Source organism: Nyctereutes procyonoides, unplaced genomic scaffold, assembly GCF_905146905.1.
Source record: "Nyctereutes procyonoides isolate TBG_1078 unplaced genomic scaffold, NYPRO_anot_genome, whole genome shotgun sequence".
Classification (NCBI taxonomy): Eukaryota; Metazoa; Chordata; class Mammalia; order Carnivora; family Canidae; genus Nyctereutes; species Nyctereutes procyonoides.
In genome coordinates, this window is record NW_026575031.1 from 11,058,538 (window position 1) to 11,118,483 (window position 59,946).

At 45.0% G+C, this 59,946-nt stretch overlaps 1 protein-coding gene and 1 pseudogene across 2 annotated transcripts; one reads left to right on the forward strand and one right to left on the reverse strand.

The window, feature by feature from the left end:
- The first annotated feature begins 9,007 nt into the window (after positions 1-9,007).
- SORD (sorbitol dehydrogenase) lies at positions 9,008-42,982 on the forward strand. 2 transcript variants are annotated; one of them, XM_055316782.1, is made up of 10 exons: positions 9,049-9,195; positions 18,024-18,255; positions 22,741-22,774; positions 25,928-26,092; positions 29,545-29,704; positions 33,319-33,437; positions 35,831-35,896; positions 37,118-37,293; positions 40,531-40,652; positions 41,541-42,982. In XM_055316782.1, the coding sequence occupies exons 4-10, from the start codon at positions 25,942-25,944 to the stop codon at positions 41,704-41,706; spliced, it is 960 nt and encodes a 319-aa protein (XP_055172757.1). In that variant the 5' UTR covers positions 9,049-9,195; positions 18,024-18,255; positions 22,741-22,774; positions 25,928-25,941; the 3' UTR covers positions 41,707-42,982. The 2 variants fall into 2 exon arrangements, with proteins under 2 accessions (XP_055172756.1, XP_055172757.1); XM_055316781.1 differs by lacking the exon at positions 18,024-18,255 and having other exon boundaries at positions 9,008-9,195.
- Positions 42,983-48,038: 5,056 nt separating this feature from the next.
- On the reverse strand, positions 48,039-48,514 carry LOC129504228 (signal peptidase complex catalytic subunit SEC11A-like; annotated as a pseudogene).
- Positions 48,515-59,946: the final 11,432 nt, after the last annotated feature.

Below are 59,946 nucleotides of genomic sequence, written 5' to 3' on the forward strand. Positions count from 1 at the left end.
TACATTTTGCTGTCAGGTGTCATTGTTCCCAAGCTCTTTCTATAGACAGAACTATGGAGTGTTGTGTGTGTATATACACATATGATTATAACTATATTTATTCCTGTCTATATTGCAAATCATGAGTTGACACTGACCTCTTCAATTTTATCTAACATCATACAAAGTTCATTCTGTTTTTCTCTTTCCATATGTATACCTCTTCTCCAATAGTGAGAAGTCCTGCTCCCATTATCCTTAATTTATTATTTATTTTTTCAATCCTCCTGTATGTACCAATCTCTTATATTTGTGGCTCCTTCTTTATCTGAACGAATGCTGCCTCCAACCCATTCAGGCTCCTATACCCAACTTTTCCCTCTGGTCATCCTCTTCATATCCAGTCTCTCTCACCTCACACTGAACTGTGCTGCCCCCATGTGGGCTCTTCCTCATCCTTTTAGGGCCTTGACACCCCATGTTATTACCACTTCCCTGTGAAGATGCTCTTTTCATTCCATACAGGCTTCACACCTGTGTTGCCCTATCCCCACCCCTACTTTTGTACCCCTCCTCCACCTTACTTCCAATGTGGAGTGCCTCCATATTGAATACCCTCTTCAGTTTTATGGCAAACTTTTCTATCACAACTTTCATTTGCTCCTCAGCAATATTTTTCTGGTGAATATTCTTTATTTCTTTTTTTTACTATTTGTTTCCTTTGTCATGTTTGTACGGTTCCTATTCTGGAGCTTCACTGATAATTACTGAATGACATGAATTACTGCTGGACCAGTTATTGCAGACATGACATGAAGAGAAGACAAGGCAGAGTTTTAGCTAACAGGAATTTCCTCTCTAACTCAGTTTGTCTAAAAGAGCTCTTTTGGGGGTGCCTGGGTGGCTCAGTCAGTTAAACGTCCAACTCTTTGATTTCAGCTCAGGTCATCTCAGGGTTGTGAGATCCAGGCCCTGTCGGACTCTGCCCTGGGGCAGATTCTCTCCCTCTCCCTATGCCCCTCCTCCTGCCCTTTCTCTCTCTCTCAAAAACAACAACAAACTTTTCTAGCTCCCACTTCTAGCCAGATAGGCTTGTTTATAACATTGTCTGCCAGTTCCTCCCCATTGCCTCCTACAAGTAAGATTTGTTAATGGGATTCCCTATTCAATCCTATCTTCTCTGATTCTCAGAATCAAACCAATTCCAGAAGGTTCTATGCTCTCAGCTCTGTTCCCTGTCCTTGCTGCAAAAATGGACTTTGTTCTTCAGAGGGAACTCCTGACCTTGAAAAATGTGATTTTTCTCACTTTTCCCCTAAGATCTTTAGGTATTCTTGCCACATTTCTTCTTGTATTCCTGCATTTCAGTAATGAGAAACACTGGAAGACCTATGGATTAGATCTCCTTGCTCACCATGGCCCTTCCACACTGCTAACTTTTATTTTTAAGATTTATTTTACTTATTTTTTAAAAAGATTTTATTTATTTATTCATGAGAGACAGAGAAAGAGAAGGGCAGAGACATAGGCAGAGGGAGAAGCAGGCCCCCCACAAGGAGCCCAATGTGGGACTCGATCCTGGACCCCGGGATCTGAAGGCAGACACTCAAACGCTGAGCCACTCAGGTGTCCCTCACCTACTTTTTTTTCCCTACCTATTTTTTAAAAAGAGAAAGCACATATGTAAGCAAGAGGAGGGGCAAACAGGGAGGGAGAGAATCTCAAGTAGACTCCCTGCTGTGCATAGAGCCTGATGCAGAGCTGATTGCACAACCCGGAGATTATGACCTGAGCCAAAACCAAGAGTCAGGTGTTCAACTGACTGAGCTGCCCAGGTCCTCCAACACAATGCAAACTTTTTCTTTCTTTTTTTTTTAATGCAAACTTTTAATGATGGTATCTTCTTCCTCTAGGAGTCCACATGTGTGTTGCTGGAATACACTCTCTTCTTTGCCTCACTGCTGTGACTATCTAAGCCTTTCTATTATAGCTTATATATCACTTCTAGGGGGCAATCTTCCCTCACTTTCAAGCTGGACTGGGTTTTCCTATGACACACTTTCATGGTATTCTTTCCTTTTTATTCATAGCCGTCACCAAAAAGGCTTCCCTTCCTTGAATGGGGATTGTTTCTGTCTTGTTCATTGTATCTCCAACACTTTATATCTGGCATGTCACAGATTACTATGTATTTCCTAAATGAATATATGAATTATTCCAAACCAGTATCGCTCCTGTTCCTATCTTCATACCAAAATTCTTTGCCAGGATCACCCTTGACCTCCTAGTGGCTAAATTAATAGACACTTTTTGGTTTCTATCTTGACCTGTTGTCAGTATTCAACAGTTCACCTCTTTCTTCTTAAAACACTGCCTTTCCCCATATGCTCTCCCTTATTCTCAGAATCCTTTGCTGGTTCCTCTTTCCTCTTCCTGGTTCCTCAATGTTGGATGCTGGAAGCTTAGACCTGAAGTGTGTCTTTTTTCATTCTATATGTTGCAGGATTTCTTTTCCTGTAGTGCCTGCAGTTCTTGGTCCTGCCACTTTGAAGAATGAAGAGGTAGACCAGATGAAGAGTGGTAGGCAGCAAAGCAAAGTTTATTGGACAATAGTACAAAGCTCCTGAAGAGGGAAGGGACCCAAGAGAGTTGCCAATTTGGCATTTAAACTCGGGAGTTTCTAGGAGCTCTTCGGTGCAGGCTGTTTTAATCTGATAACCCTCCATGCACCAGTCACCCCATCAGGTTTTTGTCCATGCACTCATCTACCTATCAGGTTGTTGTTCATGTGGGAAAGGGTGGTGGACTCCTTCCAGAGTGATGTTTCATAGCCTCAGGGCCAAGAGGACAGTGGCTGCCCCTGTCCTAAGGTGTGCCAGCCAACCGCAGGCCACTAGATCAAGGTCTTTGCCTAAATATCTCACTGGCAGGATGCCTGGGTGACTCAGTGGTTGAGCATATGCCAAAGGCAGATGCCTTTGGCTCAGGGAGTGATCCTGGGGTTCTGAGATAAGAGTCCTGCATTGGGCTCCCTGCAGGGAGCCTGCTTCTCCCTCTACCTATGTCTCTTGTGTCTCTCATGAATAAATAAATAAAATATTTTAATCAATCAATTAATCAATATCTCACTGGCTGTTGAGCTGGCCCCCAAGTCTGGGTCAGGATGGCCAAGTCCATTCCCTTCTTTCCTTTCAGTACCTTCCCTTCCACCTGGTAGAAAACTTAAAGTTGGGGGCACTGTATAAAGCCAAGAATAACAGGATGTGGTCTTTTTCTTATTAAGGGCATTTTTCCTCTTAGGAAAGGGGGGGGGGCTTTGTCCCTGCCTGCCTTTCTTCTGACTCTTCCTACATTATCTCCTTCTCTCTTACTGCTTTAAATACAGCCTATATACCAATGATTTCCAAATTTAGTCTAGATTTTTCAAATCAAGACTTTCTCAGATCCTCATAACACTGGGTTATTGCTCTTAGATATCTCACAGGCATCTCAAACTTGGCCTATCCAAAATTACCGCCTGCTCTTTCCCCAAATCTGTCCCTCCTCAGTACTGCCTCTATCAGGTAATAGCACTCATCCATCCAGTAATCATGTCAGAAATCTGAGAGTCAACCTTCCAACTACCTTCTCCTCCACTCCTATAAACCAATCCCTTACTAAGTCCCTTACCTAGCTCCAAAATAGATCTCAGGTCTACCCGCTTCACTCCATCTCCAATTCCAACTTTTATCCAAATCACCATCCTCAGCTGGCATGTAGCAATTAACCTTTAACAGGTCCCCTTGCTTCCGCTCTCCTGTGCCCAGCAGCACTGGCACTCCTACCTAGTGCCTTTCTTCCCTAGGTAGTCCTAGACTAAAATACTTGCACTCCTTGTTCTTTTCTTAACCTTCCTTGAATGCAGGGATGTCAATAGTTCCTTAGTGAAGCCCATTAATCTCATCTGTTGCATATGGAATTTACTAATTTAACTCTCATTGGTAACCTCATTTCCAAAGTCTGCAAGAAACTTCATGGTTTCTTTTTTTTGTGTGTGTTTTTTGTTTTTCTTTCTTTTGGTGTAAATAACCAGGTTGGAGTAATGGACCAGTTGATGAGCAAGGGGAAAAATCAGGAAACAAGGATTTTACAACTACACTGACCTTTGGAAAGTTAAGGCCCTATGGCATACTGACTTTGCTTGTTGTTAGTACACTGTGTTACCTTCACCTGAAGTAACCCAGGGTTTATGATAGGATACCACCTGGACTAAAGTCTCCCTTTTTCTAGATGTGCGACCCTGGAGGATATGCATCTCATGGTTTAACTTTTAAATTCCAAATAGGTTTTCAGGGCAGAAATTTATCAACAACTTGTAGTTGAAATCAGTGGAGAGAGTGCCTCAAAGTGCTGTGCTGTCTGGGAAAGTCAGGCAGAGACCCAGAGAAACTGGGCCAAGCGGGCGACCAGCAAAGGCAAAGCCAGCATTTTATCCTCTAGTCAGTGAAATGCCTAGAAAAATCTGTTCCTCATCCTCATGAATGCTGGTCTCTGTGAGAAAATTATGCAGAAATGTCACACCAAATTGTTTAAATACTGTAATAACAACCTGCTTTTTACTTTAAAAATGTCATTTTCTTTTTTTTTTTTTTTAAGATTTTATTTATTCCTGAGAGATACACACAGAGAGAGAAGCAGACACAGGCAGAGGGAGAAGCAGGCTCCACACAGGGAGCCTGATGTGGGACTTGATCCTGGGACTCCAGGATCATACCCTGGGCTGAAGGCAGATGCTAAACCACTGAGCCACCCAAGGATCCCCAAAAATGTCATTTTCTTAAGAACCTTTATCAACTTACCCTTTTATCTTTTCTATAAAGGATCCCAGTTATCGATTACATCTCTAAATTTGTCTCCTGCCTTTCCAAATCTCTTTACCCTCAGACAACAACCTTCAAGACAGTTTCAGAGTGTTATTGCTCATAAGAAAACAAATACCTCTCCAAAGTGTGGCCATTGTGTCATATTTTAGTGTCAAACCTCTGCTTTGATTCTGGTGTTTTGTTCACTTAAAAGTCAGTAAATGTCTACTTCAAGGGGTCTTCTGCTCTTAAGCCTTTCCTAGGGCTTTCTCTGTCAGCTTCACCCACTGGAAAGCCATGCTTGGAAGACTCTGAAGGGACTCCACAAGGCATAAAGGGAAAACTGAGTTTGAAGTTCATGTGCATGAATGAAGCCAGGTAATTCCGAGTTAGTCCATTTCTCCAAGCAAAGCCTGCTCAGAAGCTGAGTGCAGGAGATACTGGAGGGACCCACCAAGTATAGCCTTGCCTTGTGGGATAGATCTCAAAGCAATGAGCATGACAGATGCTACAAGTCCCCTGCAAAAATCCATTCCATGGCTTTGTCACACCTTACCCTCCTGCCCTGCCACATACTCTTTTCTTTTCTTTCTTTTCTTTTTCTCTTTCTTTTCTTTTTCTCTTTCTTTCTTTCTTTCTTTCTTTCTTTCTTTCTTTCTTTCTTTCTTTCTTTCTTTCTTTCTTTCTTTCTTTCTTTCTTCTTTCTTTCTTTCTTTCTTTCAGATTTTATTTATTTATTCATGAGACACACAGAGAGAAAGGCAGAGACAACAGGCAGAGGCAACAAGCAGGCTCCATGCAGGGAGCCCAACGTGGGACTCAATCCCGGGTCTCCAGGATCACATCCTGGGCTGCAGGCGGCGCTAAACCGCCGGGCTGCCGGACACATACTTATATTTTTGTCATTATTAGCATTCCAGAACTTGATCCATGTTTATCATAAAAACTGTTTTGTTTTTTTTTTTTTTTTTTTGAGCTCCTTACACTGTCCGAAACACTTTACCAGATTATGTTTTTAAATACAAGGCCTTGGCAAGGGTTCTGGAGAAAAAGAAAATTGGTGAGGATATACAGAAAAAAGAACCTTCATGCACAGCTGGTGGGAATACAAGCTGTTGTGGCCACCGAGGTAAATGATAAAGATATTCCTTAAAATATTAAAAATATAATTATCATATGATCTAGTAATTCCACTACTGGGGATTTACCCAAAGGAAATAAAACCCCTAATTTGAAAAGATGTATGCACTCCTATGTTTACTGAAGTATTATTTACAATAGCCATGATATGGAGCCAACTCAAGTGTCCATCCATAAATGAATGTATAAAAAAGTGATATATACTTATAATGGAATATTACTAGGCCATAGAAAGAAGTAAGATCTTGCCATTCATAAAAACATGGATGGAGCTAGAAGATATAATACTAAGTCACAGAAGTCAAAGAAAGACAGATACCATGATTTTACTCATATGTGGAATTTAAGAAACAAAACAAAGAAAAAAAAGAGACAACAGCAAAAACAAAACAAAACAAAAAACCACCAAACACACATTTAAATATAGAGAACAAACAGGTGATTGATTGCCAGAGAGGAGGTGGGTAGGGGATGGGTGAAATAGGTGAAGAGAATTATCTTATTGTGATGAGCACTGGGAAATGTATAGTATTGTTGAATTTTTATATTGAAAACCTGAAACTAATATAACACTGTTAATCATATTTCAGTTAAAAAAATGAGATGCACTACACATATATTAAAACATCTTAAACTTTTTTAGGAACTGACTATATCAACTATTGGTGAGAATTTGGAAAAACTGGACCTCTCAGCTTGGGCTGCACGGCTGCTGGGAATGTAAAGTGGTGCAGTCACTTTGGAAAACAGTTTAGAAGTTCCTCAAATGGCTAAACATAGAGTAACAATAACCCAGCGTATATCCACATCAAAACTTGTTCATGAATTTACATAGCAATCATATTTGTAATGGTAAAAAACTAGGAACAATCCAAGTGTCCATCAAATATGTAAAGTGGAGAAAACATTGTGGTACATCCATATCAAGAAATAATACTCAGCAGTAAAAAGGAATGAGCAACTGATATATTTAACAACTTGGATGAAGCTCAAAACAACTGGGGTAAGTGAAAGAAGTCAGACTAAAATAATACCCACTTTTTATATAAAACTCTAGGAAATGCAAACTAATATGTAGTGAAGAAAGAAGAGCAATGGTTGCTTTGGAGAGGGAGAGAATTTCTGAGGACAGATATGCTCATTATCTTGAATATGGTGATGACTTCATGATATTCACATACATCAAAACTTATTGTAGGGGTACCTGGGTGGCTCAGTCAAGCATCTGCCTTTGGCTTAGGTCATGATCCCAGGGTCCTGGGATCAAGCCCCCCACGTTGGGCTCCCTGCTCAGCAGAGTCTGCTTCTCCCTCTGCCTGCTGCTTGTGTAGTCTTATTCTCTGCCAAATAAATGAATAAAATCTTTTAAAAATTATACCGTGTACTTTAAATATTGGCTGTTTACTGTATGTCAATTATACTTTGATAAAGCTGTTTAAAAAAATTAAAAGTAAAAAGAAAAGACATTTAGTAGATTAAAAAAAGAAGAAAAAAAAATGAGGCCTTGCCCTCAATAGCCTTCCTGAGCATCTGGGGAAGGGATGATTATAGGTGAAAGTACAGGCTCACCCCACCATGCAGTGAGCATGCAGTGAGCACCAAAGAGAGATATCTTTAAGGGCTGGGCACTGGGGAGAGCCTCCTGGAGAAGATAAAACAATCCAGCAGAAAGTCTGGGCTTGGGGAGAGCTGTAGGGAATGAAATCCAGAGCATTGTTCTCAAAGAAGAGAAGGGACTTTATGGACTTAGGACTGTTCTGAGGGCAGCTCTCCCCTTGGAGTAAAATGTCACTGTTTCTGAGGAAAGAGAGGCTTGAAGGAAGAATGTAGGCAGAAATTCTGCTTCTATTCAAGGAGAGCCAGTTAAGGGGAAAAGGGTTTGCAGATTCCATTTCATAGCCTGATGCACCAAGCCCACCCGTGGGGTGGTACACCAATTCATTCATTCACTCCTACTTGTACCAGATGCTTTGCTGGATGCTGGGGACACTGGGACAACATGGAGGTTGCATCAGTGTAGAGCCTGTTCCTCAAAGTGTAGATCTTGCCCGACCTGGATGGAACCTCAGCATTTCAATGGTAATGCAAATACAGACCCTGAGGCCTCACGTCTGGGTGAGACCTAGGCTTACCCTAGCAGAATCTCAGTGCGGGTCCTGAGACTCTGCTCCACTTTGCGGAACCTCTTCTGCAGCTGAAGTAGGAGCACATCGGTCTGGTGGTTGTTGCCTCTGCAGGCTACTCTGATTGCAGCAACGATCCCTTGGATTTGAGGCAAAACCAGCAGGCTGCAAAAAAGCAGCCTGGCTTCGCCCCTTCCCAGCCTCGCCCCCCTCGTCACCTCCCAGCCCCCTCCCCAGCCCCCCCCACCTCCCAGCCCCCTCCCCAACCTCCTCCCCAGCGCCCCCTTACCTCCCAGCCCCCTCCCCAGCCCCCCCACATCCCAGCCCCCTCCCCAACCCCCTCCCCAGCGCCCCCTTACCTCCCAGCCCCCTCCCCAGCGCCCCCATTACCTCCCAGCCCCCTCCCCAACCCCCTCCCCAGAGCCCCCCTCACCTCCCAGCCCCCTCCCCAGCGCCCCCTTACCTCCCAGCCCCCTCCCCAGCGCCCCCATTACCTCCCAGGCCCCTCCCCAGCGCCCCCCTTACCTCCCAGCCCCCTCCCCAACCCCCTCCCCAGAGCCCCCCTCACCTCCCAGGCCCCTCCCCAGCGCCCCCCTTACCTCCCAGCCCCCTCCCCAACCCCCTCCCCAGAGCCCCCCTCACCTCCCAGGCCCCTCCCCAGCGCCCCCCTTACCTCCCAGCCCCCTCCCCAACCCCCTCCCCAGAGCCCCCCTCACCTCCCAGCCCCCTCTGCAGCCCCCTCCCAGCCTCCTTCCCACCTCCCAGCCCCCTCCCCAGCGCCCCCCTCACCTCCCAGCCCCTCCCCAACCCCCTCCCAGCCCCCACCCGCACCCTCTCCGGCAAACGCCCGGGCGCCGCAGGGAGGCCCCGCCCTCCACGCTAGCCCCGCCCCGGTTGTCAAGGACGGGGAGGCCCCGCCCCCGGCCGGCCGTGCGCCTTTTCTGACACCCGGGGCCTCCCAGCTCTAACCCTGTACCCTCGCGGGGCTGTCACTCGAGCCACCACACGTCCCGCCGACTGCAGCCTCGACCCAGGAGGGAGAGCACGACATGGCGGCGGCCAAGGCCGAGAACCTCACTCTGGTGGTGCACGGACCCGGAGACCTGCGCCTGGTAAAACGGGAAGGGGAAAGGGAAGCCTGGCCCGACCCTGCCCCGCTGGCCTCGGAGGGAGCTCCGCCGCGGCCCCGGCGGCTCCAGCTGGCGACGGGCCCTGCACCTCCGGGTCCTGGCCGCCCAGATCTGAGCTGGTCACCGTGGCGGGGGGAGGGGGCTGCTGGTTGTAAAGTGCTAAGAGGAAGGTTCTTGCCTGCGCCTCCTGGAATCCAGCCCCGTGGCCGGCACGTGGCCAGAGGCCAGGAGGGTTGCAAACTGATCGAAGCCTTCTCCCTGCTTTGCCAGCTGCAGATTCGTAGTCTAGCCTCTTTCGTTGCGCTTTTCAAAAGAGATACCAGGAGGCTACCTGATGTAGGACATGCCCTGAACTCTGGGAAGACAGTGCAAGGCAGAAAGGAGGGCCAGAGGGACGTTTAAAAGCTGTGGAACTCATATTTAATCGGTCTTGCCTTGGCCTGGTAAAACCTCCTTTGCAGGATTATTGTGATCACAAGAGTACCCAGGACTTACTGGCTACTCAGAAAATGCTAGTGCCTGCCTCTTGAACTTCCAGCACAGGCCTCTGTCTCCAGGACCCCTGGTGTTCCTGCGCCTGTGCCAGACTTCAGGATCTGGATAGTGTCCATATCTCCAAAGCTTCTTTTCTCCTCACCACCCTTAGTCCATGCTTAGTTCATTTTCCTGCCATCTTTGATCCGGCTCCTGTTATCTTTAAGAACGTTTTGTGTATGTCTCTTTGGCACCATACCTTTATATCTGCTCTCTGGCTTAGGTGGCCAAAGTCAGGGAGCTACAGGGTCAGCCCTGTGGTGGTGTCAGGGGTCCCTTGACAAAGTCCATCTCAGATGGGCCTGGGATAGCAGTGGGTGTGTGGGGTGGGTGCCAGCCATCTCAACTGCTCCCTGGCACCACCTTCCTCCTCAAAGAGAAGATACAGGAAGATCTAGGTAGGAGAGACTCAGCAGATTATCCAGATTAGTGATTCGTGATTATATGAGAATCTAGGGTCTCTTTCCCCACAGAATGCAGATAGACGGAGTTTGGCAGCAATTTCAGAGATTTTTGTGGAGTTCCTTTAAGTCCCTCCATCAACTCCCTACAAGTTTGTGGATCCCTGACCATGAGCTCCGTCCCTGAGCCAACTCTCCCATTTCCTTAGTTAAGGAAGTGCCATCCCCAGGGTGACAGACTTGTTTAGTTAACAGAGCCCAGATGAGAACTCAGGTTCAGGCTCCCATTCTAGTGCTCTCTCCACTCTGTGGAGCCTCACTCAAGGTCCCAAATTAAAGTGATGCTGTTAGTGCTTATTACTCCCAACACCAGATGGTATTGTAAGGAAGGCAAAGTAATACAGCTCTACGCAGCTTACAGAGTGACCTCCAACTCCATCCTTCATTCCACATTTATTAGATGAGAGGGTGACTGCCATATGCCAAGCACTGGATGGAGGGCTGGGGTCCCAAAAAAGAAGAAGAAGATGCAGCCCCTACCCTCAAGCTGCTCTAGGGAGACAGACAAGATAAAGTTAACAATCAGACAGTGTGAGGGTTTTGGATGCTGCACTGAGTAAAGACCTGGGGGTGGGGGGTGGGGGTGTGTGTGCTTGACCTAGGAAGGAGGCCTAGAGGAGATGAATGCTCCTTGACCTGGTTCTTGAAGGATAAGTAGGAGTCATTCAGGCAAATGTAAGAACAAGTGCAAAGATATATGAAGTACAAGATTACGGGTCCTGTTTACTGGCCCTGCAAATAGTGTGGAGTTTGGTGAGGCTGGGGAAGTGGATAGGATCTGCTTCTGCTGCAGAGGGCCTGCTTTCAGTCATGGATCTAATAAGTAGCAGGACTAGAATTGCAACCCCAGGATCTGCTTTGCCTTAACTCCTAAACTCATGCTCTCCTACTGCTCTTCCAGGTGACCTCTATTTTTATCACAGCTCTCTAGAGCAAAGCCTTGAAGATTGGAGGGAGTAGGAAGCTCACCTTAAAATTGATTTTATGAAAAAAAATTTTTTTAAAGATTGATTTTATCACTTTGCCATTGAATTTTATCAGCTTTGCTCTCTGAATTAGGGAGGAATTGGGGTGGGTGTATCCTAAAGGCTCTAGAAAATATGATGGGCTAGAGAATGTTGCCTGTGGTTGTAGCATTGGTACACTGAAAGAATTCAGGATGGATTCATGAGGGCCTCAGGTCTGTTTGAGAGTAAGAGGTGATGGGATCATTTACTAGACAGAAGAGAATAGATTAAAATGATGAGATCAGGTCTGAGTTTAAGATTTCTCTGGAACACAACATTGAGGTGTCTTTGAGAAATTATCTTGGTTCTAAGGATCTGGGATATAGCAACTGGAGCTGTAAATTCAGGAGTCATCTGCTTCTACTGAGCAGTTTTGCACTCCCACCCCATGAGGCATTTGGGAATGTGTAAGGGGGCGTGGGTTGTCACAACAGCTGAGGGGCAGACTTCATTAGGTTTACAGCACTATCCTGCTCAACAAAGTATTGTCCTTCCCAAAGTTTCACCGTAGTGGGAATTTGTAGAAGGATAAGCCTGCCTAGGCTGAGTGGGACGTGTAGACTGAGAAGGCAGCAAGTGGAGGACATTTCCTTGGAGAGAGCACGGCACTCAGGGGAAGGGGCAGAAAGCTGTCAGAAGAGTGACCAGGGATGACTAGGCTGCCTCAGAGATAACCTCAGCACAGACCCTCCTGGCCCCTCACCACTCCCTGCAGAGAAGGACCCTCAGCACCTCGACAGAGAGCCCCCTGACTTCCATAGAGTATCTCTGTCCTTCCACCCCTTCTGTAAGGCAAATAGGTAAGTGGTTTGGGATTGGGGGTGGGTGGTACTACTAGAGAACCAGGAAGCAACCCGAAAAGCTTTCCAAAGGAACACCAGTTCTCCTTTCTGTGGGACAACCAGAATGAAACCCAAGATTTCCTGGACATAGATAGCCGGCTGTGGCCATTTTGGCCAACCAGGGTCAGGATCCACTGATAGAAATGGTTGTGCCTCAGGAACTCATGGGAAGGGAGTTATCTGGTGAAAGGCCCATTTCTAAAATCTGAAGCAGGATTTGGAAGGGTTCTGAAGCAGGAAGCCACGGGTTCAACCCTTTCCAGTGCTGCTATCCCACTTCGGGTAAGCCCAGGGACCAGCCAGCATCCATGGCAGTAGTTTGTGGCAGAAATTTGACCTGAACCTCTTCAAACTCCTGGCATCTTCTACCTGCCAAGGAAGGAAACTTAAGACCTCGCTTCTTTCTGCCTTACGGAGAAGGCAGGATTCCCTCTTCTTCCTTGATTGCTGGGGCTGCAGGGAAAGAAAAATTAAATTCCTTGCCTACTATGTAGCTAGTGATCCCCTCGCCACAGCAAGGGAAGAGCCCTGGCAGCTCCAGTGCTCCCTGGCCTGGGGATTCAGGTCTGCATGGTGTCTTCACTCTGGGCATTTCTAAGTTGAGTGGTAAGTCAGAGAGAGTATATGTGTGCACAAACAAACGCACAGAGACACACTGATTGGTGGTTTATTTTTTATAATGAGGAAAACAAAAATTTGAGGGGGGAAACAGAGCTTTTACTTTTCCCTCCCTATTTTAAATAGGGAAAGGAGCAAGGGGCAAGGCAGCCAAACTGATGGGTAAAGAGGCAAACTGCTTGTCAGCAAAAAGTGTCAGCTCAAAGTGCAGCTGGCTGAAGTTCTCTTTAAATGGAAACAGTAATAAAGTCACGAGCCAGGTTGAGGCCCAGAGTGCAGTTTAGCGCCAGCTCTGCTGTTTATAGTTTTGTGAGTCGCCGGATTATTTTCTGCTTCAATTTCCCATCTGTGTGATGGGGATGACAGTAATTCTCACCTCTGGGTTGTGTGAAGACTAGATGGTATCAAGGAACAAGAATTTCATGTCCTGTCAAAGGTTCTAACTGGACCAAGAATCAAATTGACATGAGAAAGATTAGCAGGAGAAAATCAAATTTAATAGGTAATATGTACAAAGAATCCACAAATACATGGCAATGGCCAAAGACAGGCAAAATGAGAAAGGGGCTGGGGGTTGGGACTTCAAAGGGAATGAATGCAATTCACAGGAAGATCAAAGAGTAAATATTTGGTATATTTGGTAAACAAATGTTTGCCCTGATGTATAACTAGATTACTCAGATAAAATTTATCTGTGGTCAAGCCCCTCTAATTTCGATTATTCTTTGTTGTTAAGGGAGGGGTAAAAGTGTCTCCTGAATCCGCAGGACATTGATTGCCTTCGGATTAAAATAATCAGGGCAGACTGCCCTTGGCCCTTACAATGGGACGGTGCCTGTAACAGGCCTAGCACAGCTAATGACATATGCTAAGGCTAGGGCCTATGGAGAGTCAGACATTTATACCATCTCAATTTAGGGGTGCCTGGCTGGCTGGCTCATTGGGAAGAAGACAGGACTCATTATCTTGGGACCCTGAGTTAAAAGCCCCCCATTGGGTGTACAGATTACTTAAAAAGACCTTAAAAATAGTAATAAAAAAATCTTAGCATAAAAAGAAAAAAAATCAAGACCTTCAAATACGTGGGCATTTTTTGTGTGTGTGTGTTATGTGGGCGATCTTTAAAAAATTTATTTATTGGAGAGAAAGCAGAGAGAGAGAAGCAGACTATCCCCTGAGCATGTAGCCCTATGCAGGGCTTGATCCTTATTGATTTAGTTTTGGAATTTAGGTGAGGTCGGGAGCCCATGGCCAAGAAAGAATTCTCAGACATCTTTGGTGTAAAAAGGGTGATCTTATTAAAGCATGGGACAGGACCTGTGGGCAGAAAGAGCTGCTGCACTGAGGTTGTGAGGAATGGCTGATTATATATGCTTGAGAGTTAGGGGTAAGGAAAAAGGGAGGTGTCCAGAAGGACTTTGATATTGCTAAAGAAGACTTTCTGGGTACAGGAGGCCTTGTTATTGTTAAGCCAAGGTTGTTCCCTCCCACACACACACCCCAGCAAAGCATTAACATTAAGATAGTTGAAAAAAATAACATTAAGATAGTTGTAAGTTTCCTGGAGGAATGTCACAGGAGTGGGGGGGGTAGGTTATGGGGTGTCACCTTGTGCTTTGTCCTCAGCTTCTGCTCCCTCATCACCATGACCCTGAGATCACAACTTGAGCCGAAATACAGAGTCAGATGCTTAATCAACTGAACCACCCAGGTACCCCTCTGTGGACAATTCATAACCAAATTATAATAAATGTAGGCCTGGGCAATAATCTTGTATTTATCTGTATTTGCCCGTTTAATTACTTTGTGCCTCTTAGTTCAGTCTTGAGAAATCCAGAAGTTCCTTTTGATTGGGAAATGAATTCTCTCTTGAGTTCATGAAGTTGGGATATAAAAGTCAAATGAGTTTTTCTGCACAGAAGCTGCTTGGCAGAGGAGGGCTGAGGGGAGACTTTGTGTTTTTTTTTTTTTTTTTTAATGCTCTAGGTTTCACTTGAAAGGTAGGGGGGAACAAAGAGAATTAATGTGGTGAGTGCCTACCAAATTTGGGCATGTGCCATGTCCTTTAATTAGTGCTTCACACACTATGCTGGGTGAAACAAATGGCAATTTTATTTATTTTCAACCACAAGCCGATATGTTTGTGTTGCTGTGTTTTGGTGTTGCAGCAATGTCAACATGCTTTAAATATTGCTAAATGCTTTTTTTGTTTGTTTTTTTCTGTACATATTGCATCATACATCAGTAGTAGTCCATCGACCACATTGAGCGCATTTCACCTGCCAGTACTCCTGCAAGCTTTGCCAGATTTCAGGCACCAGCATGTGGCCAGGGAGAAGAAAGGAGCAACCCAGCCCCCACTTCCCGGAGGCGGACCACCGGGTTCCAGATGGGATATAGTCAGATTTTTGTTTTATGATGTAGGGGAGGAAAAATAATTTTCTCCCTGTGCTTCTAGGTTCTTGGCTGAGATCCCTTGTAATAAGAAGCAGATTAACAAGACTATACAAGTTTAATAATGTGTACCTCCTGTATATATGGGAGGTAATGATGAAAATAGTAATTTCAGGGCACTGGGGTGGCTCAGTGGTTTGAGTGGCTGCCTTTGGATCAGGTTATGATCCCAAGGTCCTGGGATGGAGTCCTGCATCAGGCTTCCTGCATGGAGCCTGCTTCTCCTTCTGCCTGTGTCTCTGCCTCTCTGTGTCTCTCATGAATAAATAAAATCTTTAAAAAAGAAAAAACAGTAATTTCATGAGATGGCCAAAGCTACCACCTTAACTTCCATTTCCACCTAAAAACAAAAGATCTTGGAATGGGGGAAGCCAGTTAGGGAGGTTTTCGGGAAAAGCACAGAAAATAAAAGGTTGTTGCTCAAATTTAAATCTGTGCCTTCTCTCCTGGTAAGAGAGATTGGATCAATCTCTTTTTTCCTGATAGGGAGAGGGAGACACCCTTACAAAAGATTTTCCTTGTAAATGTAAATATCTCTTTCATAAAGTAAGTTCTCAGTTTTCAGAGCTTTTCCTAAATCTGCTGTTTGTTAAAAATGATCTGCCTAAAATAATTCTTTTGCCAAAGAGATATATTTGGGGATGGCAAATTCTGCTCCCCTTAAGGAAAGACCAAGTTAAAGGGAAAATAGGCATTTTAGAATGATGGGTTGATGGGACTCCTGGGTGGCTCAGTGGTTAGGGGCCTGCCTTTGTTTGGCTCAGGTCCTGATCCCAGGATGGAGGATCAAGTCCCACATCAGGCTCCCTGTGAAGAGCCTGCTACTCCCTCTGCCTTTGTTTCTGCCTCTCTCTCTCAGTCTGTGTCTCTCATGAATAAATAAATCTTTAAAAAAAAAAAAGGATGATGAGTCGATGTTAAATTTTAAAGAGCAGAGAAAATGTGTCAGCATCAAGCTTAAACATTAATCAGGCCCCACGAAGATATTTCTTGAGTTTTTGCCCTTTGAGGAGACGTGTTATACCCCAGGTCAAAAAAAATTGCTTTGAATCTTTAATAGTTTTTAAAGTAAAATAGTTCTGTATAATGTAACACATCGAAGATATCCCCTCCTTGCATATGTACTTTACTGTTAAGATTTTGGGGTAAGGATGAGGGGATTATTTAATGAGGAGGCATCAACACTGGCAACTCAAGTGGTTCTGAGCATCAAGTCTCTTTCCCAGGTTACTTTTGCCATAGCTGCTAGACCCAGCTAGCTGCATCTCTACCACCAAATTAAAGGGCCCTGATAGGTTTTAAGTAGCAGCTGGATTAAACCCAGAGATTACACCAGAATGAAGAAGTGCAGGCTACTTAGCCCTTTAACACCTGAACTAGATTTATCAGTGAGAGACACTGACAATACAGTATAAAGCTCCTGAAAAAGAGAAAATCAGGTAGTAGCAAATAGCTCAAAGAAATACCTCTTCCTTTATCTTTTTTTTTAATTTATTTATTTATGATAGTCACAGAGAGAGAGAGAGAGAGAGGCAGAGACACAGGCAGAGGAGAAGCAGGCTCCATGCACCGGGAGCCCGATGTGGGATTTGATCCCGGGTCTCCAGGATCGCGCCCTGGGCCAAAGGCAGGCGCCAAACCGCTGCACCACCCAGGGATGCCCCCTCTTCCTTTATCTTAATTATATTTCAGTAATAAAACAAGACCCGAACCAGATGAACAGCAGGAAATCAAATCCAGCTATTTCTGCCAACTGCTACGCAAGGACAGTGCCTTTGTCTGCAGGAGGCCTAGAGCCACAAAGCTTAATTTTTTCCACTAAAAGTAGCAGGAACAGTTAACAATACCACAAATAGGATATTAATGTTTTATGTAATAAGTCCTAGTACTACTAAGAAATGTAGTGAAATACCCCTATTCTGAAGGGAATAACTAAGAGTATGGGGGAAATTGTTCTTTTATTTATGTATTTATTTTAAAGATTTTACTTATTTATTTGAGAGAGAACTCGAGCAGGGTGGAGAATTAGAAGCAGACTCCCCCCTGAGCAGGGGGCCCCATGAGGTTCCATCCCAGGACCAGGACTCTGGGATCATGACCTGAGCTGAAGGCAGATGCTTAACTGACTGTGCCACCCAGGTGCCCCAAAATTTCTCTTTTAAAATCGCATGACAGAAATTAAGGAGGAGAAATATGTACTCTCCTACCGTAATGACATCCACTTGATAAGTCTTCTAGTGTGACTGTTAAAGCTGGCAGTTTTCTCAAAATCAGATTTACACTGAGGAAGGAATAGGTCCAGATTTTATGAAGTGATGTCTAGCTAAATCATTTTTTTAAATGTAAATGTTTCATTTCCTAGACCTGAACACAGCATTTAATCAATGTTAGTAACATACTAGTGCATCCAGCAAAGCTGAGAGACTTCACATTTTTGCTTAAAGAACCATCTGATAGGTATAATTATATAGTTATATTTGTACATTTTGAATTAGGAAATTAATTTTTTAAAAATTTACTGATTGGGCAGCCCCAGTGTCCCAGTGGTTTAGCGCTGCCTTTGGCCCAGGGTGTGATCCTAGAGACCCTGGATCAAGTCCCACGTCAGGCTCCCTGCATGGAGCCTGCTTCTCCCTCTGCCTGTGTCTCTGCCTCTCTCTGTGTGTCTGTCTTGAATAAATAAATAAAATCTTTTAAAAAAATAAAAAAAAATTTACTGATTTATCCCAGTTAAGAATTAAATAGTCCTTTAACCATCCTGTATGGATCCAGCTCTACAAGCTGGGGAGGCTCAATGGAGAGGATTGGCCACCTTCCCAGTCCTGTGAGGACAAGGAAGGCTTTTTAGAGGAGGTGATTGATTCACTGTGTGCTTGTTTCTCGCTTGTTCACAGGCCTCTATCCCTGACCTATGCTGAGTGCCAGTCCCAGGAGTATAGCCACCTGTGGGACAGCCCCACCTGGATGTCCCCAGACACTGCAATTCCAACACATCCAAACCTATATTTCCCTGAGTTCCCAGGAGAATTAGCAAGTCACCCTCCCAACCCCCCCCCCATCTCCTCCTCCCCTTCACTTCCCACCTCCTGAAGAAGGATCAGACCCTGGGGAAGTGGTCCCGGAGAGGTGAGTGAGCAGCAGTGTGCTAGGAGTTGCTGGAGGCTTGCAGAGAGCACTGACTGCACCATGGAGGGGTTAAGACTTTACAGGGCCATGGGGCGCTGGAAATGGATTTGTATTTTAGAAAGACTGTTAGCAGAAGGTGGGGGGTTGGAACCCTGAGAGCTCAGGCTGGAGAGCGGTTCAGTGTGGGCTTTGGAGGGAGTATTTGACCCTTCTACTTTGACCCCAACTTGGCCAGGGCTAATGCAGCTACAACAGAGCCTTTTATGACAAAATGGCCCATCAGGAAACCTTTGGATTTTCCTCGCTTGTTTGAAACATGCTCCAGGGAGGAGGAAAACTGAGGAAGGAAAGCAAAATAAGGTCTCTTGCTCTGTTCTTCTTACATATAGAGGGCAGCCAGCTGTCATCAGGAGACCTGATGGGGGAGTAGGCCGTGGTGGGTTTGGGGGACCTGGGGTAAGGCTGCTCCCAAAGCCCTCACTCTAAGGCATGAAGCTTGGCTTTACACACTTGCCCACAACCAGAAGAGTTGGGCTTAAAACTGCAGAATCCCATTTCCCTTTCTCCCAAATCCCAGTCTTGTAAGGAACAGGCCAGTTTTCTTAATATTGACATGACAACAAGGGAAATAACTTGTCCCAAAAACAATTTTTAAAAGTACCCTTTTCAGGGGGCACTTGCATGGCTTAGTGGTTGAGCATCTGCCTTTGGCTCAGGGCGTGATTCTGGAATCCTGGAATCGAGTCCCACATCGGGCTCCCTGCACAGAGCCTGATTCTCCCTCTGCCTGTGTTGTGTCTCTGCCTCTCTGTGTCTCTCATGAATAAACAAAATCTTTTAAAAATAAAAAATACCTTTTTCAAAAGAAGGACAAGGCTGTCCAGAGCAGGTTCTACCATACTGTGAATTAATGATAAGAAATAGAACTTTGCTTCGATTTCTTTTGTAATAAGAGCTCAGTTATTTACTATGAGTTGGGCACTGTATCTTATGGTTATCCTCATTATACAGAGGAGGAAATTGAAGGATCAAGGAGCTTATGTAACTACCCCTCTGCCCCTCCCCCCCAGGTCATGCAGTGGGTGGAGGGGAGCCTGGGTTTGCACATGGACAGGCAGTTGCAAACTGAGTTCTTCACCCCTGCTCCCCTTGGGTCATCTGTAGGAGGGTAAAGGCATGTTCCCTTGATTTCTCCTCATGTTGAGGCCATTGCTGCACAGGTGGCCATAGAAGAAGGGGGGGCAGGAGGATATACTTAGGAAACAAACATTTAGGCTGATTTGACAAAATATATTTAGGAAATACAAGATAACATTTAGAATGCAAGAGGCACCAGGAATGATTCCATGCCCCCACAGAGTTTTACCTGAAGTATTTCCCTGATTTTTGGGGGGAGGATGGGGAGTTGGAAGGGATAGAAGGGAGGATATGTATGTGACGTATTTCTGACTTGAAATGAAAAATGCTGGAAAAGTGACGTAACTACAGAAAAGAACAGTTAACTCCACTCTCCTTTATCCCTTTGTTACTGTCACTCACAGAGATAAGAAGTCCTGTTCAGGAAACCTTGAAGATGCCTGATAACAAAACTTAGGAGATGAAAGGGCAGTAGGGATAAAAATGAAAGCTGGGGATCTCGGAGGAGCTAAGAAACTGATAGATGAGAAGTAGGATGGATGAAAGAATATTGTCACTGAAATCTGAGACAGAAAAGGAGATTAAGGAAACAGAGGATTTGGGCTAACGTCATTTGGAGGAATCACAAATGAAAAGCAAGGTTTTTTTAGTAACTGTGCTGGGATAGCCTTTTAAAATAAGAGCTCCACAGCCATGCTTAGGATAACATTTGTAGACTTAAGGGCTCATCTTAACACGGTCTTCTGCTTCTGCAGCATGTCTTCTGCAGAGAGGGGAGTCAGGAGCCAAGCTGAGTTGTCAGGGTGGTTAGAGTAAGCAAGAAAGAGAACGGAGAGGAAAAGGTATTGAAGTTCTAAATGTGCCACCTGCTCCAAAGGGAAAACCAGGCTATCCACACAGCACCCTCTAGTGTCTAGAAAGGTGACTGCAGCTTTCCGGGGTGGCAGGACCAAAGCTGGTCGGCTCTCACCTCCAGCAAATCTTTACTGTAGTCCTCTCCAGTGACCCAGGGCCTCCTTGGTGTGCCCAGCTGTTGCATTGAGCTTGATTCTTACCCCTCTCTGCCCCTAAACAGGGTATTCAGGGCTGACCTGGTTGGAGGCAGGGATAATGAAGAATAAATTACCTTTTGCTGCTTGAGAAGTTGCCTACTGGTAGCTTTACTGGGGAGGTTTTGGTGATAGTTGGCTATCAGGAGTTGCTCATTTTTAGATGGATTCCCTCCTCCCACCCCCCCTTCTTTCCTTCCTTCCTTTCACATGTAGCCAGTTTAAATTATTAAGAGCTGAAAAACTAACTGAGCACCTTTTCCCCACATCAGGCTGCTTTGGATATATATAGCTCTACCAGTTTTACCTTAGTACTACCATGGGCAGATCACTAAATCTCCCTGTTCTCCAGTTTCACCTTATGGAAAATGGGATCATAAGAGAAGGTATTACGTAGGGTTGTTGTGAGGATGAACCAAGGTGATGCGTGTACAACATTTAGCACAGGACCTGGTAGGAGGAAGTTAGTGTTAGCTAATCAGCATTAGCATTGATTCTCTTCAAGCTACTTGAACAGAAAGGCTGGTAATCTGAGATGAGTGAGAACTGCAAACCTTCCTTCGCTGTCTATTATGGAGAGTGGTTAGGTAACAAGTACATGCTCCCCCATGTTTGAGGCAGTGCACTGTGCCTGGTGACTGGAGAGATCGAAGGCATTGTCTTTGGCATCAGGGTTATTTTGTTAGCAAAATAGCCCAGGGGTCATTCATTACTAACCTATGAAAGCATCTGGGCTTCTATGTGGATGGAACTGGAGGGTATTATGCAGAGTGAAATAAGTCAATTGGAGAAGGACGATCATATGGTTTCACTCATACATGGAATATAAGAAATAGTGAAAGGGATTACAAGGAGGGGAACTGAGTGGGAAAAATTAGAGAGAGAGACAAACCATAAGAGACTCCTAACTCTGGGAAACAAAGGGTTACAGAAGAGGAGGTAGGTGGGGAGATGGGGTAACTGGGTGACAGGCACTAAGAAGGACACTTGATGGGATGAGCAATGGGTGCTATACTATATGTTGGCAAATTGAATTTAAATTAAAAAAAAATAAAAAGAGAAAAGAAAAAAAAGAAAGAAAGCATCTTGGGAAGGCTTTCTGAAGGGGACCAGCTTTGGGCAGTGCCCCAGCAGCGTGCTCTGCAGGGGCCCTGCCCCAACCTTCTCTCCACCTTTCTGACTACTCCTTGCATCACCCTGAAAGGAGAAAGGGCATATTCCACCCTTGAGGTGTAGTGGGATGTAGTGAGACAGGCTGGGGAATCAAGTTTAGTACTGGTTCATCCACTCTGGCCGTAAGACTTTGACCAAGTTATTTAATTTCCCAGCTTCGGGTTTCTCATCTGCAAACCATGGGCCATGTGCCATGATGTGTGTAAAGCCAGAACATTGTCTGGCACATAGTTGGTACAGTGAACATTTCACATTCCTTCCTCTTTTGGCTGCCTTCAAAGATTTCATAAAATGAACCCTTGAATTTGGCCACTCACCATCCTTCCTTCTTGTCACCATGAATGTCCTAGCTTGTTGGTAATGGGAAGAAAAGTTGGTTAATGATAATAATAGCTGTGAATGCCAGAATAGCTCAGATTGCTTTTTGAACCTGGAGAGTGGCCAAAATGCAGATCCTATGTGTTCCCAAAGGGCCTCTAAAACTCCACATGGGAGGTTTCAGAAGAGGGGACCAAGCACTGGTCCGTGTGCTGATGTAAAGGAGAGAGCAACTGCATACACTTTCTCCAACCTGTCTAGAGGTCAAAGTCTTCACATGCAACTACCAGATACCTTCACCCTTCACCCTGTAAGAGTTTCCCAGACCAAACAAATCTGTATCTTAAGAATGTGTTTTTTGAGGAGGGAAGGATCTGATATGGAAGGCTGTCCAAACATCCCTTTCTGCTTAGGGGAACATTTAGTATACTTTATCAGTCCAGGGCAAATTGCACCAGTGGGTGGGAGATGGTGAAGTCAGGAATTAGGGGCAGGGCTGGGGTTGGGGTGACTGGGTGACAGGCACTGAGGGGGGCACTTGACAGGATGAGCACTGTGTGTTATGCTATATGTTGGCATATCGAACTCCAATAAAATATATACAAAAAAAAAAAAAAAAAGGAATTAGGGGCAGCATGATTTAGTGTGGCCCCTCAGGCATCCACTCAGCTGCAATATGGTCTGACCCTGTGTTAATTCTAAGAAGAAATACTTGAATGAGAGTCCGTGTTGACTAAGCAAATTGAAAATGTTCATAAGAGAAAGTCATTATGCATGCTAACTGGTTTTTCTATTTTATTTCCTTTAGGAGAACTATCCTATCCCAGAACCAGGCCCAAATGGTAGGTCCTTGGGATGCTCAACTTACATTTTATTGTTTCTTATTACTTATCCTGAAAACACCTGTGCATTGCTTGCTTACCCTCTTTTCCTCCTGTTTATTACTTTGCCTCCAATTAAAAACTATCTTTTTTGTTGGGCTGTCAACCCAGTCTGTTACCCATGGCATGACTGGATAGATTCAACTTGACTGCTACATGAAATAAATAGTGATAGGGATCCCTGGGTGGCGCAGCGGTTTGGCGCCTGCCTTTGGCCCAGGGCACGATCCTGGAGACCCGGGATCGAATCCCACGTCGGGCTCCCGGTGCATGGAGCCTGCTTCTCCCTCTGCCTGTGTCTCTGCCTCTCTCTCTGTGACTATCATAAATAAATAAAACTTAAAAAAAAAAAAAGAAAGAAATAGTGATAGAATCAAAAGAGTTACCATATCAGACTGCTGACTTGTCCCAGAGTCTTTCTTTTTAAAGCCTTTGTTTATTTATTCATGAGAGACCCACAAAGAGAGGCAGAGACACAGGCAGAGGGAGAAGCAGACTCCCGAAGGGAGCCTGGTGTGGGACTTGATCCCAGGACCCCAGAATCACGACCTGAGCCAGAGGCAGACAGTCAACTACTGAGCCACCCAGGCATCCCTGTCCCAGAGTTTTTGACATAAAATGTCTTTCTGGACCAGAAACATAGTTGTTCCTCATTTGACCTAACCTAGAGTTAGGTTACTCTGTATACTATAAGGTGCTATTCGGGTAGCCAAAGCCTGTCCTAACCCTAGCCCAAGCTTTGAAAATGAGTGAGTCTACAGAACTTAATCTCTTCATTAAAGAAGAGGATGTCACCATAGGGAGACTAGGACCTTCTGTTCAGTGGGAATGGGAGGGGCCTCATGGATCGCTGCCCCATGGCCCTAATCAACCAGGCACAGACAGTGGGTGAATGTTCCTGTCACCTTTGTTCTAGTCCTTTGGCTTCTCACTGGGCAAGCCTGTAAGACCCAGCTGACAAGCACATTTCCTGGGGTGGTGTCTGTACCTGGGAAAGTCATGCCCCCTGCTGGCTAAGGCAGATGCCTACTGAAAATTTTCCAATACCTCCCATCCCTGGAGTGTTCCACTTCATAATCTGCAGTGAGGCTGAGAGCAAGAAGAAGAGTGTCTATAGATAACTCATCTCATATGCAGCCACTCAGGCCTCCTTTCTGCCCTTGGTGAGTTGGGGATGTGTTTTCCCACCTTACCCCAGAACTGTAGCTTCTGTGTGAACATCAGATTGAAGGCAGCTTTCCTGAAGCCTCCAGAGCTTTGCTACTCAAAGGTCAGTTGAGTTATTGGTTTATAGTGATAAGAACACAGACAATAGCTGTTTCTATCAGAATTTAGCATGTAATGCATATTTAGGGCTTAAGGGTTTTCACCAAGATAACATGTTCAGAGAAGTGAAAGAGGCCCCTCACTGTGTCCTGAAAAGTTGGTATTGATTCTAGAAGTAACCAAACAAGAGCTCTCTTGGACTCAAAGCACCCTGGTACTGTTTCTCTCTCTGACACAGCATTCTGTTCTTACTTTCTTGTCTCTTGCTGCCCTTGGGTTGGAAGGGGAAACGATGGTAAATTCAGTTAGCCTTCTAGCAAGTCAAATTTAATCTCTTATTACAAATTGGTAACTTTAAGAGAGGAAACTCCTATAATCTTCTCTACTTTTGATCAGTCTTCACCCTGCCATTTCCTACTTTGTCACCAAGGCCAAGGACAGAGAAGATTCTACAGAACCACACCTGGTGGATTGGTAGGTGATTTGTGGTGAGGGCAGGGTGTAAGACACCTGAATACACAGCAGAGCTTTAGGTCTCTTTGTCTTTCTAAGGTAGCGCTTTTTCTCAGGGAGAGATTTGCACCATGGCCACCTTAGTCAGCCTAGACTAGTAATCCTTTAGCACTTATTTTAGCACAGGGGCTCAGTAGCATCATTATCTTTAACTTGGAAAACTGACAACAACAATACCAACAAATCTCACTTATTCAAACCTGTGAAGGGAAAATACCAGTTGAAATCTTTGGATGGTTTAAATGAAAGCAGCACTTTTAAACAAAACAGACATGAAGAATGCAGTCAGATAGCTGACAAAGTGTTGCCAAGCCTAGATTTTGCAGCCTTTCTCTCATGATAGATAAGAATCAGGCATAGCAGATTGTGTGGAAATAGTTATCTCCTATAAAACAGTTTTTCCCTTACATGGTTGATACATTTTTTTTTCCTATTAATAATATCTTGTTTATGCAGTATATTAGACTTTTCCAGAGAGATGGAACCAAGAAAGAGAGAAATAAAGAGATTTATTATATATATTTATTTATACATAGTTTTATTATACATGTCTATATAGAGAAGGCTGAGGGAAATTTATTTTAAGGAATTGGCTCCTGTGACTGTGAGGACTGGCAAATCTGAAATTTGTAGAACTCACCCGCAGGCTGGAAGTTCAGGTAAAAGTTGATGCTTCAGTCTTAGAGAATTCCTTCTTCAGAAAACCTCAGTCTTTTTCTCCTAGGGCCTTCAACTGATTGGATGGGGCCCACCTACATTAGGCAGAATAATCTGCTTTATTCGGGGTTTACTGATTTATATGTTAATTGCATCTAAAAAAAAAAACCTCACAGCAACAACTACTCTTTTGGGAGTTTTGTTTGTTTTTAAAATATTTTATTTACTTTATTTAAGAGAGAACAAGAGAGAACATGGGGAGTGGGAGGGGCAGAGGGAGAAAGAGAAGAGAAGCAGACTCCCCCTGAGCAGGGAACCTGATGTGGGGCTTGATCCCAGGACTCCAAGATCATGACCTGAGCTGAAGGCAAACGCTTAACCGACAGAGCCATCCAGGTGCCCCAACAACTACTGTTTGATTAAACAACTGAGCACCATAACTTAGCTGAGTTGACACAAAATTAATCCTCAAGTGCAATTATTTTGCTCTATGGAAGCTTTCTTGTCTTACAAGCCTTAATTGGTATCACTGTTTAGCTTGTTTTCCTCTGTGGTCTAAATACTGTACCCGGCCTTTGAAACCAAGCCCGTTTCCTATCCAGTGGGAAAACATGGTGGTGCCTCCGACTGTAGAGGAGTCTTTCTTTCCCTCACTTGTTTTCTCCTTCCTCTTATCAGAAGTACTGCTGAAGATGCATTCCGTTGGAATCTGTGGCTCAGATGTCCACTACTGGCAGCATGGTCGAATTGGGGATTTTATTGTGAAAAAGCCAATGGTGCTGGGGCATGAAGCTTCAGGAACAGTCGTAAAAGTGGGATCACTGGTAAAGCACCTAAAATCAGGTCAGCAAAACCTTTCAACTGATTTATTTATTCCTCAACACAAATGAATTTCTGTGTGTACTTTCTTGGGGCCAGGCCCTCTAAAACCCTGGGGGTTAAGACAGTGAACAAGACAGTCTCAGTTTCTGCACAAATGAATTGTACCCTACACAGAGGAAGACAGGTCTGGGACACACATACAGTGACTTACTTACAATTGTATTGAGGACAACAGAAAAGAATAGTGGCATGATCAGTGTGTTCTAAACAGACTCCTGTCTCCTCCTCCTCGGCCAACACCCTTAGCTCGGCAGCTAAGGAATAAGCCAAGCAAAGGGGTAGGGAAAATGTTCCAGGCATAGGAACCACAAACTGCTTTCACATGCTGAGAACCAGGGTTTTTGATACAGTCTTTGATCTTATTGGATGACTGGATAACCACCAGTATTTTTCTAGATTTCCTTAATTCATTCTCTTGGAAGGAGGAATTCTCAGCTGAGGCAGCCTGTGATGTTCCCCAATACACTGAATTAAATATAAGCTGTGTGACACAGCCAGCTATTGACCTTATCCTTCCTTTGTGGACGAGGCCACTGTACAGCCTGGAGATGACATCAGATTATTTGGAGAAGGTTGGCAGGAGATGCCATTCTGTGTTAGTTATAATGTTCTCTGAGCACAGCTACATGGAGAGGAACTGTCCAGCCCTGAAGAAGCTGGTCCTGTGTTTTGTTTAGGAATGTTGTTGGGCCCTGAATTCATCATGACTGGAAGTTGAGGAAGCGCCTGAGATTCTGTGCAGTTATCTCAAAGTGTAAGATTCATAGTTTCCAATAGCCACTGATTGGTTCTTAGCTGTGGGATGAGATCTCTAAATATTAATCACAACAGAATGAGGTTCTTTAAGTTATAATAAGCATTTAGTCAGCATCTACAATGGGTCTAACCTTGTGCCAGGTGCTTTGAGGGATACAGAAAATTGAGAAGATACAATCCCTGGATACTTTGATCTAGGTTGGGGAGACCAGACATCAGGATATACATAAATACCAGTAATTAGAGAATAAGACCATAGTGTATTATCAGGTATGAAAAAGAATAGGCTCTAACAATTCAAAAAAAGGGAATTTGTTGTGGACAGAGGTTTTTTAAAGAAGGTTCATGGAGGAGATAGGTCTTTGGGCTGGACATTTAACTAATAATTATAGGAAGAAGAAAGCAGCTAATATTCATTGATTTACTATTTGTTGGTCTCCATGTTAAATACTTACATGTATAATTATGTATTTCATTGTTGAAACAACTCTGAGGTAGGCATTATTTTCTTCCTTAACAAATGAAGAAAGTGAAACCTGGTGATTGTCCAGGGTCAAATACCAGCGAGTCTCAAGCTAAGGTGCTGGCTTTGGTCTTTCTGACTCTAAAGCAAATGCTCAAAACCACTGGGCTATCCAGCAGCTGGAGACCCAAGAACAGTTTTGTATTGGAGTTAATGAAGAGGTCAGAAGTGAATATTATAGTGAAGAGGAACAGAGCAATAATTTACAGAGGCAAGTGTAACATATCTGGGGTGCTAATAATTCTGTGCTGTTCAGGGTAAAAGTTCTGTGTTGGGGAGTTAGCAATGATGTTAAAAATGCATAATCTGTATAAAGTTGCTCATTAAAAAGCACCATACAACTGTGAGTTATTATATTATAATGTAATCATTAGAAGATAAAACTGAGGCATACAAAACTCTACCTGATTGTGAAGGACCGTGAGTGCCAGGTTGAAGAAGTCATTGTCATCAGTAGAACATAATTTGGAGGAAGGGCTGCAGAGAAAGTAGAGAAGAATGGGAGGAAGAGACACATACAGGTGGAGTAACACACTTTGGTGGTTGCAAGGATTTCCATGGATCCTTTTTTTTTTCCCTTTTAGAACACAAAATTTTTACTGAGGTGTTTTACATGTTGATTTGGACGGAAAGGTCTAATTGACTAGTCTAGAAAGAAGAAAAGCATTAAGTAGTTCTTAATGTTTGTCTATAAAATCTTAACATAAATCTCAGTCAATAAACCTAAGGCATGGAAAAATTCCTGACTTACTACAATCTGGCTATCTATCTTAATAGTTTGAATTTCGTGTACAATAACACCAGCTCAGATACTTATAATAATAACTACAATAAAAAGGGATAGTACTACTTACATTACTACTACTACCATCACTGCCACCACTACTTTTAATAGGCGCTAACTACATACCAGGAGTCTGCACTATTCTGTAGGTACTTTTAACACAAAAGACATAAAAATAACATGTCTGTTTAGTAAAGGGCAAATCTCCCACGGATGACACACATCAGGTTAAGGAGGGCCCTAGCTCTCTACTCATGCACCCCTCTGGGGGTGGGGGTGAGGAATGACTGGGAAAGGACACAGAGTAAGGACATTTCCATGGTAGTGGTTATGTTCTGTATCATGATAGGGGTTTATATTACACAGGTGAGTGCATTTATCAGAATTCATCTAGTGATCCATGTGAGTGTGTGTTTTTGACCAACACCTAAATTTTACCTTAAAAAAGAATCATAGACAAGTATTGAACTCTAGTTAATGATATGCAAGCTGAAGTATTTACACATGGAATCTACTAATGGCTACAATCTACTTGGAAATGCATCAGAAAAGAAGATAGGTCAATGGATAGATAGGATGGATGGGTGGGTGGTTATGGGATGAAGCAAATTAGTTACATATTAATTGAAGAATCGAAATGGAGGATATCTGGGTTTTGACTGTATAATTCTTTCAACTTTAATGTATGTTTGAAAATTTCCATAATGAAAAGATAGAAGAGCAATTCTGAGGCTGGGTTTCCAAGTAGGCATAGTGAGACAGGAGTAGTACGCTCCTTCACAAGCCTGAATGTTATTCTCCACTCCATCTGAGTCTCAGACCTCTGTGGGTTATTTGGCCGAGCAGGTCTGCTAACCCAGAAGTCAATTAATTCCTAGTTATTGTCTACCTACAACCAGACTGAACATAAGACATGCCATAATTGTGGCTCTTGTGTTTGTAAAGGCCTTGCCCCAAATTTTCAAAGCAGGTGAAGGAAAAAAAGTCTGCATACTCCACACAGCAGGGTGAGATGAGCCCCAGCTTGCCTTAGAGATGGGGCTGGTTCTCTGTTTCCCAAGTTGGGAAGTGATTGTGGAGCTGAGTGGTGGGTTGGCTCGTTCAATGAGTTGGTAAAAGGGTAGGTCAAACCAGTCCGTGGAGAAGTATGCTGGTCATTTCTTCCCAGAGTGTGAGTCTGTGCTGCATCTCCAGTTTTCTGCGGCAGTTCTAACGGGTTGGGTTTGTCTAGGGTGCCCTGGATCCCAGGGAGGAGGGTGGCTCACTGGGCCAGATTCCTCTGCTGGCATCTGCCCAGGAGCATTTGCCCCTTCACAGAAGCTCTGTTCCTGCTCGTGTTTTCCTCTCCAGGGGATCGTGTTGCCATCGAGCCTGGTGCTCTGCGAGAAATGGATGAATTCTGCAAGATTGGCCGGTACAATCTGTCACCATCTATCTTCTTCTGTGCCACACCCCCTGATGATGGGAACCTCTGCCAGTTTTATAAGCACAACGCTGACTTCTGCTACAAGTTAGTGCCCGAGGCCTGGCTGGGCCACCTGGGACCTCTCCCCCTCCGTTTGGTTGGGGTTCTTTCTTCTAGTTTCCAGTGGTGATTTCTTTGTTCTTCTCCACTTGTAATTCTGGACATGAAGCATCCCCTCGACGGAACCTTCTTGGTGGCACTGAGAGAAGGTAGCTGGCCTAGGGCTGAGACTGACTCACAGTCCTTGGTTTAGTCTTTGAGCTGAAGCTCCCCTTGCCTGGAGCAATGATAGGGAATTGTTGGTGGCCTCACTCACTCCTCTCCAGCCAGCCTGCAGATAACTCCCTGGGGTTTGTCCTCCATTACTGGTTTCCAAGGCAGTGCCCAGGAGAGAGAACTTAATTATAGCAATGACCCTAATTGTAACACCAATAACAGCAGCCCCTGGGGTTTACTGGGGAGGCATGGCTTGTAGCCAGTGACTGAGCTTTGGGACCCTGGATCACTCCCTCCTAGTGAGTGACTTTGGGGGAAATGATGTCAACTTTCTGCTGCTTGGGTCTCATTTCACCTGAAGACTCAATGAGGCAATGCATGTGGAGTCACAATTATTAGTACTCTGTGCCTGGCCTTGTGCTGATCAACGCTCTGCATGTCTTATCTTACTTAACCTTCATAAGAACAATAAGGTGGGTACCAGTGTGGCAGGTTTGTGCAAGGGTGCAGAGGCCCTGTTGAAGGAGGCTAATTGGGTACAAGCAGAGCCAGGAGTCAAGCTAGGGCAGCTGTGAGTTTTAATTAAGTTCCTGCCCTGTGCTCATCACCCTACCTCTACTCTGGAAATGGTTTTGGGGGTAAGAACTTGCATCTGGCAGAAGCAAAGTGTTGCACTTTCTGCATGGGTCCCCCTGCCTGGAACTCTAGGTGCCGATGTGCCACTTTCCTTCTGACCTTTGGATAGATGTGCTTTCCTCCCATCCCAGCCTGGCCAGGATGGGGCTCCTCTGAAGGAGGCCAGGAACCAGTCACAGGGGCAGTGTGATGGATCTGAGTTTTCTAGTGCCCACTGGAAGCCTTGAGAGGAGTCACAGACCTGAACTCGTGATGAGTTTAAGTCAACTAACTGCTCGAGAAGAAAGCAGGTTACGTGGGTCAAGTCTGCCTTTCAGCAGGTAGTTCTTGAACCAGCCTACTTTGTCTGGGTCCTTTCCAAGTTAAAGCGCCAAACAAGGTTTTCATGAAAGGCAGAAAAGCAAAATGGTAAAGTCGCAAGACTAATCACTGGTCTCTGCCATTTACCAACTGTGTGATCTTCAGCAAATTACTTAAACTTGGTAACTTCAATATCCTTGCTAGTAAAATAGAGATGATAATAGCACCAATGTGATAAAATGCATAGAAAAAAATTGGTAGAATTCCATGAGAAAAGCATACCAAGTACTCAAGATGAGGCCTGGAGCATAGTAGGTGCTCAATAAATGATGCCATGAGATGTCATAGACATGGCCTTGTGTCTGGAGTACAGGTTAGCTCTGAAAGGAAGCCTGGCACTGGGGCTGGGGGGCGGAGTTTATAGGGCATGGTGGGGAGGGGGGTGTTCTTTTGGTGATTGTTAATGGGAGGGCTGAGCAGGGCCCCTAGGGGAACATGCAGTCCCCCACTTCTCCTTTCCTCTCATGTTCTTTCTGCTCGGGTCCACACACCAGCCCTGGACCCACACCCGCCTCTCTGGTTTTTTTTTTTTTTTTTTGTGAGGATTCCTCTACTGCCACAGCCTCTTTATTTTCCTACCCACCTTATTTTCTTTTTATCTTCCTGCTTCCCCTTTGGCTTCTTGATCATCCTCTAACCTTGTGCTGTTCCCTCAACTCTATTGTGAAAACCACCAAGTTGTCTTATTCTCTAGTGTTTAAAGTCATGAATGATTGGAGCTGGGAAGAAACTTAGAGTGCTCTCCTCTCCCTTCTCCCTCATTCCCCCCCCACCCCAACAAGGTCGGGGAAGGAGGACCCAGTAACTCTCCGAAGGTCAGTGGCAAAGGCACTGCACCCAGGACTCTGCCTGGTGCCTCTGTCTCATCAGAATAATCTCTCCAATAACAATCTTCCATAATTGCCATCCCCAATCCCATTTTTCCTGGGTGTTCTCCTGCCAAGGGGAAATCAGAGCAAAGGTGAGAGGAGTGCACCAATGCCCACCCTCAGTTCAGAGCCCATACAAGCTTCAGGGGAGTCCCAGATGTGAGGGGGCAGGCAAGTCTGAAAGAGGATGGGGGCAGTTCCTTGAGAGAGTTTGGGAGTCTTCGTTGTTTCACTTCAAATTTTTGTTCCTTTTATAGAGTCAATGGGGAAGGTGGTGTGGGTAGAAGTGGTGATGACGGCCATTGGAGCAAGAGAGGATTGAAGGGATTGTGGGAGAGAAGCAGAGGGGTGGGGGAGGAGAAGATGGGACCGCAGGGCAGGCCCACTGCTGACCTTGTTGTTCTGTGGAATAGCATGAGCAGTGATACATCATGAAAGTGAGCACTTGGCCTGGCTGCCACTTTTCTGTCTTTTTGGGACTTGAGGAATTTTATGTTCTAGCATGTGGAAGTTTGGGGCACATGAATAAAAATCCTGGACAATGAGGACCAAGCAGAAATGAGCTACTTGTACCAGAAGGCAGCTTAATATGGGGCAGGCGGGATGTGGAACAAGGAGACCTGGCTTCAAGTGTGGCTGTTCTGCTCAATTAGCCTTGTAACCTTGGGCAAGTCTCTGAATGTCATTGGGTTTCCATTTCCTCTTCTGTAGAATAAAGGCAAAAATAAAGCCTGCCCTTCCTGCCTGACAAGGTCATGGTGAGGATCAAATGAGATAATGGATGAGAAAGCCCTCTAATCTGTAAAGCCTTATGCAAATGTTTGCTGTCATCACGGTGGGGTTGTTAATAGGGTCAAGCCAACTCAGTGAAAACCAAGAATCCTGTGGTGAAGGTGACACAGCATTTAATCAACTGCTTAGAAGTCAGGCTCTCTTTCATCATGACCAGTCCAGGGACAGCCAAGCAGCTGCTGCCATCAGATGTGGTTCTTCTGGAACATTTCATACAGGGGACAGCAGAGTGATGCCAGCTTCTAAATCCTTGTTTTACAAAGCTGCTGGTATTTGGGATTGTTTGCTGAAGTGAAACCAGAAAGGCCATACATAAGTTTGAGAAGCAGATGAGATGTTGGCATATGGTTACATTACCCTCTTGTTAGGTGACCTTCTCATTTATTAATGACAGCCACACCATACCTTGTCTCAGATAACCTGTTGAAGAAAACCTAATGTGTTCACATTCACTGAAGTGATTTGTCCAAAGAAAACCATTTTAAGAGCCAGGCAGTATGGCAGCGTTTCTGGAATCAGATATATATTGTTTTCATTTCAAACTCTGAGCCTCTCACTAGTTTTGAACCTTTGGAGCAAGTCATTTCATTCTCTAAGGCTTTCTTTCCTTGTCTATGAAATGAGAATTTGAAAACCTACCCCAGAACTCTTCCAAGGATTCACATGAGTGAATATATATAAAATTCTTAGCATGTTGCTAGGCACATAAATAAGTGCTCAGTAACTATTAACTCTTGTTATTAATAACCCAGAGGGACTAACTGAGTGTGTTGAATGATACTGCAGGCTTCCTGACAATGTCACCTATGAAGAAGGGGCCCTGATTGAGCCACTGTCTGTGGGGATCCATGCCTGTCGGCGAGCTGGAATCACCCTGGGGAACAAGGTCTTAGTGTGTGGAGCTGGTAAGTCACAGATGACACCGTGGTTATAAGCTCATTAAAGGAGAATATGGAGATCTCTCTGCCCATCTCACTCCCCTCCCAATTGCTGAAATTGTTCCTAGAATCTTTCTGGGTAGGGGAGGATTACAGTGTTCCCTTCCCTCAGTGATCAGCACTTTGCTAAAATAAACTATCTGCAGATATAATAGTAACTCAGGTTATTTCCTAGGCAACATAATCCTTTTGTTCATGTAATGAATGTAATTTGGAATTATTTATTAACTTGACACTAGGGAAATATTTTGGATAGTAAAGGGAAGGGCAACTTTTAGAACTTTCAAATCATGCCAGAGAAATGATCTCCTGGTTCATCCAGGAATAAGGTGGGTCCTGCTCATGGCCTCTGGAAGGAATGGAGTCTGGTCCACCGTGAGCCAGCACTCTGCTTGTTGGGGTTGCAGCTGGCTGCCTTCTGTCCTCCTTTGCTTCCAGCCACCTGAACAAACTCTAGCAGCCTCACACTGAACCATTTTAGGTGTCTAATACTAGTGACACAGACAGCGTGCTCATACTCCTTGTGGATGTGATTTGGTGTTTTCATACACCTTTTGGGGGTGTGTGTATATAATTGGCATATAATGTTACATTAGTTTCAGGTGTACAACATAATGATTTGATATTTGTATGTATTGCAAAATGATCACCACAATTAGTCTAATTAACATCTGTCACTATACATGGTTACAAAATTTTTTTTTCTTGACAATGAGAACTTTTTAAGATCTACTCTCTTAGCAACTATCAAATATGCAATATGGTATTATTAACTATAATCACCACATTGTATATTATATCCCCATGATTTATTTATTTTATAACTGGAAGTTTGACTTTTTGACCCTCTTCCTCCATTTCTCTCACCTCTCACCACCCATCCTCTGGCAGTAAGTCTCTACTCTGTATCTGTGAACTTCATAGTTTCATTTTGTTTTGTTTAGATTCCACATAAAAGTGAGATCATGCAATATTTGTCTTTGTGTGTTTCATTTATTACACTTAGCATAGTGCCCTCAAAGTCCATCCATGTTGTCACAAATGGCAAGGTTTCCCTTTATGGCTGAATAGTATTCCACTGTATACATACATACCACATTTTCTTTGTATGTTCATCCATGGAGGGACAGTTAAGTTGTTTCCATATCTTGGCTATTGTAAATAATGGTGCAATGAACATGAGGGTGCATTTATCTTTTTGAGTTAGTGTTTTTCCATTTCCTTCAAATAAATAGCCAGAAGTGGAATTATTGGATCATATGGTAGTTCTATTTTTAATTTTGTGAAGAATCTCCATATTGTTATGTTTTTTGGATATTAAACCCTTAATCAGATATATGATTTGCAAATATTTTCTCTTATTTTTGTAGGTTGCCTCTTTCATTTTGTTGATGGTTTTCTTGGCTGCGTGGAAGCTTTTTAGTTTGATGTGGTCTCGCATGTTTATTTTTGCTTTTATTAGAAAACGTTTGCCTTTAATGTCAAATCCAAAAAATCGTGTTGAGGCTGATGTCAAGGAGCCTATGGCTTATGTTCTCTTCTAGGAGTTTTATGGTTTCAGGTCTTGACGTTCAAGTCTTTAATCCATTTTGACTTAGTCCTCATACACATCTTCATTACTGATTTTGACATGGCCAAATAAGTGACTGCAGGGTTTTCCAAGAGAGGTGGTGAGCATAGAACAGACTTGCCTCAATGAGCTAACAGAGTATAGTATTCAGGTGATATATATCTTTTAAATCTGCATAAGTAATACCTTATTGACATAGAAAAAGAAGTCACACATCCCACATGTATACATACATGTAGAGAAATTCACCCATAGTTCCATCACCTATCAGCCAGAGAGAAACACTGTAAATATTTTGATGTAGAATCTTTCAGGTTTTTTTTTTTTTTTAAATGAGATCATGCTTAACATGCTTTTTTTTTTTTTTACCTACTTTTTTTTTTTTTTAAAGAGAAATCACTATGTTATGAACATCTTTCCATGACACTATAGAGAACAGGACAATGTATCCAGACCTTGTAAGACATCTTATTCTCTTAACAAATATGTTTCCTTGAGCCCTCTGGTTCTTTGACATTATCCCCAAGCAGTGTCCAAGAGTAAATGGAAAATTTCTAGCTCTGAGGTCTGAGAGAATTAGTGGAGGTCAGCACTAGGAGCAAAATTTCATGTAGAGAACAGTTCTTTGTGCATTCACTTATGCGTTCAAATAATTGTTAAGTTCTCACTATGTGTCAGGCACAGGGGTAGATGATAGAGGTTCACAAAAGATGTGGTTCATGTCTATGGGCAAGGGGGAGAGCTGATGTTTAATATTTCACAAACATCTCCCATTTCCTGCTTTATTTAGGGCCGATTGGACTGGTCACTCTGATTGTGGCCAAGGCTATGGGTGCAGGTCAAGTCCTGGTGACTGGTAAGAAGGTTTTCTTTTTAAATCTCCTTGAAGAGGGAGGCCCCTGATTGGCTCATTCAGTTTAGTATCTGCCTTCAGCTCAGTTCATGATCTCAGGATCCTGGGATCGAGCCCCACATTGGGCTCACTGCTCAGCAGGGACTCTACTTCTCCCTCTCTCTCTGCCACACCCCCTGCTTATGTGCTCTCTCTCTTTCTCTCTCTCTCTCTCAAAAAAAAAAAAAAGTCTCTTTGAAAAGGAAACAGCTGGGCTACAGTTTAGGGCAAGGGCATGAGAACTATTTCCTTCTTGGGGTGCTGGGTTTCCTAAAGGGGTTCCTCTTCTTTTCTCCTGGGTTCCAGGGTTGAAAAGCCCACCCAGGGGATGACCAACTCAGGGCTCAGGGCTCAGGAGGAGACTCTTTTGAAACTTCTGGGAGAGGGTGGATGCTATGGAGAAGAGGAACTGGCTCTCTGGGTGGACCTCAGATGCCCCTACTGCTCACTTGGTTCTAAGGCTTAGCCCTTGATCCATTTGACTAAACCCAGAAGGCAAAGAAGTTGTGCTTGTGTGTGTGTGGAGTTAGTGGGAGGTATATGTTTATAAGTATATAAACATATATATATGTTTGTTTGTGAGGTGTGTGGTAAGGGTATGTATGAGGAGAGTTTATCTGTAATAGCATGTGTGATAAGTGTAGAAGCATGTAAGGTATAGAAGAAAGCTGTATGTGTGTGTACATAGAAGGCTTCTGTGAAAGAGAATGTGTGTGTGTGTGTGTGTAAAGGTTTCTGAGAGTGTGGATGTGGGTAAGTATGTAGAATTGTATGGAGTGTGTATAAAGGGGAATAGGGGTCTAGGAGAGTGTGTTTTGTGTGCAAAGAAAGTATCAGAGTGTGCATAGAAGGTATTGGAAAGTGTATGAGGAGCAGGTACCTTTCAGAGAGATTGTGTGTGTGTATTTAGCTCTGTGGTGTGTATGGAGGCGTGTAAGGGTGTAGAACAGTGTGAATGTTTGAGAAGTGATCTGAGTGAGAGCTGGGGAAGGAGAGAGAGAGAGAGTGTGTGCAGCTGCGTGGTATGAAGGGAGTGTGTGAAGGTATAGAGAGTATGTGTGATGGACTCATTGACACCACCCACAACACTGGGGCTTCACTACCATTAAAACCTGCACCTCTACCGTTTTCTCCCTAATCCGCCATCCAGCTCTTAGTTTGAAAGAAACTTTTGTTCAATTTTAGATCTGTCTGCCTCTCGGTTGTCTAAAGCCAAGGAAGTTGGGGCTGATATCATCCTCCAGATCTCCAAGGAGAGCCCTAAGGAAATAGCCAGTAAAGTGGAAGATATGCTGGGGTGCAAGCCGGAAGCGACCATCGAGTGCACAGGGGTGGAGTCCGCCATCCAGTCAGGCATCTATGTGAGTTGGATGAGGGTAGCTGAAGCTCGTGGGCAGTTCCACAAGGAGTCAGCAATAAGGAGTGCTGGGATCTAGTGTCTCTACTAATATACTATGTGACCCCCAGGCCAAATGAGGTAATCTGGGTATTTCTGGGTTTTGTTTGTTTGTTTGATCTCACTTGCCTAGCTAGCATCCTTCCTTATCAGGTCATTGTCATGCTTAAATGAGATAACAAGTGTATATGGCCCTTGGAAGATGTTAAGAGGCCACCCCCTTAAAATGATCATATCTGTGATCATAAAAGCAATCCTCTTGGTAAAAAGATCAACAGGAGGAATGGGCAACCATGCCTTCGTTGTGTATGGGAAATCCCTATCTTCTTTTATTGAGGAAAACTGCAATCTTTGAGTCATTGATACAAAGTAACAGCCATTAATTTAGTTAGTCACAAAGGTGGGGTGATTTTTCAGGGTCACTGTTGGCTCCTCCTGTTCTCTCCCAGACCTAGGAGTGGTTAAGCGGCCAGCACCTGATTTGCCCCTCAGGGACCCACCCATAATTTATGGGAAGTTGGTGGAAATGGGGGCAGAGGGTTGGGGGACACAGGGGTAGGGAGTGGCATGGATGGATCCAAGTATGAGGAAAAGAGGGGAGAAAGAAGACATTCTAGGTTGCAGCCCTATCATGTGTTGGGTCTTCTGCTGGCTGCTTTGTTTTTTGTTTTATTTTGTTTTTTGTTTTATTGGAGTTCAATTTGCCAACATATAGCATATCACCCAGTCTGCTGGCTGCTTTGTAAATGTGATGCCAGATTTGCACGATAGCCACAAAGACCAGTTATCATTTTCCACATTTTACTGCAGGAGGCATGGTGACTTGCCTTTGACCACACTGCTCCAATGCCTGAGCTTTTCTTACTCTGCTGCTTAGGAGAGAAGGGAAGAAGGGGACAAGAAGCCAGCGGGCAACCATACTAGAATGGGAGGGACTGGGCTGAGGAGAGTGGTGGTGGCAGCTGACCTCCCCAGGCACTCCTGCCTCGCCTCCCACATTGCTGTCCGACAACAGCTCGGGCTTCCTCCTTCCTTCTGAGTCACAGCTGGGTCATGCAAAAGGACACTTTGGCACCACTCAAGACCTTCTGGGGAAAGCCGACCTGGTACCCTGGCAGAATGGCCTAGCCACTTTCCTACCAGGATGCCCATGGCATCAGGGGTGAGGAAGTGGTGGGACAAGGGAAGAACAGGTGTCACTTTTGCTCTGTCCTAAGTTCCAGCTGGGGCTTGCCCACCCTCTGCTCCACTGTCAGAGAGATAACAGTTGCCTTGTGGCAAGGGGGAAAGAGAAACCAAAACTCAGAGGGTTATGAGTCTGTATGTGATCAGTTGACCAGTGACATGTCTTGGGCACCTGCTGTGTCCTGGGTTTGTGCCAAGGACCTTGAGGGCTATGATACATGAGCTATATCTACTTGTCTTCAAGTTGTTGGCAGTCAGTGACCCCCACTCCATAGATAGGTGGTAAAAGACATGGCTTCATAATGCAAGACTTTTTCTCCTCTTCTCCACTGCCTAGAGAGCATTGGGAACAGCTGGCATCTGTCTCCTGTTGATGGTGGGGGCCCAGTTGCCAGGCTACCTGTGGTGGGTGCAGAGGTAAAGGTGACCCAAAGGGCCTCTTAGTCCTGAAGCGAGTACCTCTCCTGAGTGGGGAGTGGAGTCATTATGCATGACAGATGCTGTAGAATGCTGCAGGCCACCCCACCAGTGGGCAGGTTAGGAGGAGGCACCTTCCATGGACATACCTGAGGGTCACTTTCCTACCAGGTTTGTGACTAGAAAATGTTTGAGAGGAGACGTGGCAAATGCTTAGGGTAAAATTCATGTCCTCTTGGTGCAGGGGTCACACCCACAAAACAATGGTCAGGTAGTCCAAGCATTCCTTTGCCTGTGATCAGCAAACTGCTGGCCTCCTGGCCTCCTGGCACTTTGGGATGGCCAGTTTGGCAGTGTTCCTCCTCCTTCTCACTAGCTGGAGAGAAAATGCTGATGGGGAAACATTTCTTCTGAGACAATTTCTCACTCGAGTTTTCAGTGGCTCAGTCAACCACTTTGACCCCACCCCACCTTTTCTAGTGGGGAGAGAGCCTCCCCCCTTACCAACAGTGTTCATAAGTCACAGGTGGTTTGTAAGTGACTCTGTGCTTCACTAAAAACAGAAAATGTGCCAAAAAATGAGCCCGACCTGGCACTGAGCACTATGTTAGGCCAGCCGCCCTGCTGAGGAAGCTGGTTGAGAGGGTCCCACTGCTCAAAGGTGTAAATTCCAGTCACCCCCATGCTGCAGGCCTCTCTTCATGGTGTATCCTTCCCCTCAGAGATAGAGATTGAGGTGTGTGCCTCTTTGCAGTTCCACTGGTGAAACTTAGAATGGTTCCAGTAAGTGCTTGCTGCTACTATCATGAAAACTGAGGCAAATGAACAATTTTTCACAACTCTGACCACAGTGATCCTCAAAAATCCCTGGAGCAGGCAACAACACTCGTGTGGAATCATGTGGAGATTATCAGGAGAAATTTCAGTGTCTGGCCCACTCCAAGGAGGGAACTGGTAAAGCAGGTAGATGTGCAAGGAAGACAAAATCCATTATGACTGATGATGCTATTGGAAGGAATGCCTCTGGGACGAAAATATTTCTCAGTCCCAGCCAGCTTGCATGTATAAGGCAACGTTCAAGCCATAGAATTCTAATGGCCCTCTCCATTTGTATGCAGTTGGTAGTTTCCTCACCAAGAGGGTGGTTCCTGAGAGGTTTGACAGAGTCTGTCTTTTGTGGCATTGACATTCTGGAGGAGGGTGCTGGGATGAGGAGGTACCTGAGCCAACACCGGGTACTGAATTAGTAAAAGCTTTGAGAGATGTTCAGGGGCTGAAGATTAACCTTGTTTGTTGGCGAGATTCTCACTGGGGTCTGGGGAAACTTGGCTATTGCCTAGGATCTTGTGGGAGAGTGGAAGGTACTCCCACTATGCCTGGTCGTCCACTGGTAAAGTTCATCATTTCAGGATCTCAAGGGAGGATAAGTCTGCTGCTCTGTTAAGTTTGGACGACATGTGGAAGAGTTTGATGGTAGAGAAAGAACTGTATTCTCTGGAATATCTGGCTACTTACCGACGCGAATGACAGAAGTCATTTTGAGTGGAGAAGCCTGCACTTTCTGATCTTCTGGGTTATCTTGTTCATATCTCCCCTCCAGGCTACTCGTGCTGGGGGGACCCTGGTGCTCGTAGGGCTGGGCTCCGAGATGACCACGGTGCCCCTAACACACGCAAGCACCCGGGAGGTGGATATCAAGGGCGTGTTTCGATATTGCAACACGTGAGTATGCTGTGGGTGAGCCGCACAGGGTGGTAAGTGGCCTGCAAGACCCCTGCATGGCCTCTGGGAGCAAGAGTCTCTCCTGTTTATTCATGAGGAGCACTCCTCTAGCCACAGGCAGCCACATGTTATGGTAGGCATCTAAGGAGAGAGCATCACTCCTGGTTAAAAAACAGGAGGGCAGAGGCAATAGGGGGAGTGGGGGGTGGGGGGGTATTGAAGCATGTTTTTTTTGGTGGTCTGCCCCTCATCACACAGGCCCTCTCTTTTTCATTTCTTCAAGTGGCTGGCTCTTCATTTTCCCCCTTTAAAGGGAAGGAGGGAAAGGGGGACAGCAGTAAGAACTTAAGTCCCTTAGTTTCCACCCCAGGGCCCACCCTGGGAAATGAGAGGGTCTTAGTTCACCCCACCTCATGTTTTGTGGCTCTAGCCTCTCCCCAACCGGGGAAACTTCCCAGGACCATCTTCCACACCAGTGACCCTTCTCCCACCTTTAGATCTGTGGCTATTCCCTCAGCAGAGTGCCCTTTCCCCATAAGCTCTTGCCAAGCCATGCTGCAACGAGATATGGATGAATTATCCTGGGCTGCCTCTCTGAGTCTTATCTGCCTTTTCACAGTGGCTTCTATCTGCCTTATGCCTTCATGACAAAGGAATTCTAGGCTTCAAGATAGACATTGCAGAGGGGTGGAGGCCTTTGGGAACAGACTCCATACTCCCAGATTGCAAGCCATAAGGTCACTTCTATCATTGTTTGTTTGTAGAATAGACCTTGTAGAACCACAGCACTATAAATAATCAGGACCAGGCTGATCTCGAGCTTGGCAGTTTGGGGGATCTGTTTCTTTCCTCCTGTAGGTTGAATGTATCACTTGTGATCTTTTACAGGTGGCCGATGGCAATTTCAATGCTTGCGTCCAAGGCTGTGAATGTAAAGCCCTTAGTTACTCATAGGTTTCCTCTGGAGAAAGCTCTGGAGGCCTTTGAAACAGCCAGAAAGGGAACGGGGTTGAAAGTCATGCTCAAGTGCGACCCCAACGACCAGAATCCCTAATATTAATTGGGCTCTGCCCTCATCCTCCTACCCCCACACCGAGCCAGTATCTCAGGGCAGATGGGCTTTGATGCAGAAGTTTCTTTTCAGTAGCAGAAATAATTAAAATAATTCATTATAAGCAGAGAGCCTTACACAGAGGAATTGGTGTGCCTTAAAAACACAAGTAGGGAGAGTTTGGGGGAATTTGCAGCCAGAGTGACCTACTCATCCAGAGCAAAGTTCAGCAAATGGAGCCAGGTTAGGCAGGTGCTGGGAACTCCCCTTCTTCCTGGAGTGCCTAAAACAGGAAAGAAATCTGCCCCTTGGGTTCCTGGTTCCACTGTGACTGGCCAGGTGGGGGGTGGGAGCTAAATTATGAAGAGATAACTTTATCCAGACTTGACTGGCACAGAAATTGATTTTCACGAAAACCTCAGTTTGTGACATGAAGGGTTGTCAGCCATTTTTAGAGCACAGTGTTTCTAGATATAAGTGCTGTTTAGTTTGATGATAAAAGGAGACTTTAAGGGACTGACCTTCTTGGGTCTAAGATAAGTTTTAAGTCAATTTAAAAAAACCCACGAACTGAAATCCCACATGAGGGCCAACCAGCTTGTGCATTCTCCAAAGGTAGAAATAGGGAAGTCCTCAGTACAGCTTGAAGATTGCCTCTTCTTCAACTCCTGAGAACTGTGTGTAACCTAAACTGCCTTCCCAACACCCCCCTCCCCCCACCAACCCTTCTGCAGATTCAGAGGCAGTCACCTGGGGGGGGGTTCCTTTGTCGCTAGGCAACCAGGAGGCTCCTTCCTCAGGGCAGCAGTCAAGGGGAGTCCTCCTGGAAGACCTGCCCAGGAGGGTTTGGCCAGTATACCTGTCCTCCCCCTCCAGCCCCAGGCTTAGCATTCCCTTCACCCTCCCTGATGATGATGATAGGCAATTCCATTTATCATTATAAACAGAAATCCCTCCTCCTAACCTGTTAACACTCTTGTTATCTTTTCTCTTGGAATGATCTCTCCAATTGTATTTTAATCATGGAGCTTTCCTCTGTAAACATGATTTGGGTCCAAATCACTTTATGCCCATTTGTGACTTTGAGATTATTAGTCAAGAATGAGGATGTTGCAGCTGTGACATAACTTGGGTTGCAGCCTTTTAATCCTTGCCTTCAGTTGGGAGTGGAGGGTGAGTTTGAAGAGGCTCTGGCTTTCTTGTGACTGGGGAGAGCTGTGACCAATGCTTGGAATTCCTCAAACTGCTTTGGGTAATAAATTGTCCTTGTGGTGCCTGACTGTTGCCGCCTGTTTGTCTCCTTTTGAGGGTGGAATGGACTCTGGTTACTCATTTCATAAAGGGAAGGAGCCAGGATTTTTGAAAGGGACACATGTCTGCATCAAATATAATTTCATTAACCACTGGAAATTTATGTTAATGATCTCCAAACCTCACAAGCAAGCTAAATGCACAGGATTATTTTACAACTGGGAAATGGAGAAATTAAGCACGTTGTTCAAGGTCACCCACTGCTTTCCCTCTCTCGTGTTATCTCTGGAGCAGGGTTGGGGAGGCTGGAGATGTGGCTGCTCAGCAGCAACACAGCCCACTTGCGGGACTGTCCCACTTCCTTCTCGAGTCCTGCTTCACTCCAGGGTCAGACTTGCAGGCTGCCTCGCCCTCAAGCCCCTCCCAGCTCAGTGGTGCCCTGAGTGAGTTCCTTGAATGTGGAATGAGAAGGCCTTCCCCCTCTAGACGGAAGTCCTCCAAAAGAAATGCCCCTGAGGGAAGTGGATTCTCTGTTAAATTCACAAGTAGCCCCTTTCCCTTTGATTGTGGTTTGTTAGAGGGAGAAGGTCACTGAGCTGGACAGGGACTTGGGAGCTACAGAGGGGATCCTGGAAAGGTGGGGCTACCAAGGACAAACACCTGCCATGGATCTGACAGTCATCTGGGGCTGGATCTTCTCAAGTCGGTAGCCCGCAGTCTGTCTCCCCGTGCGCCACCAGCGGGGCTTCGAGCTGCTGCCACGGGGCAGTTCTGAAGAGCGGACAGCCTGATGGAAAACAGTTCAGAGAATACCTCCCATGTCCAAATCCTCCCAAGGCTTCCAAGGCACTGCTCAGTTTCCTAGCTCCCGGGCAGGGGCAGAGAGAACAGCAGGAGAGGAGGGCTACGGGTGAGCTGCGAAGTGCTGGTTGCTCAGTCCTTTGGGGTGTGAGAGGGCCCGAGCTGGCCCTACTGAGCTCTGCCTGGCTCCTGCCTCTGCAGCCTTGGCGAGTGATCCCCCGGCTGTTTGGAAGGAAGTGCAGGAAGCCCCGGAATTGATCCCTCCTAACACCTCCACTGAGTGCTCGATAAATATTGATTAACTCAGTGAATCAGTCCCGGAACCAAGAATATGGCCCTGCTGCCTCTGTGTGCTCTGGCACCAGTGCCTGGCACCTTGGCTTTCAATCAACACTGGGGACCCCACCCAGCCGGCACTCCCAATGTGAGGGCAGCCTGGATGGTGGAAAGCCGGGGAGAGGGACCCCGAAGGCAGGCTGCAAGGTGGACGGGGAGGCCAGCCCATTTACCTGAAAAGAGAAGAAGGGCTACAGCTCCAGCGCCTCCCTCTTGCCATCCACCTTTGGCTCCAGGGAATGCTGATGGAAGCCACTTCTGGCCTGCCACTCCCCGGCTCTCAGGCCATCCCACTCAGCCTCCTGTACACGCAGCCTCTTCCTTCTGGGCTCCTGGTTTACTCCCTTGGAGAGAACAGTGAGGGCTTGTGGGGAAGTTGTTTGGGCCAGAAGTTAGGAGTGTGGGAGGCACACGGGATTTATTGGATATTTGCCTTTTCCCAGAACTGTCCTCTACACATGACCTTAGTTAGCCTAGGCTTGGAATTCAGAAGGCCAGCAATGAGACGCACCTTCCTGTGTGGCAGGCAAATCCCCTCCCCACACATATACACACATATGCATACTCACATACTCAAGTTCTGGAGGGTTCAGGGAGGAGCAGGGTGAGGAAGGGGCAGCAGGGAAGTGGTTTGGCTAGGAGCTTCTGCCTGCAGGAAGCGCCTTCAAGACAGCAGCAGCGGTTCTGGTGCCTCAGCGGCCCTGCTAAGCTGTGCTGCAGTCTGCGCTCCCACTGCCTCCGTCTCCCCCGCTCCTGGCTTCCCTCTCCTCTTAAAACCTTGGTGGAGTCAGACACTGAACTCCTTCCCTGGGCACCTGAAAGTGGCACAGGATGTATAGATGGTGTTCCCACCAAGAGATCATTCAGCGGCTCTCACCATCGGTGTGGGTGGAAGGGGTTGGGGGAGTAACCTCTGTCCTCAGGGTCTTCAACCTACCAGGCCTATGAGAGACAGCACGTGGTAAAGGCTTTGATGCCAGGACTCCATGGTTCTATCTAGTCCTGGGCCCATCACTAACTCACTGATTTGCCAGATGACTTCCCCAATCGGAGTCTTGATTTCCTCCTTTTATATTTTTATTTTTTTTAAAGATTTTATTTATTCATGAGAGACACAGAGAGAAAGGCAGAGACACAGGCAGAAGGAGAAGCAGACTCCATGCAGGGAGCCACACTCGGGACTCGATCCTGGGTCTCCAGGATCACGCCCTGGGCGGAAGGTGGGGCCAAACCGCCGAGCCACCCAGGCTGTCCCTCCCTTTTTTTTTTTTTTTAAGATTTTATTTATTTATTCATGAGAAACACACAGAGAGAGAGAAAGAGAGAGAGGCAGAGACACAGGCAGAGGAAGAAGCAGGCTCCATGCAGGGAGCCTGATGTGGGACTCAATCCCGGGTCCCCAGCATCACACCCTGGGCCGAAGGCAGAGCTAAACCGCTGAGCTACCGGGGCTGCCCCCCCTCCCTTTTTTTTTTTTTTAATTTATTTACGATAGTCATACAGAGAGAGAGAGAGAGGCAGAGACACAGGCAGAGGGAGAAGCAGGCTCCATGCACCGGAAGCCTGACGTGGGATTCGATCCCGGGTCTCCAGGATCGCGCCCTGGGCCAAAGGCAGGCGCCAAACCGCTGCGCCACCCAGGGATCCCCCCCCCTCCCTTTTTAATAGAAGAATTGGGTAAGATGATCTCAAGGTCTCTATCGCCACTGATACTGTCACCGACTGGACCCTAAGACCCTCCTTTACTGCCCATCTGCTTGTACTCATGGACTTTTGTCCCACACCTCCCCCTAAGCTCTTCTTTCCAGTTTATCTCTTACCTCAGGCAAAAGACTCAACAGACATAGCAGCCTATGATGGAAACCAAAACTCCAGCAGTGGGATCCCTGGGTGGCGCAGTGGTTTGGCGCCTGCCTTTGGCCCAGGGCGCGATCCTGGAGACCCGGGATCGAATCCCATATCGGGCTCCCGGTGCATGGAGCCTGCTTCTCCCTCTGCCTGTGTCTCTGCCTCTCTCTCTCTCTCTCTGTGACTATAATAAATAAATAAATTAAAAAAAAAAAAAAAAAAAAACTCCAGCAGTAATGACTGCCCTGGTAAGATCCAGCCGGCCCAGACCACCCAGACCAGTTTGAGCTAATCCCCAACTGGAGCCTGCACAGGTGAACCAGGAATGAGCTCTGGGATGACCGGCAATTACCTTTACTTTGTTATAATACTAAAATCTCCATCCAAGGAAGAGCACAAGCCTCCTTTACATCACATGCAGTGTATGTATAGGCATGTTTCTCAAGGCACATGCACAGGCCATGCCTGCCTCCACAGGCCATGATGAGGATCCCCTTTTTACATATTCATCCTAACCCTAAATAAAAGGAACTCATCTACTCTTGCCTGGGGAGTCACAGCTTTGGAAGTTATTCCCCGTGATCTTATTTGCTGCCAATGATTTTAGACTGTGTGACAACTCACCTGGTGTCATTTCTTCCTGCAACTCACCAAAAAACAAACTCCTATTAGTTCAGTTACAGTATCATACATCATGCTAAGGCCCTGGGGAGTGAGAACCCCTTTGGGTTGGGGGGTATGGCCCTCAGGGTGCAGGTGTGAGAGGCCTTCTTGGGTTTCCATTCCAGTCTTGTGTACGTGTGTGTACGTGTGTGTGTGTGTGTGTGTGTGTGAAGAGGTCACCCGAGGGAGGGAGGTGAGAGGAAGCGCCTGCATCCTGAGCATCACCTTGTTCTGTTACTTGGCCTCAGGCTCTCAGGTATGGTCCTGATGAGGTATGTAGAGCCCAGAGCTGGGCCCTCAAAGGTCTGGCTCCATCACTGACTGCCCTGCTGGTGGTCACTGATTGGCCTTTCTGTGCTCTACATAGGACCTCTACAGAGGCAGAAGCACAGCCTAGCAGGGTGGGGGTGGGGGTACTCCAGCAATCCATCCTTAGGGAGGAAGAAGCTGTGGAAAGAGGTGGACCTGTTCTGAGCACCGTGCCACCAAGGCATAGTCGGGGTGCAGCTCCCTTGGGACCTGCTTCAGCTTTCAGAGGGTGGTGCTAAAGCTACCGGCCTCACAGGGCTCTATGTGCACCAGCCCTTCCCAGAGGCCTCTCCCACAGACTCGCCTCAGCTCCTCTTTCCTGCAGGAATCCCAAGAGACTCAGCTGTTCAGTTGTTTACAGAGCCCTTGTCGCCAGGAGATAATAGTGTCTGTACTTCCCCTTATCACACAAGTTTGTACATTGTTAAGAAAATAAAGGCAGACAAATAAAAAGAAGAGAAAATCAGCCATAATCTCTTCTCCAAGGATGCTAATAAGTTCAAGAACTTCCTTCCAGCTTTCCCCTGTGCATCTCTGTGCATAAAAAGCATGTACATGTATTTATAATCAGAAATGGGAATGTACTTTACCTACTTTCCCCCCATTTTCACCCATAACAAATAAGGACTTTTAATTGAACGATCACAATTCCCATTAACGAAAGTTAAAATAATTGCTTCACATCATCTAACACTCCATCAATCCAAGTCCAACTTTCCCTAATTATCTAAAAAAAAAAAAAAGTGAGCTTTCCCACTTCATTTTCTTTTCTTTCTTTCTTCTTTCTTCCTCTCTCCTCCCTTCTTTCCTTTCCTTCCTTTCCTTTTTTCCCTTTTTGCCTCAACCTTTTAATATAAAAAAATTCACTGATGTACAAAATGTGGAAGTGTGGCAATGACAACATACAAAATCCTATGATTGAGAGATCCCCTCGCCCCCAAGTGCATGCCATGGTGCTCGCTCATCTGCCCATGCACATCCTGGCGTGGAAACAGAAACTGATGCAGACCATTGCTACTAAGTGGCATGGATAGGTGTGTTCTCCACTCCACTAATCACAGACCAGTATCTATTCCAAACATTCAGTATGAAAAAGTAGGACATCTTCCAGAAACAAGGCAGACTTGTTACTCATCATGGACTAGCACAAATAAACCCAGTCGAAAGAGTACTGCACACTTAAATTTAGGGTAGTCATTCATGAGGATCATCACAATCCCAGTATAAGGCACAAATCCCCTGACTCTCCCCATGACATCTTTCTTCTCTAGCCAGTGTTGTGCTTGTTTATAGAGCCTCAGTCATCAACTGTGTTATCTCCTTTTGTCAAAAATTTGATATATCCATTTTGCTTCGCGTGAGTCTTCAAGACTCCACGAACTATAGAAATCTCTCTTTCCTCTATCTTAAAAACACCAGTTTCTCCCAATCAGGTGGGATCTTCAACTTGATTTGTTAAAAAGAGATCTCTTCTATGAAATGCAGGTCCTGTGCTGCCACTGAGTACCACTACAATTGGACTTTGACTTCCAGTTATGAGCATTAACCTCTTCCAGATCATTAGTGCCAAGAAGACAATCATGCCAAAATTTAGGACTTGATAATACAGTGGAGTCCTGAATCCGCGCTGAGCACCCAGCTCCTGGTGGAGGCAGCACCCCACATTAGCTGGGAGGCCGCCCTGCTCCATGGCATTTTCTTGAATCAGGATCCAAACACACTGCATGTGGTTAATATGCCTGTTATGTTTCTTTTAACGTATCATGGTCCCCTTCCATTTTATTTAAATGTTATTTTTATGTTGAAGCAACTGGGTGATTTGTCCTCAACACACTGTTTTGCATTTGTGCTCATTTAATAAATTTTATATTCCTTTTTATGTCAATAGTTACACCCATCATTATTTTTAATCACCATTTTCCAACCTGTGGATGTACTGTCACTCATAAAGCAAATCACAATATTTTGGGTACTTGTATAGTATACAGGGTTTGGGGCTTACAATAAAGTTGCAAATGATTACTTTGTGCATACATCTTTGTATTCTCAACTTTTTGCTTTCTGAAGTTATGTTTTAAAATGAAAGTAGCTGGGGGCAACTGAATGCCTCAGTTAAGTGACTGCCTTCGGCTCAGGTCCTGATCCCAGGGTCCTGAGATGGAGCCCCATGTCAGGCTCCCTGCCTGCTGGCTTCTGCCATTATGCCCTGCTTCTGCTCACACACACACTCTCTCTGTGTCAAATAAAATCTTTTTTAAAAAATAAAGTGAAATGAAAATAGCTGTGTTAAGGGGTATACAATTTAAAGATGAGATGATTAGACTAGAAAACCAAATATTGTTGAGATTACCTAACAAAATCTGAGATCGGGATACCCCAGGCCATGTATAATGTAGGAGGACTCTGGGGTCTGGGGGAGATTTCAGGGGTTTTGAGGATGGGGCCATGAATCCACTGGTCTCTGGCTTTAGGCCAACCTTGGGGAAGCTGGAGGCTTAGGTCTCACCATCTATAAACTTGGATGGGTCACCACCTCTTCAGGCCTCAGTTTCTTTCTTAGTAAACTCAGTGGTCCCTTCTAGCTCTGAGGCTACTGCTAGCACATAACAACAAATGGCTCCTGCCAAAGGCTGCCATAGGATTCACAGAGAACTGTGGCTGGGTTAGTGTGGAACAGTAAACCCTGTCAATTAATTTGTACTGGAAGACTCTCTTCCCACCCTGCCAAACCTCAGTGCCAGAGGACTCTGGGTGTCATTCACCAAACTTTAGTAAGTCACTAACCAGGAGGAAGTGAGGGTGGTATGTGTAGAATGTTCCTTTTTGGCTCTGGCCTCTCTTAAGTAGATGCAAATCCACATGGGATAGAGTGAACTAGAGTAATTAAGATGGAAATTTTGGGGGTGCCTGGGTGGCTTAGCAGTTGAGCATCTGCCTCAGCTTGGGGCATGATTCCGCGGTCCCAGGATAGAGTCCCTCATTGGGCTCCCTGCATGGGGCCTGCTTCTCCCTCTGCCTGTCTCTGCCTTCTCTCTGTGTCTCTCATGAATAAATAAATAAAATCTTTAAAAAAAAAAAAGATGGAAATTTTGGAATTCTCAGACCCCAAGAAATTGACAATTTGTAGGATTCTTAAAGCATCTTTTCTTCTGAGGTGCTGATTCAAATACAATCATCACATTGCTATCTTAATCTCTTGTCAAATACATATATAATGTTGTGCTTATAGAGCTTAACAGTATAGATTTTCAAGTGTGCTTTTGTATTTGTGCTGTGTGCTTTAAGGGACACTAAAGTGAATTATCACCCTTGTCACCCGCTTTGTGGGGTGGGGTGGGATGGGGTGGGACTGCCAACATTGGTAGTATTAAGGATTGAGATTCTAAGGAACTTCTGGGAAAATTGTTAGCAGTAAGCAGAAGGAGGACAACACATGACCTGAGAGTGAATGAGGAAAAAGCTGAGAGGCAAAGGAATTAGTAATCTAGGGCAGAGTGAAGAATGTGACTCAGCTGTGGCCTTTGGAGACTGGGGCTGCTGGTTCTGGGGAACAGGTGGACTTTCTGCACAGCACAGGGACTGACAGGCTCCAACCAGAGCTTCCCTGAGCCAAACTGACTTGGCTTCTCCTGGTACCACATAGAAAATTCCCATATCTTGCTGCACACCCAGCAAAACTAGAACCTGAGGAACATTGTTGCCCTGTTCACTGGTCCCCAAAAGCCTTCTCTCAGAATAGGGATCCAGAGGGAGTGGTGCTCCCAAGGGGAAGACAGACATTACTGGAGTGGTTGGCTGGGGAGGTGTTTCTGTCATCCAAAATATGTCTCGTCATGGGCCTGGCTGGAAGAAAAGCTCCCATGCATTTGGAAGAGGTGGTAAAGAAAGAGGCTAGTGGGGTATTTCAGTGTCATGATCTCCCTACAGTAAGAAAGAGGTAGGTACACATTAGGTAGGTAGGTCATTTCCTTATGACCTTGAGCAAATCACTTTAATTCTTTAAGCCTCATGGTTCTTCATCCTTTAAGTAAGAAAAATAATACCTAACTCAAGGTTGTCATAGAAACAGAATGATTTTGAGGTCTTTTTTTTTTTTTAAAGGGTAGAATCAATATTTTCTTGTCACTTACAATCAAATGGCAGTTGAGTATATAGTCTTTGCCACGTGATGCTTTCCGATAAGAGGTGAGACGATTACTCAGAGTTCAATACCTTGGAACAAAGAGAGGCCTAAGGGGCTACAGCATCCGGCACTGCCAGGAACTGCGGGTACCGTGAGGTGAAGCCCAGAGTCCAGGTTGACTCTTGGTTTTATTATCGTAGAATGTAAAGTATGTGGAAACAAGGAAGGAAAAACAACTCAAGAAGCCAATCGTGTGAGGGGCAGCAGGGAACTGTGTACGTGACTGTCTGCATGGGTCTCAGAGGAGCACTACCTAGGGGCAGCAGGGATGGGACCCCTGAGCTCCGCAGGCCTGGCTGTCTCCCCACCATCATTGCTGTTTGCAGCGTGGACTGTTTTCAGTGCAGACCGATTCCGGGAATAACTGGCTTTTGCCACATGCATAACGCTGTTGCTGTTTATGGGTGTCCCTGTTCTTACTGCTTCTTTTACTTGCTGAGGTCTTGCTCTCCCATAAGTCTTCATACTCCATCTTTACTTTTTGTAAAAGAAAAAAAGGCGGTGGGGCAGCCAGCCCCGGTGGCCCAGCGGTTCAGCGCCGCCTTCAGCCCAGGGGTCTCCCTGGAGACCCGGGATCGAGTCTCAACGTAGACCCAACGTAGAGCCTGCTTCTCCCTCTGCCTGTGTTTCTCTCTCTGTGTGTCTCTAATTAATAAATAAATAAAATCTTAAAAAAAAATAAAGAACTGGAAGGTTGGCATGCATTTGACTTCACACTCTGAAGCAGCATCCTGACTGTTATCCATGTCTACTTCAAGGAACACCACGCTGGAAGACTTTTCAGAGAGGGTATGAAAGAAAGGCTTGCTCATTTTACAAGGCCCACCCCATGTGACTGAGAAGTCAACTACTACAAGTTTATCTCTTGCCCTGTTCAAAGCTTCCTAAAATGCATACTTGCTCTCGGTCCGCTTCACCCATTTTGGCAGCTGGAATCTGACAAGCAACCATAAGGATTGATGAAAGTGGATCTAAAACTCTGGGCAGAGCTTCTATTTGGAAATCTTTAGCTTGGCCAAGAGTGCCATGACTGTGCTTAATAAGTGCTTATGCCCCTGCCTCTCGCTCACCAAAACTTTTCTCTTCCTATGGCAAATGAGCAGAGTCGCTGATCCTCAAGACTTTGCCAGCTTTGCACCTAGAGTTTAGAAAGGCACTTGGAAGTATGTGAGAAATTCCCTGGATGGCAGAAAAGGCCTCAGCCCGGCATGACCCAGCACCCTCAACTCTTCCATAAACCTGTCAGGGCAAGGGCACTAGAAATAAACCTGGAGGCCTAACAGAGAGGAGGACTGGAAACCAGGTAACTGGACTCAGGAGCTCCTTCTTACCTGCCTGCCCTGTTCTGCCCCTGAGACCACCCAGAGGAGGCCCTGTGCTCAAGAGCCCTGAGCAATTTGTCCCAGTGGGACAGAGACTCCCAGAGGCATGGAGGTATCCCTCACTGGTTAGTACAGTGCCTGGTACACACTGAAGGAGCTCTAGAAATGTCTGTAGCTTGAGAAGCAGCCAGATCTCCCTCTCAGTTCCAAGCCATTGCCATCCTGCCCATCCCCTTAAGCTAACCCCCTGGTTACCAGGAGATCTCAGCACAATTCTCTGTGTAGAAGAGAAGTCAAGCCCCAAGGACCCAGGAGGGGCATGTCGGGAGAGTGTAGCAAGAGGAAGGCTCACCTGAGCCTTGAACCCCCAGCCCTGGATACCCATGAGACAGCCTGGAGTCCAAATAAGATGGGGACCAGCTGCCCGCTCCAGACATTTTTGGCTTCAAGAGGGATTGTGGGGGACTCTGTAGCGTGGTAAAAACAACACTGTATCAGGAATCCTCTGTTCTGGGACCAACACATCTGCCCCATTCCAACTAATTTTAGGAGAGCTATTTAATTTGTGTGTGTTCTTGGGCATTTCAAGTGGTGTCAGTAACACCTCTCTCAGTATCTTTATCATTTATATAATCAGATACTAAATTGCTCTGGAAAAGAGTGAGAGAATAATCATAACAGCTAATGCCTGAATGCTTACTATGGTACGGGCTAGACACGTCTAAGAATGGAGACATCTTGACTCATGTCACCTTCAAATAATCCTGTGGATTAATATCATTCCCCCATTTTAAGGCTGAGAAAACTGAGGTACAGAGGTTAAATAATTTGCACCATTTGCCATCACCACCACATACAGACATACATTTGAATATGCATGGGAAAAAAATATCTCTGAGGATAGACACCAGACAGTTAATGGCATTTAACTCTGGAGGAGAAGATTTTGAGGTTTTGTATTATTTGAGGGGAGGGCCATATACACTTATCTGTTGATTGAAAAAAAAAATTTTTTTACCAGGAGCATGTATCACTTTTGCAATTTAAGAAAATGAATAAAGGAGGGTGTTTGGATGGCTCTGTTGGTTAGGCATCTGACTCTTGATTTCGGCTCAGGTCATGATCTCAGGGTTGTGGGATCAAGTCCCGACTCAGGCTTTGCGCTCAGCACTGAGTCTGCTTGAGATTCTCTCTCTCCCTCTCCCTCTGCCTCTACCACTCAAGCACCTTCCCCATCACACTTGAGTGTGCACTCTCTCTCTCTCTCTCTCCAAAATAAATAAATAAATATTTTTTTTAAAAAAAGAAAGAAAATGAATGAATAAGGGAATCACAGTTCAGTGGCTTTCAGACTTAACCACAGAAGAGTGTAAGTGGCAGCACGGACCCCGAGGTAGGGGACACTTTCTGTTCCCAAAAAGGCTTTGTATTTGGCCAATTCCCAGAAGCAGGGAGAGGCAGGGAGCCACCCACTCTCAAACAACTAGAACTATCCCTGACCCCAGCAGAACCCTGGGCAGTCTGGACAGGGTGGTCTGTTACATCATGGGCCCAAAAGTCAATCATGTGGCCTCAAGGACTGTGGGGTAGATTCACTAGTTCTGCAAAGCTAGCTCTTCCCATATTTCAGCCATGAGGCTGTATCTTTGTAGTCGTAGTCTTTCTAATTAATTACCTTTATCTGATGACCAGCAGAGTGACTGCCAACAGCGGGCTAGTCTTTGCTGCCTCCCATTAGTCCCCAGACGCCTGCATCATTTGGTCTTAGCCATGTTTTGTGGACTTCATTGCACTGAGGGCTTTTTTTTTTTTTTTGAGTTTTGTTTTTGAATCATCAATCACCCTTCAGCTGGCAGATGAACTCAGCTGGGACTCACTGGGGCTGTGATGATGGTGTGTGTGGCTTCATCATCCTTCGGACCTGCCTTGGTTTCTTCTTTTGCTTCTTTTCCCTGTATGCAATTTCTGTAGAGGACTTTGTATTTTCTGGATCCTTAAAAGTGAGGTCAGAAAAGAACATCACTCCACCTTTCTAGTTTTTTTTTTTTTAAGATTTTATTTTATTTTACTTTATTTTAATTTTTTTATTTAGTTGTGATAGTCACAGAGAGAGAGAGAGGCAGAGACAGGCAGAGGGAGAAGCAGGCTCCATGCACCGGGAGCCTGATGTGGGATTCGATCCCGGGTCTCCAGGATCGCGCCCTGGGCCAAAGGCAGGCGCCAAACGGCTGCGCCACCGAGGGATCCCCTAAGATTTTATTTATTTATTCATGAGAGACACAGAGAGAGAGGCAGAGACACAGGCAGAGGGAGAAGCAGACTCCACGCAGGGAGCCCGATGTGGGACTCGACCCTAGGACTCCAGGACCACGCCCCGGGCCGAAGGATCCGCCTCTACCTTTCTAGTTTTTTAAACTGGTTTTTACCATAAGAAACTTTGACGGAATGTTTTTATCTTTCTACTACCAATTTCACATTTTAATCTTGCTCTAGAGAAATATGGGCTCCTCCCCAGCCTCACCAACATTTTGATATGATGTGGTTGTCTAGAAAACCCTGTAAACCTCACTGTTCACTTGCCTGGTAGTTCTCAGGATATCGAAGCTGAGACACCATTTAATTAGACCTCACGCCATTTGGAGTGACCAGTTTTTTAGATCCCCACCGTTATTATGAATTACTTCGACAGCCCACAACCTCTGTTGGTGAATTATTTCAAGGTTTCCATTTCTTGAAATATTCTTCTAAGTGGCAAAGCCAACTGGGGTCTTTATTTGATGCTGCTGGGTCCTTTCTCCTTCGTGTTGTGGGGTTTTCTTCCAGGCTCTTCTCTTTCCCTAGGCTTGAGATGTGAAGCTCAAAAAATTTTTGTTCTAGCTTCTTAAAATATCACTTCCCGGCCCCTCCCCAACCACTCACCAAGTACTGCACCCACATTTATATGATCCCATTCGATCTCATCTCAGAATTTACAGACTTGGCAAGTAACCATGCAGGGAAATGTTGGTGGAGGATCGTATTGCTCTTGGCGGTTTTCATTCTCATCTCGCCCTCACACTGAGTGTCAGAGCAGTGATGGAACTTGAATGGAGATAACTGGCTCATGGGGGTTTGAGCCCAAATAACTGATCCCACAACCACAGTGATGCTGCATTTTCTTTGTGATTCTTGATCATTATGTGGTCCTTGTACCTTGATGTTCTCTCCTTTTCCCTGCTGCTAGGTTCGTGGTGGGGACTGGGTGGTTTGCATTATAATCAACTCATTGTTTAATTTGGCTCTATGTAGTCTTTCTATGCTAGTATTCTTGGCATTGGTAATTATTCACTGTCCTGTAGAATGAAGACTTAATGCACCTGAGAAACAAAACGTCCCTATCTTACCTCAAACCCCATATTCGTAGAACCCTGCATTGTTAATAATTTGGAGTATGTCCTTGCAGATACACCCCAAATGCTATACATAACTATATCCATATATCTATATCATATATACACAGATTTAGTTGTACAAAAATGGGATCATATCCTTGTTACATATGTTTACATGATAGCCCACGAACACCATCATATTCATTCTTTTTAATGCTAAAATTATTCCATTGCATGAATGTACCATGTATCATCATATATTTTTTTATCATTATCCTGTAGGTGGGTGTATAGGTTTCTTCCATTATAAATACAATACATTTAATTGCACATACATCTTTCCACATAAATACATAAAAATTTCTGTAGGTTTGTTAGAAGTAGGATTTCTATGCTGAAGGATTTTTTTTTTTTTTTGAGAGAGAGAGAGAGAGAGAAAGAGAGCAAACGCTGGGAGAGAGACAGAGGGAGAGGGAGAATCCTTAACTAGACTCCCTGCCGAGCTCAGAGCCCGATTTGGAGCTTCATCTCATGACCTGAGCTGAAATCAAAGTTGGCCACCTAACCAAACGAGTCACCCAGTTCCCCTATGCTGAAGGATGTTAACATAATTTTCAAGAATCACCCATCTGCTCCCTTGGGGAGCAAAAATATTTTATTCTTTTCTTTCAGAATAAATGTTATCTAATCAATTGGCTATTTGCGGTTCTTCAGCATTTTTCCCACTCTTTCTTCCTCCTTCAGGTTCCTTTTAGCCACCTTTTCCCCTTTTGCAGGTGAAATATTGATTTAAAAAAAATTTTCCAAGCATTTATTCTATGCCAGAGATCATTCATAGAAGTGGCTAAGACAGATGTGGAGCTGACATTTAATTGAGGGTGGTGACTGGAAGGAAAGAAATGATAAATATGATCCTTGCAGGTTGATGCATTATATAAAGTATAATATACAGGATGATGTGTTAGAGGATGTTACAGTTTTCTATTGCTGCACAAAAAACCAACACACACCTAATAGATTAAAACAAAAATACTGATTAGGGATCCCTGGGTGGCGCAGCGGTTTGGCGCCTGCCTTTGGCCCAGGGCGCGATCCTGGAGACCCGGGATCGAATCCCACGTCAGGCTCCCGGTGCATGGAGCCTGCTTCTCCCTCTGCCTGTGTCTCTCTCTCTCTCTCTCTCTCTGTATGACTATCGTAAATAAAAAAAAAATTAAAATTAAAAATTAAAAAAAAATACTGATTTAAAAAAATTGTTTTGACACAGCTCTAATACAGATTTTGATTTGATTTGATTTTGATCAAATCATTTTTGATCTAATATAGATTTTGATTTGACAACCATCACTATGACACATCAAATTTTAATTTTTCTTTGTTGCAAGTCCTTGCTTATTAATTATAATTTTAAAGTATCTTTATTTTTTATGACTATGAAAGTAATATATACTTCTACAAAAAATTACAGAAATGTATAAATAGAAAATGAAAGTCACTCTCAGTTCTACTCCACCCCCAAAGATAAGCACTGTTAAGAATTTATAAATATTTTCAGTTACCATCAAAACATAGATACGATTTATTTTCACCTAATAATAAGTATTAACCATTTTTATATGTTTACAAAATCTTTGTAATTATAGTTTTTCTAAAAAGACTTGTTTGGACTGGAATCCATTTTTAATGTTTCTTTTTTCCTCTTATTAGAAATATCTTGGTGTACCTGGGTGGCTCAGTCTGTTAAGCATCTGTCATCGGCTCAGGTCATGATCTCAGGGTCCTGGGATTGAGCCCCAAATCAGGCTCCCAGCTCAGCAATCGGGCTCCCTGCTCAGCTTCTCCTTCTCCCTCTGTTACTCCCCCTACTTGTGCTCTCTCTTCCTCTGTGTCAAATAAACAAATAAAAATCTTCAAAAAAAGAGGAAAGAGATATCTTGTATTTTTTTTTTACTTTTTATTTATTTATGATAGTCGCAGAGATAGAGAGAGGCAAGGCAGAGACACAGGCAGAGGGAGAAGCAGGCTCCATGCACCGGGAGCCCGATGTGGGATTCGATCCCAGGTCTCCAGGATCGCGCCCTGGGCCAAAGGCAGGCGCTAAACCGCTGCGCCACCCAGGGATCCCAGATATCTTGTATTTTTGAACAATGAATAGAATTATAAGAGGAGAATAAGATCAACCATAACATTGTCACCTAGAAATAATCACTATTACAATTTTGGTGCATTTGTCTATAAATGTAAATCTTTGTTCAGATTTTTTATCATTTTCTTGGGATAGGTTTTTAGGAACCTATCCCAAGTGGAATTAGTGGGGGGTGAAGGGCTTAAATATTTTAAGATTCTGAAGATATTTTGCCACATTTCCTGAATATGAGATTACTCATCTAATAATTTTCACTGTAAATGGCTACATAATATTCTGTTTGGTCCCGTAGCTTTCTTAACTATTCTCTTACTGTTGGATGTCCAGATGTTATGGCTGTTTCACAGGGCTGCTGAGAAAATGAAATGAGAGAACATAGGAAGGAACCCAGCTCTGGGCCTGATTCGGAGGGCAACTCCATTACTTTGTTTGCCTACCCCTTCCTTCCACCACTCCAGGTACTGGCATTCTGTCTCCCTGAAAACTCAGTCCTAACTGCCTTCCATCCCACCTGGAGGCCACTCCAGCCCATCCCCCAAAGTCTGTGCCTTCATGGATGCCAACCTCTCCTGAACCCAGACCAGGCGAGACTCCTGTTTCCTAGAGGATGATGCTAAGGTGACAATGCTTTTTCAGAAGTCGCTGACACTGACAAAGTAGCCATATCACATTTGGTGTTGGCAGATGCAAAGGTAATAGAAATTCAGAGATGTTCTTTCCTTCTGAGGATGCTGTCTTTACGAAGGTCTGACTGTGAAAGGGGAACACAGCTCAAGACTGGACCAGTAGAAGTAGATTCCAACCCAGGATGAGTTTGTACAACTGACCTTCTGTATCCTAAAGGTTGAGCTCACAGTCTGTCTCCTTCAGAGAAGTTTTAAACACCTCCAGTCCTCACAGCCTTGCCATCATCTGGGCATTTCATCAGTCATTTATTGTGTGATGCAACTTATTCACCAAATATCCTCTAAGAGCCTGCTCTGTGCCCAGCACCGTACAAGGCAGTGAGGAAATAACAGTGAGCAGCAAAGGCACTGGTCTTACCCTCTGGTTGCTCACAGCGTTAATAGGAAGGAGGGGCACTGCATGAGAACTGTGCTTGCAAGAGAGACTCCTCTTCCTCACAAGAGCTGGGCTGATTTTCCACCCCTGAGGGGCTAGGAGTATGTCTTGCATTCTTTTGGGCCCTGTGTGATTTAATATGCTTTGTGTTCACAGCAGTTGCTCAATAAATTACATTTGAACAATTAATAATGAGAAACAATAAAATAAAACAATAAAAATGTTGATTGCCCCTTTTTTATTGAGTTGTAACTGGCATATAACATTATGTTAGTTTCAGGTGTGCAACATAATGATTTGATATAGTATATATTCCAAAACAATCACCATAGTTAGTGTAGTTAACATCCATCATCATATATAACAATGTTTTTCTTGTGATGACTACTTTTAACTACTCAGCAAGTTTTAAATATGCAGTATGGTGTTATTAACTATAGTCACCATGCTGTACTTCGACTGCTTCTTGATTGGCTTCTCTTTCTGTAAGTTTAGAGACATCAGGATGGAAAGAGCAGAGATTCTAAGATTTCATGGGACCTAGGTTCAAATACTGATTTTGCCTGTTATTAGCTGGATACTAACGGGCAATTTGCTCTCTGAGCCTCAAGCACCTCCTCTGTACAATGAGGGTAACATTACCTCCCCCAAAGAGTTATTATGAGGATTAAATGAAGAGATTTATGTAAATGTGACATAGGATCTAACACATATAAGTCCTCAAATGCCAGGTCTCTTCCCCTAGCCAATTGAACCTTGGATAAGAGGCCTAGGAAGACTTTTTCCTAATATGAGGGCTCCATTCACTTGAGACAATGAGTCTCTTAATGAAAGTGATAATATAAACAGTATTACTAGGTGCCAGGCACAGGCAAGGGCTCTCCACACATTATCTTTGCCTGAACACTTATAAACTACAAAGACGAGCACTGAGAGTTTCCTTTGTTTGCT

What these genes read in the sequence shown, in the direction of transcription:
- SORD (XM_055316781.1), top strand. Translation starts at nt 9,133, where the DNA reads ATGGCGGCGGCCAAGGCCGAGAACCTCACTCTGGTGGTGCACGGACCC. An exon ending in GGTAAAGCACCTAAAATCAG is followed by an intron (nt 26,093 to 29,544) that starts GTCAGCAAAACC and finishes TTTCCTCTCCAG; the next exon opens with GGGATCGTGTTGCCATCGAG. An exon ending in AGGTCAAGTCCTGGTGACTG is followed by an intron (nt 35,897 to 37,117) that starts GTAAGAAGGTTT and finishes GTTCAATTTTAG; the next exon opens with ATCTGTCTGCCTCTCGGTTG.